Source organism: Pleurodeles waltl, chromosome 6, assembly GCF_031143425.1.
Source record: "Pleurodeles waltl isolate 20211129_DDA chromosome 6, aPleWal1.hap1.20221129, whole genome shotgun sequence".
Classification (NCBI taxonomy): Eukaryota; Metazoa; Chordata; class Amphibia; order Caudata; family Salamandridae; genus Pleurodeles; species Pleurodeles waltl.
Window position 1 is genome coordinate 333,537,085 of NC_090445.1, and position 72,089 is coordinate 333,609,173.

Consider the following 72,089-nt stretch of genomic DNA (forward strand, 5'->3'; position numbering starts at 1 on the left):
AGCGCCCACTGTCCTGGTGTTGACAGTACTCCCCCTCCCAAACGCGCTCTAGGGCCTGGTTTGTCTGGGTTTAAGCAGTGAAAACGCCGCAGTCGTGGAGCATGAATGTCAGATGCTGAGGCCCATGAGTCATTCTCTGGGCCGTATCCTTTCCTAGATGTTAGATACCAGAGAGTACGGCCTCTAAATTTTGAATCCAAAACCTGTCTTACTTCGTATTCCAGTTCTCCTTGTACCAGTACTGGAGTTGGTCGAGAGCGAGTTTTCTGGAAAGCTCTTTTCAGGAGAGAAGTATGAAACACTGGATGAATATGGATTGATTTTGGTAACTGTAGTTTGTAGGATACTGGATTGATCTGTTGAAGAACTGTGTAAGGACCTATATATTTGGGATTAAACATATGTCTTTTCTTGAAGTCAATGTGACGTGTTGAAAGCCACATTCTATCTCCTGGCTTATATTGTGGTCCCTTACAATGTTTTTTGTAAAAAAAATTATACTTTTGTTTTGCTTTGTTCAGATGTTGTTGGATTTGTTTCTGGGTTTGATGGAGTTGTCGTATTGTTTCTAACACTGCTGGTGTAAGTGAACTTTCTTGTGGAATTGTGATTGTCAAAGTATCTGGGTGATAACCAAATAAACCGAAAAAGGGCGTCGCTCCAGTAGACGTATGATACCAGTTATTGTAGTCCAGTTCAGCTAACCAAAGCATTGATACCCAGGAATGGAGTGCTTTTTCAGCGTAAGCACGCAAATATTGTTTCAATGTTTGATTGAGTCTCTCGGTTTTGCCATCTGTTTGAGGATGTGACTAGTAGATAATGTAGATGTAACTTGTAGCGTTTTGCACCATGTTTTCCAGAAGTTAGAGGCAAATTGTGATCCTCAATCGGAAAAAAATATTTTTGGTAATCCATGATAACGGACCACTCGATTTAAAAGTATTGTTGCCAATTCACTGGAGGTAGGCAATTTCCTGCAAGCAATGAAATGTGCATATTTTGTGAGACTATCTACCACTACAAGGATTACTGCGTGATGTTGAACAACTGGCAGTCCTGTAATAAAGTCTATTGATATGTGTTCACAAGGTCGGAGTGGAGTTGGGAGAGGATGTAACAATCCTTTTGGTTTTGAATGACTTGTCTTGGTACGGGCACAAACTTCACAGTTAGTTACCATTTGCTTGACGTCTTTTGTCAAAGTAGGCCACCAAAAATATTGCTGGATTAGTTCAAGTGTCTTATGAATACCTGGATGACCTGCCGTAGGTAGAACGTCCAATCAATGAAACACTAATTTGCGCAACTTGGTAGTAGGAACAAATAAACATGCATCATGAAAAGGTAGGCCTTGTTTGATTGATCTTTTGGGGTTTGCTTGAGCCCATTTCTGCCATTTTTAGATGGTGAAAGAATTACGAATATTTTTTAAAAAGTCTTCAGTTTTAAGGATGCAAAGGATTTTGTCTGGAGCAATGATAGCTCGTGGGGGTTGGATTGTGGGTAACATGGTAGAGTCTTGTCTGGACAAGGCATCCGCTTTGCAATTATCTTTGCCGGGTGAAAGGTTACCACAAAATCAAACTAGCCAAAAAACAGCATCCATCGTAATTGTCAAGGAGTCAAAAGTCTAGCTGAACTCGTGATCTGGAGATTACGATGATCTGTGTATACTGTAATAGAGTATCTGGCGCCTAGCAAATAGTGTCTCCACTCTTTAAAGGCATCACAAATTGCTAGAAGTTCTTTCTCAGCAATGACATAATTTTGTTCGGTTTTGTTTAGTTTTCGGGACATGTAAGCTACAGGGTGTAGCTGACCGGTATCTTTGTTGCATTGTGATAACAGTGCACCAATTGCCACACCTGAAGCATCTGCTTCTACTATGAATGGACGTTCAGTATCTGGGTGAGTCAAGACTGGGGCGGTGGAGAAGGCTTCCTTTAAGATTGAAAAAGCCTTGTCAGCTTCTGGAGACCATACAAATGGTTCTTTCTTTCGTAGTAACTTGGTGATTGCTGCCACTGTCTGTGAAAAGTGGTCTATGAACCTACCATAGAAATTTGCAAATTCAAGGAAGCACTGAACTTCTCAAACGTTTCTTGGGATTGGCCAATCGGATACTGCTTGCACTTTTCTTTCTGCCATGACCATGCCTTGAGGGGTAAGGATGACCCCTAAAAATTCAACTGTGGTAACATGAAATTCACATATGCTCTATTTCCAATATAAATGATGTTTCCGAAGGGCTGTTAGAATCTTTTGAACATGTTGTACATGTTCGACTTCGTTATCAGAATAGTTAGAATATCATCAATATAAACTATTGCAAATAGATCTAGATATCCTCTAAGGACATCATTCAGAAAGAATTGGAATGCTGCTGGAGCATTACACAGTCCAAAGGGCATGACTGTGTATTCAAATAGACCATATCTAATTTAAAGGCGGTTTTCCACTCGTTGCCTTCTCATCCTGACTAGGTTGTAAGCTCCTCTTAGGTCTAACTTGGTGTAAATTTTGGCTTTGTTAACTTGATCCAACAGGACAGGGATCAAGGGTAATGGGTATTTATTCTTTATTGTGATCTTGTTTAACCCTCTATAATCTATACAAGTCCTAAGATCCCCATTAGCTTTGGGAAGAAAAAAAAGAGGAGATGCTGCAGGAGACTTGGAAGGATGGATAAATCAATTAGCTAGAAATTGGTCTAAATAGTTCCTTAGATATTGATTTTTGTGTTTAGACAGGGCAATCACACGACAACTAGGAAGTATAGCACCAGGAATCAGATCGATTTGACAGTCATAATGTCTGTGCGGTGGCAATGTTCCTGCTTCGTTTTCATCAAAAACATCAAGGAAGGATGAATACTGCAAAGGCAGCATTACATCTTTTTCAGCAGCTGTGGCAATGTGAGATTTGTGGGAATCCGTGACACTTGCTGTTTGGAGAACATTTTATTTACACTGAAATGAAGAAAACGTGATTTGCCTTTCTTGCCAGTTTATTAAAGGATTATGGTAACTTAACCACGGCATTCCTAGAATAATTCCATACTGAGGAGCATGGATTACATCAAAGATTATTTTCTCTACATGTTTGATGTCTTGATTTTCCCCTTTACACATCACAGACAAGGGGAAGGTCTGTAGAGTCACCGGACCTCCAGCTAGGAGTTTTCCATCTACAGCTTGTATTATCTCGGTGTTTTCTTCTTCTTATATGGGATCCCCCATTTTTAAATCAATTGTGCATCAATAAAATTACCAGTAGCCCCGGAATCTACTAAGGCTTTCTTTAGATACCTCTTTTGTTTTACCAGTACTTCTAGATCTAATTTTAAATGTCTTGAATCAAGCATCTTGTGAAGGGTCCATGGTTGCCCCCAAGAGTAACCCTTCCTTACATCTTGGGTGTTCTTGTTTTTCCTGATTGATCTGAGCATTTGCTACAACCTTCTTGGTAGGGGTTTGTTTACTTTTTGGTTTTGCTGGAAATTCTTTAGCGAAATGGCCCTTTTGACCACAATACAGACATTGTCCGTTCTTTCTACGTAGATCTTTTTCTTCTTTTGTTAAGGGCCACCTGACGGTTCCTATTTCCATTGGTTCATGATTGTGGTCTCCATGAATTTGTGAGTCTCTATGCTCATGAACACGCCAGGAACCTTTCTCAGTCTTTTTATGTGTTCCAGGTCGTTCTGCAAGACAATGGTCTAACCTTAAAACAAGATTTATCAGATCTTGACAATCCGTGGGTTGAGGATCAATCTGGGCAAGAATGTCTTTTAACTCATCTTTAAGTCCTTGATAAAACAGGGCTGATCTCTTTTCCTCAGGCCAGGCCGTTTCTGCTACCAGCCGATTAAAGTTAGCCAAGTAAGAGACAAGATCCTTATTTCCTTGTCGCAATTCTAACAGTTCTCGGTCTGCGGACAGAGTAACTGTTCTTCGATTGAAAACACTTTAAAATTCTCGGACAAAGTCTCTCCAGTTATAAAGCAAAGGATTATCTCGACGCACAAGAGGGATTGCCCAGGTGGCCGCGTCTCCAGCCAAATAAGAAATCAAGAAGGCCACCCTGGATTGGGAATCAGGGAAGGTGTTTGGTCTACAGGTGAAGTGCAATTCTACTTGAGTCAAAAAGGATTGTACTTTCTGAGGATCTCCTGAAAACCTTTCTGGGGGAGCCAAAGGAATGGGTGTGGGAACTGTGAGTGATATGTTAGTTAGAGGATTCCCTCCTGAACCTTGAGGAAGAGGATTAAACCTACCAGCACCCAAAGGACTTTGCTCCTCCTTTCCTACTCTGTCTTGTAACTGATCCACCCTTTCTGCTAGATTGGTTGCTATGTTTTTAGATTCAACTACATCCACTTGAAGCAGCGTAATTATCTTAAGTAACGCGTCCAATGTGGCCATATTGAAAACCTAGCACAAACCAGGAGGATAAAAGATTTGTGGGCTCACTATTCTGTCAGCGAGACCGGATCCTCGGGGTTGGTGCCTGTTCCCAATATGTCCACCTCTTGGCAGCTCCAAACTCTACTAGCCATTATAGCACAGAGTTAAAGAATGGGCAAGCGGAGGTGGGGTTTAGGTTGGGAACAGCGGGGAAGGAGACATGTGGAAGCAAGGTTAAGAACAGAATAGGAAGGTCATTCACATTAATCTTCATGAACTTTGTTTTAACTCTTTATGCTCTAATAACATGAGAGATCAAGAACTTATAGACTAGTAGGAAGGGAGGGAAGGGCAAACAAAATGACAAAGAAAGGTATGCAGGCAGCCATAACATCAGGTCAAGAGATAGCTGTATTTTTTTTTTTTTAAAGGACTGGAACTACAATGTAACTCCTCATAGCACCACGGAGGAAGCTCCATTTACATTGTTGAGGGGACGCAAAGTACATAGTAGTTTATGTCCAAATTGGTTTGAAAACAAAGGAGGGTGTCACCAATCCCTTGGTAAGGGTAAGGTTTCTACCACATTAGCCTTGAAACAAATTGAGATAAAGAAATATTTTGATGAAAAGCACAATGTTTGTCATAGAAATTTCCATGTGGGGGATTCGGTGATGATAAAGAATCAAAGGAGAGTCAGAAAGAGTGAGCCCAACTTTCGTCATCTAAGCATGTAGAGAAAGTTAACAAAGGTGCTGTTTTAAAACAGGACAAAGTTTGGCGGAATAGAAGACAGTTAGTAAAATTGTGTTCAGAACAGGCAGATATTATTAGGAGAAATAAGTGTGTGAATACAGAAACAGGATGGTCTGCTTGGTTGCAGCCTGAGTAAGTTAATGCTCAAGATACAGCCCAACATTCTACTGTTCAAGAGCAAGCACGTTGTCAACCAATTATTGGTTTGAGGAAGACAAGTTCACGTACACTTAGAATACCAAGCTGTTACAATGATTATGCCATGTATTAATGTCGAATTTATTACACATACTTTGTAATTTGTTTACTTTGTGTTGAGGTTATGCTCCACTGTGGTATTCTGCTGTTGTCACGTAAGCTAGGTGTTCTGTATGGAATATAGAACATTAACAGACAATAGCTGACACCTGAGAGGAGCGGAGGTGCAACAGTTGAGGCTTCAGACATTAAAGTTGTGTATATATCGACGTATTGTGTGGTCCTTTACACACAACAAAGTGGCGACGAGCATCTGAAGCCTGAACCTACCTGAAGGAAGGATCAAGCAACAACCGTTTTGACAGCCGTCCAACAAGGAGAAGCACCCTCAACCCAGTTTTAGTGCTATTATATTGTCTGTGATGAGGTTACCATGTCCCAACAACTATACAGGCAAGGTTTGAGGTTATTGCCTTACAAGCTACTGCATACTATTATGTGTGTTTTAGCCGCCATACTGTCCTTCTTCCCATTTTGAATGTCGCCACCACCGTTGCCAAGGAGAAGCGCACTCATGCACTGAGTGCAGGGAATAGGCAGCGCATGCAGAGGCTAAAGCGCCGTGTATGGAGGAAGCACTTGAGGAGAACCCTCATAGGCAGCACAAAGAACGCACATAAATCTGAAGCTTCATGTTGTCTGGAGCATCAGATGCAGCTCACATCTCAAGCGTGACCTTAAATAGGATTTGTAAAGACATATATACACAAGAATTTGAAACACTGAGTTGATGACCTGAAGGAGAAATAAGCAGGCTGAATGAATACAAACATATATATATATATATACAGCAACAAGTAAATCTTACTTAAAGTGCATATACTGCTTTTCAATAAATAATAGATGTAAAGTACATATCTATGGATACTCAAATTTTCAGTATAAGCCCACCTCATGCTTTTTGGCCATCAGGGCTGAATCCACTCTCAAATGGGCAGAGTGGAAGGAGTACTTTGTTAACTACATAGCCACTGTGGATAAGCCTGGTAAGATGTCGGCAGAACAGAAGAAGAGATTATTGCTGCTTTAATTAGGTCCTTATGGATTATGGATTAAAGGTCTACAATCAAATGTTAAAATCTCCAGTGGAGGGTGAGTCTAATATATTCATTGCAGCATTGAAAGATCTAGATGTGTATTTTGCACCAAAGGTATGCATTGGCATAACAAGGTACAAATTTTTCGAGCGGAAACAAAATGCAGGAGAGTCAGTCAACAACTACGTTGCAGAACTTGAAAAGTTGGCTATTAATTCCAAATTTGGAGTGCTACAAAATGTGTTGATCAGAGACCAATTAGTCACGCACATACATAATCAGGTGATCCAAGAGAGGTTATGGGTGAATGGAGATTCACCACTTGAGGATGCTATGAATATTGTACGAAAAGCAGAAATGTCAGGAAGATGTGCACAACAATTATTATAAAAAAGCAAAGTTTCAGATGTGGTTTGTAAAGTTAACCATAAACCTAAAGTATTCCAAGATAAATCTAAAGTTTTCTCGAAAGACAAAGGTAGATGTTTTAGGTGCAACAGTAAAGATCACCTAGCTTATAGTAAAACGTGTCCCGCATTAAAACAAAAATGAGCAAATAGTGGAATTGTAGGACATTTCACGAAGGTTTGCAAGAGAAAAAATAAGTATTACTTAATGTATACTGGAAAATTCTGAACACAAGGATGAAGACAAGGGAGAGAGTGATACAGGACATGACAACATCATGAACCTTTCAAACAAAATGATCCTAAACATAAGTGATGAGTACATTAAAAAAAATCAAACATGCGTGTCAAATGAGTATTAGTGGAATAGAATTAAAATCTTTGCTGATCAGGTTCATCATACACAATCATAAATGAAGAAATGTGGAAAGATACATTTATAAGTAAAGTTGGCAAAGATTTATATATACCAGATATACAACTGCAATGTTATAGCGGGAAAATATTGACATGTTGGGGTATAGGTGGTTGATCTTTAGATTCAAAAACAGATTTACGAGAGTCAAATTATATGCAGCAAAAATAGGGTCCCCCGGGACTTGGTTGGGTTGTTCAAGGAAAATTGCATTTCATTCTTGATTCTTGCACTGACGAACAAGTGAAAGTCGTAGATGAAGTATCTGATATTGCAAAGGAGATGATGTGCAATTTCCCATCTGTTTTAAACACTACCTTGGGCAATTTGAAAGGATTTGAGCATCGCATAATTTTGAAAAACAATGCTGTTCCGAAAGTATGCAGAGTCAAGAATGTACTGATTATGGTAAGAGAGGAGGTATCAGAAGAGTTAGATAAGTTGGTGAAGTTAGGTGTAATTGAATGGACTGAAGCTTCCAAATGGATTTCTTCATTAGCTGTGGCTAGAAGCAACAATGGAAAAATCAGATTATGCGTGGATTTGCATCAGTTGAATAAATTAGTAGTTGATAGATTTCCACTACCAAAGATAAATGAAATGGTCATGTGTCTTAACGTTGCAAAGTTATTTTCTACAATAGACCTGTCAGCGGCTTACCATCAAATCTCCTTGACGCCGGACTTCATGAACTACACAGCGTTCATCACACCCTTTTGGTGGATGCCTTTTGGACTCGCATCAGTATTTAAAAAATGTATGTTCAACTTGTCCAGGAAGATGCCTGGAGTCAACTTTTTCCAATACGATATTTTAATCTTTGGAAACGACAAAAGTGAACATGATTCAAGATTGTGGAAAGTGATAGAAATGTTGGCAAGAAGTGGTTTAACAGCAGAATTTTCTAAATGGAAATTCACTAGAGACAGTGTCACATATTTGGGACATGACATAGAAGCTGATGGTGTCCGACCTAAGACATCATTGATGAATGCAATAAAGGAAGCTTCAATCCCTCAATCAATCAAACAAACACATTTCTTAAGCACACTACTCACCTGGTAGGGTTTCAAGGCGCTGAGGGGCGGTTACTGCTCGAAAAGCCATGTTTTGAGATGCTTTCTGAAGGTTAGGAGGTCCTGGGTCTTGCGTAGATTGGTGGGGAGGGAGTTCCAGGTTTTGGCAGCGAGGTGGGAGAAGGATCTGCCGCTGGAGGTGGTGCGTTGAATGCGGGGGACTGTAGCGAGGGAGAGGTCGGCGGAGCAGAGCTGTCGACTTGGTTTGTGGAAGTTGATTCGTTCGTTGAGGTAGGCCGGTCCGGTGTCATGGAGGGATTTGTGAGCATGGACAAGGATTTTGAAAATTATCCTTTTGTTGATGGGCAGCCAGTGTAGGGATCTGAGGTGGGCGGAGATGTGTTTGTGGCAAGGGAGGTTGAGGATGAGACGGGCGGCTGTGTTCTCGATTCGCTGGAGTTTTCTCTGAAGCTTGGCTGTGGTTCCTGCGTAGAGGGCGTTGCCGTAGTACAGTCTGCTGCTTATGAGGGCATGGGTGACCATTCTTCTTGTTTCTAAAGGAATCCATTTGAAGGTCTTACGTAGCATGCGAAGGGTGTTGAAGCAGGAGGATGATAAGGCGTTGATTTGCTGAGTCATGGAGAGAGATGAGTCCAGTATGATGCCAAGATTGAGTGCATGGGTGGTGGGTGTTGGGGGTGGTCCAAGGGTGGTGGGCCACCAGGAGCCGTTCCATGCTGTCTTGTTGGGACCGAAGATGATGATCTCATTTTTTTCTGAGTTCAATTTGAGGTGGCTTGCCGTCATCCAGTTAGCGATGGCGAGGAGTCCAGCATGTAGGTTATTCTTGGCGGTAGATGGGTTCCTCATGAGGGAGATGATGAGCTGGGTGTCGTGAGCGTATGAAATGATAGTGAGGCTGTGGGGGAGGATGATGTTGGCGAGAGGAGCCACGTAGATATTGAAAAGGGTGGGGATGAGGGAGGATCCTTGGGGGACCCCACAGATGGTCTTGGTGGCTGTAGACCGGAAAAGAGGGAGGCAAACTCTTTGGAGAGGAAGGAGGTGAGCCAGTCCAGGGCTTTGTGGCGAATTCGGTGTCGAAGAGGTGTGTGCGGAGGGTTTGGTGGCATACTGTGTCAAAAGGTGCAGAGAGGTCTAGGAGGATGAGGGCGATGGTTTCGCCCTTGTCCAATCGGGTCCTGATGTCGTCTGTACAGGCAATGAGGATGGTCTTGGTGCTGTGGTTTTTGTGGAATCCAGACTGGGAGACGTTGAGTATGTTGTTGTCTTCTAGGAAGTGAGACAGTTGTATGTTTACTATCTTCTCTATGACCTTTGCGGGGAGGGGAGTAGAGAGATGGGTCGGTAGTTTGTGAGGTCTTCGGGGTCTGCTTTGTTTTTTTTAAGAAGAGCGTTGACTTCGGCGTGGTTCCAAATATCTGGGAAGGTTGCTGTCTCGAAGGAACTGTTGATGACGGCCCAGAGCTGGGGAGCGATGATTTGGCTGGCCTTGTTGAAGATGTGGTTGGGGAAAGGGTCTGTTGGGGAGCCTGAGTGGATGGAGCTCATGGTTTTGCTGATTTCTTCGTCTTTGGTGGGGGTCCAGGTGTTCAGTAGGTTGGTGCGGCAGAGTGTTGTGGTGTTGGTTGTGTCGGTGGTGGAGATCGTGGGTGATGACGATGTGAAGCTGTCGTGAATATCTGCGATCTTGTGGTGGAAGTAGTTGGAGAGGGAGTTGCAGTGGTCTTGGGAGTGTGGAGGGTCGATGGTGCAGGATTTGGGTTTTGTGAGTTCTTTGATGATGGCAAAAAGTTCCTTGCTGTTGTGTGTGTTGTTGTCTATGTGTTCTTTGTAGAAGGATCGTTTGGTGGTCCAGATGAGTTGGTGATGTTGGCTGATTTGAGGGCAGAGAAGTTGCTCATTGAGGGTTCTTGGCGCCAGGCTTTCTCAATTTTTCGGCATTCTCGTTTGGAAGACTGAAGTTCTGAGGTGAACCAGGGGGTGGTCTTGGTGGTGCAGGTGTTGTTGTTTATTTTGAATGGGGCGAGGGATCCCTATATGCAAAGATGCAAAGATGACATCAGGTCATTTTTATGGTTAGTGGAATATTGCACAAAATGTATTCCAAGATTTGCAGAAAAAAAGCTTTCACATAAGACAACTGCTGAAGAACAAAGTTAAATTTGAATGATCTACGGAGTGCCAGGAAGAACTTGCAAGCATCGCATCAGAAATTGACAGAATTCCTGCCTTTCAATGTTTTGACCAAATTTTAGGCTGCTGCATCACGACAGACACGAGCAATAAAGGATTTCGAGCTGTTTAAAGCCAAAAAGATTTAGAAGGGAGATAATTCTTAATATCTTTTGCTTCTAGGGTTCATTCACCAACCAAGGAAAGATATCCAATAATCGAGAAAGAGGCATTAGCATATGCACGGGCTTTGAATCATTTCAGGGTCTTTGTATGGGGAAAGCCTGTAACCATTTTCTGTGATCACAAACCTCTTGTGAATTGTCAACAATGGAAGGTACCATAAATGCTTCTACTAGAATTGCCAGATTATCTTTCCAAATGCAGGATTATATCCACAAAATAGTGTATTTGCCTGGCAAAGATAATGTGACAGCAGACTGTTTATCCAGGTTGCCAGTCAAATTAGAAGAATGTTAAGATGAAGTATGGAATAAATTCCAAATAGCCTTCGTACATGGGCATAATGGTTATGCGGTATGTAAGGAAGAGTGGATGGCTGACTACAATAAGGTTGAAGTACTAATACTGGTTAAGAAGTATATGCGGGAAGGTTGGCCTGAAAAGAATAAACTACATTTATTGGCAAAACCATTTTGAGAAGTTCGCTAACAGTTGTCTGTTGACAATGGTACTATTTTAAAAGGGTGAAAGGAATGTTGAGGCCCCCATGTATGAAAATTGTTTTCCTAAGCAACCGTGGGAATTAAAAGCAATTGATTTTTTTTAGGCCGAGTAGGTGAAGAAATCAAGTATGTTATTGTGTTCATCGATTTATTTTCCAGGTGTCCAGTTGTGGAAATTGTAGAAAAAGCAGATACTAAGTGTGTATTAGAATTTTTGGACAAGGTTTTTGTTTCTGAGGGGTTACCTAAAACAGTTTTAAGCGATAATGGAATCCAATTTGTGTGAAAAGCATCAAGAGAGTATTTCAAAAGGACTAGAGTGCAGCACAAAACCACATCCCTTTACAACCCAAGTGGAAATGGTATGACTGAGAGCTTCAATCGGGTTGTAAAAGGAGTTAATCAATCTGCAATGGCTAGTGAGTTAAATTGGGAGGTACAAGTGCTCAAAGCTGTGTGGTCTATGGAGTAATGAAGAATGAAGTCAGAGGGTTATCGCCATTTGTAATAATGAAAGAATGGAAACCCAGATCAAAGTATGATTTCAACTGGATACATGAGTTATGTGAGCAACAGTGGTAATTTGATGCCCTTCAGCACAGTTGTGAATGGATTAGAATAAGGAAACCAGGTAAAGTTGTAAAGGGACAGAGTTAATTCTATGAACCTGAAGAGGTTATGGAAGTGTTGAATTATGCGATTCGAGTGAGTAGTGGTAAAGTGTGGAATTTGAAACGAGTAGCTAAAGTAAGCAAGGAAAAGTGGAATGGTTGTGGTCCCAAAGAGGAATTTCAATAGTTGGAGTTCAAAGTTGAGGGCCACATGGAAGATGCTCAAGGCAGTACAGATTCAAGCGTAACAATCAATGATGTAAACACAAACACTTGATGATGTAAGGGAAGAAGGATCAAGCACTAGAAAAAGTAGTTTATGTGCAAGTGGGGAGAGAACTGAAGTTGTGGAAGACGGGAGAGTGAAGAAGGGAAAGGAGTCAAATGTAAGTTTATGGAATACTGAAGTTATGGAAGGAGTGAGAGAAAGGAAACCACCTAAATGGCTTAAGGACTAAATATATATATATGGAGAAAAATAGATGGTTGATGGGAAATATTTAAGAGTACATATCATTTAATGTTATAGTAAATGTTGGCAAAATAGTAATGATAAACATTTAAAAATTAGATTTATATACATTGCTTATGTACTATAAGATGGGGGAATGCAATTGTGTTTTAGCAAATTAACTTAGTTATATATTATTTAATGTAGTAAAAAGAAGGGTTGTTTATGCTCCATCTTGGTGTACTGCTGATGTCATGTAAGCTAGGTGTTCTATATCGAACATTAACAGACAACAGCTGACACCTGAGAGAAGCGAACATGTAACAGTTGAGGCTTTAGGCATTAAAGCTTTGTATATATCTATGTATCGTGTGGTCGTTTACACACAGTTTGTAGGTTTATTTTTTGCTTCTAAGGGGGAAGGTGTTGTAAGGACATTTATGTTATCTTTTAGGACATTGATGTTATCTTATTGTACTTGCATATAATTGAAGCAAGCGATTGTGAGGTCATGTGTTCTATGTAGGAATGTATACCCAAGGTTATGTCAGTGATGGGTTGTTCAGTTACTGTTTCACTCTTGAGGGAACTAGATGAGTTGTGGATCCTGGGCACTTTGCATCAGGAATAAAGACTCACCTTTCACGCTCATTTCTGGTTTGTGTCTTTTCTACAGCTGTATAATTAGAAGTGTTATTTGTTTGAACTTTTCAGTTAATACAGAGAAGCTCGGGATGGCTCACAAGCTCAACACGTGGAAGCATCGCAAGGTAGCCTTATTTCAGGAATTTCTATATATTCTATTTCACTCACGGAAGCTCATCCAGTCCTGTTTATTTGTATTTGTTTTTATTTATTTTTATAATACAATAATGGTAGTTTTTTTCTAATAAGGATTCAAAATAGTAAATACCAAAAAGAGAAGAGAATACCAGGTCTCCCATCTGGAACAATCTTTAATAGCTGTAATGCTGTCACGGTATATTTTTCTGACAGCCTTTGAAGAAGGAGGCATGTTATTTAATCTATAGTAGAAGAGAACTGAAAATGGCATGAACAGTAGCAGTTCAAGACATAATTATGGTGCAATCAGGGCTTGGGACACCCAAATGCATGTCCAGTCTCTAGAGTGGAGAAGTAGAAGTCAAGTGTGCGGAAGATTGCTGGTAAGTTGGTGGTGGGCCAGAGAGATCTCTGCCAGCTATTAGATTTCGATTTTTCAAGTAAATATTGTGTGCTGTAGATATGTTCTTCAGTTTTCTTTTGTGGCAGAAGCATAGGCTCAAGAGTTAACAGGAAATCCTAAAACATAACAGTGATCATGTTCGGACTGAGACAGGGAGAAAAATAATACAAGCAATCTACTACAGCTTTCATAGTACAAAACATTCTAGGAGTCCTGTCTCAATGGAGTTAACGTTTTAAAGGGTCCAGTGCCATTTTGCATCAAGAGTACTCCTAATGGGATTTTAAGAAAATGTAGGGTATGTGTAGAGTCTCAGACATGAGAGGGGTATTCAAGGGATTTCGGGCTTCTACTGGAGTAGTGCTGCACTTCCAGTCCAACATCTCAGACAGTAGGGAAACTTGAGATGGTAAAGTTTCCCTGATTAGAAGGAACTCGCTCAACAATGTTACATGATAAGCAGGTAGCTCTTTAGCATCCGTTAGAGTCTGTACACTCCAGTGCATTACTGCCCCAGTGATGCCAAGGTACTTCCTGCTTCTTCTCATTAGCTGGGTCTTACAATCCATTGCCTACTCCAGGTATAGAATGGAAAGTTGCTGTGGCTCGTCAGTACCATTTTCACTCTTCAGCTTGCTACAACCGTGACTGGGCTCCGCCAGCCACCACAATAGTTTCCCCGGTGATGTAGGCAGAATCAGGTGAACAGAGGAATGAGACGGTGCCAGCACAGTCCTCAGGCTCACCAAGTCTGAAGGGAAGACAGGAAAAAAAAAAACATCAGTAAAACACAGACCAACATCGCTGCATGCATATGCATCAAAGCTGGATGTTATTTGCAGTTGCTAGAAGTTTTGTTTTTTAGTTAAGTTGAAAATATATGCTTTATAAAAATAAATTACCCATTTTAAGGTCGACTAAAAAGCATAAGGGCTTGAAGGGGCTAGTTTTAAATAAACAGATATGTTTTAGGTGAAGCGGACAGTCTCTCTTTGAAGTGGATAGACTATCACTGTTTTATTAAGGTGTTAGAAATGGGGTCTTTGGTTGGCAGTCAGGTTACCCCCTGTCCAAGCAAGGACCCACACTCTAGTCAGGGTAAAAGAGAATCAACCTCAGCTAACCCCTGCTCACCCCCCTTGGCAGCTTGGCACGAGCAGCCAGGCTTAACTTCAGAGTGCTAGATGTAAAAAATGTGTACCAACACACAGTAACTTAATGAAAACACTACAAAATGACACAACACAGGTTTAGAAACATAGAAAATATTTATCTAAACAAAACAAGACCAAAACGACAAAAATCCACAATACACAAGTCAAGTTATCAATTAAAAACCAAAAGTCTTCATATAATTTTAAACACAACGCTAACGCTGTTAGTGTGGAAATGTACCTGGATGCGTCAAAAATAACCCTGCACAGGCAAGTGTGAGTCAAAAAGGGATTGTGATGCGTCGATATCACTCACGAGTGAGACCGTGTGTCGTTTCTCCTTCAGTTGAGTCTGCGTGAGTCATTTCTTCTCTCCGCAGGAGAGAGATGCGTCGACTCAAACCGCACTCTCGGGTGCAGGCAGGCCTTGGGGCGTTTTTACACGCCCAGCGATGTTTGCGTCGGAAATTGTGCCGCACGATGATCCGAAAACCATGCAGTGCGTGTTGCGGTCTCACCAGCCTCCTTCAGCGATGTTGCGCGTCATTTCTCCAGCTGCCGGCATCGATCTTCTGGTCGCATTGCAAGTGAGTGTCGATTTTCAGCCACGAAGCCGGTGGCATGTCGATTTTTCAGCTGCAGATCAGAGGTGCGTCGATCTTCTCCCTGCACGGTGGTCAGTGCGTGGATTTCTCACTCTTGGCCTGCCAGCTTCTCCTTTCAGGGTCCCAGGAACTGGATGGGTACCACTTGGCAAAGTACCAGTCTCAGCAGAGGCTCCAAGTGCTGGCAGAGAGAAGTCTTTGCTGTCCCTGAGACTTCAAACAACAGGAGGCAAGTTCTAAATCAAGCCCTTGGAGAGCTCTTCACAAGAAGGAAGGCACAAAAAGTCCAGTCTTTGTCCTCTAGCACAGGCAGAAGCAGCAACTGCAGGATAGCTACACAAAGCACAGTCACAGGCAGGGCAGCTGTTCTTCCTCAGCTCTTTAGCTCTTCTCCAGGCAGATGTTCCTCTTGGTTTCCAGAAGTGGTCTAAGTCTGTGGCTTTGGGTGCCCTTCTTATATACATTTGCCCTTTGAAGGAGGCTTACTTCAAAGAAAAGTTTCTCTTGTTTGTGAAATCCTGCCTTGCCCAGGCTAGGCCCCAGACACACACCAGGGGGTTGGATACTGCATTGTGTGAGGGCAGGCACAGCCCTTTCAGGTGTGAGAGACCACTCTTCCCCTCCCTCCTGGCACAGATGGCCCATCAGGAAATGCAGACTACACCCAAGCTCCCGTTGCATCACTGTCTAGTGAGAGGTGCAACCAGCCCAACTGTCAAACTGACCCAGACAGGGAATCCTCAAACAGGTAGAGTCACAGAAATGGTTTAAGCAACAAAATGCTCACTTTCTAAAAGTGGTATTTTCAAACACACAATCTTAAAATCAACTTTATTAAAAGATGTATTTTAAAATTGTGAGCTCAGAGACCCTAAACTCCACATATCTATCCACTCCCAAAGGGAATCTACACTTTAATCATATTTAAAGGTAGCCCCCATGTTAACCTATGAGAGGGACAGGCCTTGTAACAGTGAAAAACGAATTTAGCAGTATTTTACTGTCAGGACATATAAAACACATTACTATGGGGGTCATTCTGACCCCCGCCGGCGGCGGAAGCCGCCGGCCTGGCGGGAACCACCAGAAGACCGTACCGCGGTCAAAAGACCGCAGCGGTCATTCTGACTTTCCCGCTGGGCTGGCGGGCGACCGCCAAAAGGCCGCCCGCCCGCCCGCCCAGCGGGAAAGCACCAGCAACGAGGATGCCGGCTCCGAATGGAGCCGGCGGAGTTGCTGGTGTGCGACGGGTGCAGTTGCACCCGTCGCGATTTTCAGTGTCTGCCAAGCAGACACTGAAAATCTCAATGGGGCCCTGTTAGGGGGCCCCTGCAGTGCCCATGCCAGTGGCATGGGCACTGCAGGCACCCCCACAGGATGGCGGGAAGGGGGTCGGAATCCCCATGGCGGCGCTGCTTGCAGCGCCGCCGTGGAGGATTCCCTGGGGCAGCGGGAAACCGCCGGCTTCCCTTTTCTGACCGCGGCTTTACCGCCGCGGTCAGAATGCCCCCGGAAGCACCGCCAACCTGTTGGCGGTGCTTCCGCGGTCGTTGGCCCTGGCGGTCCATGACCGCCAGGGTCAGAATGACCCCCTATATGTCCTACCTTAACCATGCACTGCACCCTACCCTTGGGGCTACCTAGAGCCTATCTTAGGGGTGCCTTACATGTAAGAAAAGGGAAGGTTTAGGCCTGGCAAGTGGGTACACTTGCCAAGTCGAATTTACAGTTTAAAACTGCACACACACAGACACTGCAGGGGCAGGTCTGAGCCATGTTTACAGAGCTACTAATGTGGGTGGCACAACCAGTGCTGCAGGCCCACTAGTAGCATTTGATTTACAGGCCCTGGGCACCTCTAGTGCACTGTACTAGGGACTTACTAGTAAATCAAATATGCCAATCATGGATGAACCAATTACATACACATTTTGTATAGGAGCACTTTCACTTTAGCACTGGTTAGCAGTGGTAAAGTGCCCAGAGTAACAAAAACAGCACAAACAGAGTCAGACACACATCAACAACCTGGGAAACAGAGGCAAAAAGTTAAGGGAGACCACACCAAGGATGAAAAGTCTAACATAAGGGGAAATACTTTTTTTTTCGTTTGAAGGGAACAAACTTACTGTTTTGATCAAAAGAGTTAGGTCCCAGTGGTTCGTTTGGGCAAACCATGCCTGTTCAAATGTACAGCGGATCAACTGGCCCATTCAAACAAGTGGGGCTCCTAGTAGTCCGCTGAAACGAGCCAGGCTCCCACTGCTGCATTCAAAGGCACTGGGCTCCCAATGGCACGTGAACGAGCCAGGCTTTCCAGTTGCATGTTCGAACAAGCAAGGCTCCTTCTGGGTATTTAAACAAGACGGGCAAATGAGAGCTGCATCTAGGCCTACAAGCTTATCAGAAGAACTAGCCTTTTGGGGAGATCTCCTGACTTTATCAGTCTCTCCATATCTAGGGGAACATGGTTTCAATGACCAGTGACTGAGAGCCTTAAGCAGAGTTATGCAAGTAAAAGATCTGATGACTAGAAGGACGGACTCAACATTTCATTCTATGAAGTTAATAAAATAAGAAAAACACATTTCCCCATATTTATGTACCCCAGCTTGGGAGTTGCTTATAAAATGGTCACTATCATTATGGCTACTTGAGAGGGCACATGAATCTGCCTACACCCCATCATTTATCGCCGGTGTAGCTGCTACAATGAAAATTATATAGGTTTTAGAAAAGGAAAAACGCGTGTGGGATTCCTTATAGATCGATGGCTACACATGATTTGCAGTGAACATGTTTGACAGGCTTAAGGCTGCAACTAAAGGACAGGCCACGTCCCTGAGCGTAAGCCACAGTAGGTAGACAAAAGAAAGGTAAAAGCCGTTGGTGGCACATACCTCTGGACACCGAGTTTGGAAGTTAGGTAGTTCATGGTAGACTCATCTTTCCAGAGCTGTTGATAAAAGCAAAAGAAAAGGCAACCAACTCAGTCATGCACGCAAACTGATGCACCTGAAGATTAACACACAAAGAAATGCACAGGGAGAGATGAAAGTGAAAACATACGTGCGAGGAGCTCTAGCTGTAGAGCCACATGATGACACAGGAGACGCTCGCCCATACAGATGAACAGGAACACATGCTTGTGAAAGCACAGTTCCAAATATATGCCTGACAGGGTCAGCAGCAGTAAACAAACAGGATGCGCCATCAAGCGAGTGAAAAAAGACATTACCCTCATTCTACAATAGGACCCTTGCAGAAGTTTGTTCATGGCAAGCGCACAACCAATTTTGGGATATACAAGCAATATTGCTAGCATTCTAGAAATACTCTGTGCTCCTTTTTGTAGACTCTTGCCCTTCTGACCATTTCATGTCATCTAAATACACTCCTACATCATTTATTCGTTCATTTATATCCATACATCCAAAAATAAGAGAATGAATGAAAGGGTGCACATTAATTGTATCACCGTAGGTAAATGAACCACAATGACCATATCCATGATTGCCTCAAAAAATAATAAATGTCAAAACAGTTGGCAAACTCGAATGATCATGAAAAAGAGGTTTATGGAAGGCACTGATTTTAGATGTCATCATAGCACTGTCCTAAATTGAAAGCTGTTCTTGTAAAAAAAAAAAAAAATCAGATCACACCAACACATAAGAAATAACAAATGCAAACTGCCAAGTACAGTTAAAATGGTCGAAGACAGAGGTTTCCAACATAGGCTCAGGCGGGTAGGATCCAGAACGGATATGCACAAAAGATAAATTTGCATATAGTAAATCTAAAAGCAAGTCACTTCAGAGCCAAGGTTATGCTTAAAATCAGCCTTCGATTTGGCACTTGTTGCCCTTTGTTGGGCAATCGTTTTCTAAGAGCTATGGGTATTATAACAGAACCCACTTTGGGACTGAATGACTTGTGTGTCAAAACTTGAATTTAGGATACTAATACACCCGTATAAGGTGTCCCGTAAAGCCTGACTCACACTTAATCAATTTTACACTCTCTATCGGGCATACTGGTCCCCTAGACAGCTGGCCTGCAAATTCCCCGTTGCCACAGACATTTGTACCAGATGTAAAGCCCCAGGGGCGGACCTGAGACTTATTTTATTGGATTGCCCAAAAACACATATATACTGGGCTACTATACACTCCCAACTGTAATAAGTCACGGGAATCCCAGGCGTCTCAGCCTTGGGAGTATATTCGAGACCACATAAACGCAAAACCGTGACACCCTTTCCAGACCTGTCCCAAAACAATCACAGCCCCTTGGAAACGGTCTACTTCCCCGAGCCCGGATCAATGCATAAACACAATTACCTGCTGGGCAAGAGCCGAAGCAGTGCACTACACAGAGAGGACGTCAGGGGGCTATGCTCACAGGTGGAGGCACTGCTTCCCCGGTTGACTGACCCACCCCAAGAGTCCTTGGAACCCCAGTCTGCAGGTACATCATCCCCGCAGAACGAGTACTCAATCCACCTCTCATTGAGACCTCACTCCCAATCTCTACACTTTTATATGACCCTAACCTTAAGAGCCTAATCTAGCGTCTATTTCATACACCCTACACTCCCCTACCCTCCTAGTACTCATAGATTTTATCCGCCAGACCAATCAGCATGCCTGCACGTTTACCTGTTAAACTCGGAATGCATTTAATGAGACCAAGTTTGTACTCTGGAAAAGCATTATACTTGTGAAAGCTTCTAATATGTATGAGTATACATTATGACTTTTCCGAAAACCCACTAAATAAATAGGTTTAAAATAATCATGCTTGTCAACACAAACAAATCAAGAATTGGCAAAGCCAACTGCTCTCGTCTAGTTGCCCGTTGGCTTTGTCAATGTTTTACCCCCGATGCTGTACCGTATCAGTATAAAAACAAACTGCTTTTGCCAATGTAGTGCAGAATCATGAGCAAAAATAAACAGATGAGGCAGCTGAGGGCAGGATGCTGGTGTACAAGTGTGAGGACGCATGCACATCTATGTCACCACAAATGCATGTGAAAGCACCATGAAACGGGTGCCATTTTCTTTACATTTTCTTTTATTTACCGATCCAAGATGGCAGGCGCCACATGGATCAGTAAATAAAAAGAATTCATTTTTTTTAAGTGTGAAGGTGCTTAATGCACTGTGGGGTGGTCCAGCAGCAAGGGGCAGATAGCAACTGCTGAGCCCTCTAAAAGTTTTTAAAAAACGTAATAAGAGTGCGAGAGGTTTGGGCCGGCATAGAGGAGCGATTGGAGGGATGCAAAAAGGAGTGAGGAAAATGTAATACTAATAAATGTGGATGGGAGACAGTGGGAAAGAAGCATACAAGAAAGGGAGCCACACAGAATTCGGGATTGTGGTACACAGGGGAGATAAAAAACAGGGGCAAGGTGACAAGAATATGAGAGAGTGTGCAACTTGGAGCACAACACAGGGAGAAGTGCACAAGCGATAGAAAGCAACGCAGAGCGCGGGGAGGAAGAGAAGCAAACTAGGGAGAAAGTTGCAAAACGCATGTGCTCTCATTGAGTGCTTACACAAAATGAAAAAGCAGTCACCTAAAAGTGAGCAGTGGAAGGATAGAAGCCAGCCAGTCAGAGAGATGGTAAAGATGCTATGCTCTATGGGAGTGTCAAAATCAAGATGGACAAGTTAGGACAAGGAAAGCCACTGAACAAGAAGCGAGCAAATGAGTGGCAACAAAGCTAATCAATGGTAAGCAATGAGCTGGCTATAAGGCCCTCTACGTTCTTGGTAAACCCAGAGTAGGTCTTTTGTAACTAGACAGCATGTGCTGCCTGTTAAGTCCGACCTAAAAATGTGTTAGGAGTTTTAGGGAAACAATAGGCAAAAGACTAAAAACAAAGGTGACTCACATTCTCACCTTGCATGCAGAAAGCAGTAATGAAGGCTCAGCACCCCTCCCTCCGTGTCCCTTCCCCCACTTCCCCTAAACAATAATACGATTAATCTGCGTGCTTTGGGACGTGCCCGTTAACTCACCGCTGAGCTGAATTTAGTCTTGATGAGCCCAGGTGCCAAACTGTTTACTCGGATATTCATGGGTGCCAGTGCTGGGGCCAGTGCCTTAGTCAATCCGAACAAAGCAGTCTTACTCACACTGTAGGGACCAAGACTCTGAAAGAATCAAAAGAGTGGCCTAAAGCAGGTCTACATTTAAAAACAGATAATACATTTTTAACCCTGTTCCTCTTCCCCGGTAATGAAAACTTATGTTCAAGGTCTGCTAAACAGAACCATCCAACGGATTTAGATCAATGAGTGACTATTTTATAGTGTCAAAATGGAAGTCTTAATATGCCTGGAGTTAACATGGAACAACTGTGAAGTGCCTCCTTATGGAATGTGAGATGCTGGCTAGCACTTGTTATGGTGAGATGCAAGACAGGTCTGTGTATAATCAGAGGTCTTCAGGTGCTATTTATTTCAGGAGTGAAACAGTGGTCCTATGCCTGGTATAGTAATCATACTAACTGTCGAATCGTCACATAACAAAGTCTATGAACTGGGAACCAGCTCAAAGATGGCTGCAAGTTCAGGCATTATAATGCGGCCATAGAATATGCCTACGGGTCTGCTTGAAAACAAGGTACAAGCGATTCTCCATCAGATCCATGGAGCTGGCTAGTTCTAGACATTGTGGCATCATCCTGGCAAGAGCCAGGTCTCTTAGGCCTTCCTGATTTGCAGAAGGTTTTCAGTGGTTCTTAACTGTGCAAGAAGAGAATTCCAAAGCTTAGCAGCTTGTATAGCAAACAAAGTATCACCAACCTAGCGCGGAGTGTTCTGTAAATATCTTTTGATTTTGGCTTGGATGAAAACTGGACCTTTACCATTGATGACGCTATTGGTAATGCATAGGATACTGAAAGCTGATGGACTAGTGATGGATGCCAATTAATATGCTTTGCCTGTAAGGCATAGTGGAAGTCTATAAGGGTTACTTTTCTAGGTGGAGTGCTTACGTGCTGTTCTGAGGTCTGGCTTCTACAGTGTTCATATTTTTAAGCTGACTGGCGCTGTGGACAAAGTTTGGGTTCTGGAGAAATACATTACTCTTTGCTACATCATGACAGCCTATGTTCCCATTACAAAAGAAATATGTCTAAGACAGGAGAGATATGGTCACTTAATAACCAATAAGCATTTTTCTTACTGTGATGAGGGGGTACAAATATTATTCAGGTCATCTGCAACCAGGTAACGAATTAGCCAGTTGAGCAAATCTGATCACAAGTAGAAGGTTCCTGGTTCGTAGGGAAACACAAAATGTCCCAACTTACCCACACTTTTGCCAGTATAGGACAGTCAAACGTGCTTCATTGAGACAATTAAATATGCCCTAATCTTACTGTCCTGTCTCGTAATCCAGTTAGCCTTTGCCTTAAAGTATCAGTAAAACACTTCTCAGCCTGTTAAGTGGGCTTTGGCATTATGTTAGACTCATTTACATAGCGGCATTCTGCCATCGGTGTGTACTTGCAGCACTTCTATATCTGGTTATGTAAGCTTTACAGTGCCAGTACAGCAACTGTATTAGATTGTTCCACATGAGTGTGTGCTAGCCATTTAGAAACCTCTGCAAAGTAGGAAAATGCCACTAAGATCCGCGTGTAACATGCACAGCACACATTCGAAACTTGGCTGGGTCAAACAAGCACCACTGAGCTTGGCTACAACATACCCTGTTATTTATAGTCCTAGAAATCTTATGGCTATTGTGTACGAAATGTTATTTTTCTGTGATGTTTCTTATGAAAAGAGTTGTTCCCTCACGTTGGTTATGATACTCTGCAAGACAAGCCTGGTGAAAATGAAAGTTGTCGCAGTCTGGTTGAGTGTCACCTGATGCTGGTAATTCTGTAGTGTGAGAGATGCCTCGAGATGGCACCCTGTGTAGGTACTTCCGAAACTCAAGAAATGTGTCACAATGTCACCTCATGTTGATAGGAATTGAACAGGAATCCCAGGAAATTGGAACCCACATATGGAAAGATGCCTTTGGCTGTCTTCCTACAAACACCCTTGTTTAAAATGCTGCAGTTCCACTTAACACTAGACTCTAAAGCCTCGTCACTCAAAATTTTCCACTGCTCTCAGAGTACAAACTGAAGTTTTAGAGTAGAGTATCTCACCTCGAAAGGAGCATATCCTGCTATAGAAGACACAATGACAATGGCTCCACCCCTGCAATGAGAAAAAAAAGAGCAAGTTCCTCATTAGGGAATTTCACATCCCGCCTTTTAATTCTTCACAGTGCCAAATCCCTAGTGCTTCTGCAAATTCTTTTATACAGAGTACCATATCCATTAGTATGCTGTGCTCTTTCAACAATTTTATTCCTGACTGTTTTTCTTTCTTGAACCTCTGGGCAGCTCTGCGCCATGAAGACACCCAGAAATATCCTAATCACACTGAAAGGGAAACCACACTGCAGCAGTCGAAGCTTCAGGGAATGGGGTTGTGGAAGATCTTAAACTGCATCAACTGAATTGGCTCTGGTTCAGCCAACAACGCTAGTTTTTTTTTTAAAGCTTGGGTAACCCAAAGGACCTCCCTGTTAGACTCTTTGTGTTCACAGATAGACAAACAGTTCTCTTCAGAACAACAAAATTAATAGAATATATAATTCCTGACGCAAAAGGGAAAGGAGTCAAATGTGAGACTACACTCCTGGATCTGTATGATTATTTTTTCAGGAAAGGACCTTTTTAGCAGACTTTGTTGAGGTACTGCACAAGATTACCAAACTCAGTTACGTCCTTCCTTGATGTGGCTTGACTAGAGGCGTTCATAGATAAAATCATGTGAAAAAAAGACTCATCTACACAAAAGTCTACATTTTGCAAGAAGATCTACAGGATGGAAAGAACTAATCCTTTAGATGAGTTTTAATGGAAGCTTGGGAAAATATGTCTGCTAGATGAAAGTTTACACGCACAAGGTGGTCCTACCAAGGTTACTACCAACAGACTACTGAGGGGAGTAAACTGGAGATCATGGCCTTAATTAGATTTAGGCGAGACACCTGCTCTGCCAACCAAGTGGCTCCATGGCCCTATTTCAAGATGGGGGAACATCTGACTGTCTACCTGTGGGGCCTCTACACAATCATTAGCAACAGCCTGTCTGCCACAGGCCTACTGCCTTTATCACTTTTGCAGTTCTCACATGCAGATTTTTCCTGCCTGGGTCTGTCATGCAAAGCAAAGCTGTCCAAGACAGGACAATTCAACAATGGACCTTAAGTGCAGGAAAACAAAATAAGGGTCATTGTTATTTGTTTTTTCAGAAAGAGGCCCACATTTTAGGGTATGGACCTGAGAACACAAGCAAGAATGTGCAGCATGCCAGCATGACATAGCTCATCGTGCTCCCACACTGTCAGTAGGAGTACTTTTGTTGCGGAAACACAGCTGAAAAGGATTTTTGCCCGCCAAATTATTTTTGCCCCCCAAATGAATGAGCAGTCTGCCACTGAGTGCAGACAATTAGGTCTCCAACACTACTTCGGGATTGGCAGACTGTCTGCCAACAGCTAAATGATCCATAAGGGTTTACATCTAAATGATGCATTAAGGGTATTAGTCCTTTTGCTCCAGCAGGAGCAGCATTCATTTTAGATATCATGCATCAGAAACTAGATTTTCCTGCCCATCATTTGCTTGGGTTATCACGAGTATAGGGTTATTTGCTGCATCCAACTGCTCCATTAATCAGACCCAGATGTTCTCCTGGGCAGCTTGGTCCTCACCGTTGGTCTGCTTCCACCACACTCTAACACATATTTTCACTGACCTTTACTTCTAAAATATCACTCTATTGGTTACTGTACAGCATATAGATTTAGCAAAGGCATCCACCTCCCTTTTTATACTTAGTACTTCAATTCTACTTTTTATTTGGACTGCATTGAAAACAGGATAATGTTTTCCTTTGTAGGCTTCAACAGCTGTGCTACAGAAGAACTCGTTGGGACAACTGGCGTAGTGCCTACTAAATTCTAGGCCAGCCCTGACACTTACCTTTGCTCCCTCTCGTGCCCTACAACCTTTTGGGACCGTGAAGCCAACACATCTTGCAGCTTCGTCCCAGGAGGATAATCACGACTAAATAAGGGTACACTAAGTAACACATTCAAAGTTAAGGACCTTACCCTCGTTTTTGCATGTGAGGGACTACAAGTTTCACCAACAGGAACGTAGCCTTTATATTTATGTCCAGAATCTGAGAAGAAAATATTTACATGAAAGTTAATAATAAAGTTGCATTCTTAGCAATTCGCAAAGATAAAGAGCTAAGCAGTACCTAGTTTTGAGATAGTGGGTTGTCAACACCTTCAAGTTACAAAAGCTGTAAAAACAATGTAATGCAGTCCCATGGACAGCTCTACATCCACTTTGAATTCCTATAAACATACGGTTTGTGTACGTCCACAATCAAAGAAGAGGGTGAATGTTAGTGATAGGAAAATTAAAGTTGATGCTAGACTCCACAACTTCACAATGAAATGTATCTTACTTATGCTAAACACGCAACAATTCCCAACCACTAAGACCTATTCCTAAATATTCTGCGCCCAATCAGCCTTAGAATAAGAAAGTGATCCAGAAAAAGGCAACATTTAATTACAAGAGTATACTGTTAATCCATGGCTTTACCTCTCCACAACAAGTTGGTAATTCCCCTCAATAGAGGGCAGAACTGGAAAATGCTCCTCATTAAGTTGTTTTAGACAAGGCCGAGAACGAGTATCCCTCCATGCACTAGGGCTCTGACCCTATCTCTGCAGCACCAACCATTTCCCCGTGTTTTTCATCATAAAAGGTTAAAAGTTTTATATAAACCCAGAGAAGATATTTGTTTAGGTTGTGTGATGTGGGGACAGCAAAGTTTAAGAATAACCAAATCACCAAGGCAATTTTGCCTTTCTCTGTCACTCTAGTCGCATACCTTCCTAGTGGCTGTGGAATGTGATTCACATCTAAAAAACACAGGAAAGGAAAGAGAGAATATACCAGACCAAGCTTCATGAAAAAGCTGTGAACCAACCCATACCAAAACCTGCATTCTTTTGAGGGATACATCACAGCATGGCAGAGGTCTATGTAGGGCCCAAGCCAAAATGTAATGTGGGGCTACACACAGCACAAACACAATGCATACCAACTTAAAACGCAGGGGCGTAGACCTGGTGATCCTGCAAGAAACTAATCTCGCTGGCCAAGAAAGTATGACAAAAAAGAAAATAAGGCGGGGACAGATTTAGAGTACATCATAGTCGGCGTACACCACAGTTGTTATATGGATACACCTAAGGGTCCCCTATGTGGAGGTAGATAAACGCATAGACAGGTCTCTTTATATGGGCAGCTAGAGGGTAGGCCTCTTCATTTAATTGGGCTATATTTACCGAACACTGCTCCAGGCGGACTTTCTGGATCAGTGTGCCACACAGTTAGGCAGACACCCACAAGATCCATACCTACTCGGTGGTGACTTTAATTGTGTCAGGAATGTTGAGGCAAGTGATCTCACTCCCCACTCCCCAGCAAGGAAACTATCACACAAACTGTCTGACTGGTCTGGTGGCTGCGCTTTTGTGGACCTCTGGAGAGTTGCATACCCGGTAAGCAGGGAGTGCTCCTGCTATTCACCTATCCACACTTTAATTACCAGGTTATATAGAATTTAGGCCTGGGCTGAATTCTTGACTAAGGCGATGTCTGAAAACAACGCCCTATTGTTAACACTACAAAGACACCAGCACTCTAATATTACCACTGGGCAGCTACAAACCTCAAAGCCCAACAACTCTGTATTTAGGGCTCAGTTTGGGTTTATACTGGGCAGAAGGCCTTTGGCACCCTAGACTGGGAGAACCACCTGAAAGTACTACAAAATATGCGGTTTGGTGTAAAAGTGGAGGCAGCTATTGTGCATCAACCCCACGACACACATCAGAACAGGGAGAGTGATACTGGACTCTTAGTTTGTAAGGAAAGGCACGAATCAGGACTGCTCTCTTTGGCCTGTGATCTTCTTCGAGGTCATGCAGCCCCTTGACATGCAAGGACCGTCAGACTCTTATTATGTTTCCTTATGCTATATCACTACATGCAGGTGACAAGCTGCTTTATATCAGCGATGTGCGAACCAGAGTGCTGAGAATTCAAAATAAATTTGGTAGGTTTGGGAGGGCCTTCGGCTTCCTAGTTAACAGTACTAAGACATGTGAGTTTCCACTCAATGAAGCGTGAACACATACCATGAACTCAGACAAAACGCAGGGCCCACTCTAGAAAAGGACTGCAAGTAGAAAGATCTGGAAGATGCTGTTCGAGGGTGTCTGGGTAGAGCAATTACCACAGGTAGGGTGTCTAGCTTTGTAGGTTAAGTTAACCCTCTCCATAATAAGCTCTGTGGCACCATGTAAGAAGGTACAGCTCCCAAAAATGCTACATTACTTTAGAAACATCCCATTACAGCTCAAGAACCCCCTTTCTCAAGGAAACGATTGCATTGCTGACCGAATTGACGCGGGCCTTGATGAGGCGTAGAGTCGCCCTAGACAAACTATAGCTGTCTAAAGAAGGAAGAGTAGGCGTCCAAGACCTTGAAACACCGTACATAGCAGTGCAATTACAATGCCTGCTTCAGTGGGTTGAGCCAGGAGGCACACCAGATTAACAGGGTCGGAATGTATATCTAAACCCAAGCACCTACCTTCCCCAGGCAACAGGATCCACTAAATAATGTGGATGAAGAGGACAACTTATGCTCCTGCTGTCCCGCTGTAAGTCCTAAACAGGTTTAGATCTATAGTAAAAGTAGTTGACAAAACGGCCTGGATCAGAGTCACAATAACTATAGTGTCTCATGTTCCTTAAAACACTTACAGAAACAAGAGGTACCCCGAGGTAATTTTTAAATCGCTGCCCTAAAAAAGGCAGCCAAACACACATGGTGATGCTGGGGGAATTCCCCCCGAACCAACAGAACAACCCACATCTTGCTCGCATGGGGCCACCAATGACACACAATCACTTTGCTATAAAAGGCCAGCACAGAGATAAGTAAAAAAAAATGCTGCTGCTTTGTAAGCAAAATCGAAAGGTGACCTTGGGACGCAGCTAACAGACCGTAAGTGGATGCTGGCAGTGATGCAGTTCTACAAAGAATGTCGCCATGCGCATATCCACACAATGGTCCAAACTCCCCTATACTTACCACAGGTGCCGCAAAGCTGAGGCTGATTTAAATTGGTGGGGCAAGTTTACCACCTGCCTAAAAGAAGAATGGGCAGATGGAAACCACATAGCCCCAAAACCTGCCTATTAGGACTGATACCCAGATGGAAGGCAGATAAATCTGCCTGGAAATGTATGAAACTGACACTGGTACTGGCCACGGAGTCTATAGCCATGAACCAGTTTTCAGGCCAGGGACACCATCAAATGGACGAAAAGAACTGCACAAATATGCACTAGCAGGATTGTATGCCTGCATTCATGCTACAATGCTCTTAGGCTGATTAAGGGCACTGCTATACTGGGAACCCCTAATACAAGCAACCATGCTCAAATCAGATGACAAGACACCATAGTTCCCAAACATACTGATACTTTCTAATGTAGATCACAACCTCCTAACACATATTAGGGGGCGCAGTGGCAAGCACACAACATAGCCTTATAGACGAACTGTAGCCATGGCCCTGAATACTTACAACCTAGTGCCATGGCGTTCATTCCCTTGGCTTGGAGCCCAATATCGTGTTTTTCTGTAAGAAACGTTTCTTTAACGTTAAATTTCAGTTACAAGTTGTGCTATTCTTGTACCAAGTTTTTCCGTGATGAGAAACATTCCATCCCTGCCTTACTCATAAAGGATTGCTGCATAGTGTTTATGCAAGAAAGCTGTTCCAAAATATGGACATTAGTGGGCGTAAATGCATCACTTCAAGCATGTAAAATTGAGAAAATAAATACGCCAATTAAAAAAAAAGAAAGCACAAGCACCTGTTCTTAATGTTTTAAAAAAGAGAAAGAGAGAGAGAGGCAGTTCCAAGCCATCTGTCACCATGCAGTTGTCTAGCTAGGTTAGCTGCCTCTTCGTTAATAAACCAGAATCTGGCTTCAAAATCTATAAACACATTTTACAGCGAAGCACGCACCTTGAAAAGGCACAAGGCTGGTGAATAATGCCCTTCTCTGTTCACCTCTCCTCCGATGGCCCTGGACGCATCAACAGACAAAAGCATACAAAAACAGAAAGAGTGGCCTATGTTGCAACCCAATGCTTTAGGGCAAAAAGAGGGTATTTACTCCATCTAATACTTCTGATTCAGATGCTGATTCACCCGTTCTACCGTCGACGTGAGGTCAAAATACCAAATCTGCATATGATCAACCCTCTTTTTCATACAGGGACACCCTGAAAGGCAAAGAGACAATGGGGCGAGGCGAGAATGGTATCACAGCCAGTACATCCGGAGTCACAGAGACACCAGGAACTAGCTCTGCACATGGTAATATCTAAAGCCAATGAGGACACTGTCCTGGCTTTATTCTTTTAGCCTGTGACCTGAAGGATTTTAAAAACGACCCAATGGTTATCCTTTATATCCACCCCTAAAACCAAATATTTTTTTAAGTATACACTTATACACCTTTGGCTCTCTATAAAACGGAAGTATTTTTCTCCCAGATTATTAGTCTGAGTCGTTATCTGAGATTACTCAAATGGAGATTACTTCCAGTTCATTTCTGGCAAACACTCAAGAGATCATTTTGTTGAGAATGTTGTGTTAGAGAGATAAAATTAAAAACTCTGAAATCATTGGAAACTTAGTCTGACATCATCAGGAAGCCATCACATAAAGGGGTTGGGGAGGTATTGTCGGGCTGTGGAAGACTGTAAATCTAGGATTATGAAACAACAGAATAAATATAACTATTACTCACCTTTAACAATAGATAAAAAAGGAAGTAGGCGCCAAAGAGTGTGGCATAATTGGTGTTGCTCTAGCTGACCCGTCCTTTATACTCTTCCTAAAATCCACAAACATGCAAATAGAAAACCAGATAGATTCACTATGGCTGGAGCCAGGAGATGCTTGAATCTTTAGATAAATATACCGATTTATTTTCATCAGAACTATTGGATCAGGTATAGTCTCCCACATGAAGGAATAGATGAATGAGATTCAAAGATCTAATGTTTCCTTTATATTGCTGAAACGGACTTTCTAGCTACATAAGACATTAAAAGTCTTTATACTAACGTTCCTCAATTACAAGCACTAAGAATAACTAAATCTATACGTGAGAAACAACTGCATAGAGCACCAACATCTTTTAACTTGAAAAGTGCAAGGATTTTCTCAAAGGACAACTATTTTTTGCTTGATGATAAATTCAATATAAAAATTAAAAGGAACACTGCGATGGGTACTCCCTGCAACCGAGATCTGGCTATGCTGCGTTTGGTACAATTTGAGAGAGATAGTTTATCATCATCACTATTCCATTCTAGAAGCACATAAAGCTAGAGATGTTCTATACCAGCGATTCTCTACTTGGCACCATGGATCATGGGGGGGGGGGTGGAGGGGAAGATCTTCAACACTGACTCAGGGGGTTCACAATTGTTTGGAAAATTAAATACAATTATCAGATTAATGAAGTATATATGCGATTTGTAATTGGAAGCATGTTCAGCAAATGGAATCTAGTATGGATGATAGGTGGTCTCCATTGAAGCACTGGTATGCACCAACAAAAAAGCATGCTTTAGGAGATAAAAAGAAATAGTAATGTGATAAGAGTCTATTGTACCTCTTCGCCTTTTAGAAATAAAAATAATTTTTAAAATCTTCAAATGTCTCAAAAAATTTGAATTTTGCATTTTTGGTGTGCAATTAAAAACATTTTTTTTTTTTGTGTGTATTTGGTGTATACCTATTTCTGTATTTATGTCCATTGTTGTCTGTATAGCTTGAGGTTCAACTCATAGAAACTGCTTAGGTGGAGGTCATCATGTTCCAGTAGTGAGTGATTCATTGGGGGTCCGTCAAAAGGTTAAGAACCACTGTTCTATACCAAAGATGCCCTTTTAGTATGGCAAGGCAGTGAAGAGGAACTACTTTCCATTCACTGTTGGCTTAACTTTAAGAGTGATTATCTAAAATTCACATTTAGCTTTAATAAGAACAGCATATGTTTTATCGACTTGCAAATCAGTGAGTATATTGTCTTGTTGCATATAAGCTTATATCCCCAATCAACAGAAAGGAACACTTTACTCACGCATAACAGCTCTCATACAAGAAAGGTACATAATAATGCAACTGTAGGAAACATAGACATTTTCCGTCATGCACATTTTCTATATGATAATTACTGACAAGATATTATTCAAAACATCTACCAAGACACTATGAAAAAAGTTTGGTAATGTGACTTTGACTCAACTGAAGACGAAAGGAATGACCTAATTGTTTAAATTGGTCTATGTTCTGACATTTGGCTATTTGAGTAATTATTTCAGGAAAGCTATCTTTAAAATTTGGCAACTTCTGCACAAGATAGTAGTTATCTCTGATAAAAATATTTTTGTATTCAAACTTGCAGCAAGCTTAAGTGACCATCAACTCAGAACATGTAAGTAAAACTATACCAAAACCTGCAAAACTCCATACCATTACAGAGCTATGGGAAATGGAACAAATAATTGTCACTTTAAGTGTGGGTACTGTACTGCCTGGGCCACCTACATAAATGTAAGTCTTTCAGATAGGAGTCCAAAGTATAACTGCTCTAGACCTAAACTGCCTGAAGCAATAGAAATCTTGGTAATTGTACTGAAAGTTGTTGTGGGCTGCCTTATATAGGCAACACCACTCAGGAAACTCGGTCAGTCTTACAACATCAATCCAGAATAAGACGTCAAGTTCAGCATGTCCGGTTGGTTGACCATTATGATACGCACAATTGAGGTGAATTTGAGATGATGGGGCTAGTGACTGACTGTGGTAGAATCAAAAGAAGTACTACTGTTGACCGAATTCTTACTAAGAAGGAAAATGAGTGGATCTCAAAGCATGCTACACTGTTGCAAAAGTTGCCCTGAGCTCTTACTGATTGACTTCAAGCATCTTGTGTGACCCAGAATGACTGCATATTTCCCATAACTTATCCGACACTGACAATGTGAAAGGTCTGCACAAAACTAATCTAGTTCAGACTGCATCGAACCTGAAATGGTCATCTGCCCCAGTTCTCAATTGAGTACCTAGAATAGAATGGCAGCACTTTGGATTTGCTGGGAAAATGTTGCCCTCTTGCTAAGGTTGAACTACGCTGCATGATTGTGCCATGAGTTTGTGCAAGGGGCTTGAAGCACTGGCACTCTTTCTTAGTGTTTTCGCTGTTGCGGTCTATTCTGTAGTGTCTTCCATGTTGGGGAATCAACATTGGGGAGGACTCTGTGGGGGTGTAGATGAGAAAAGGGAAAGAAAGTGACATCTGGTGTGGCTTGCTGCTTTGCAAGAGACATCCATCGGCCATCAATCAGCTAATTTTACAGATTTTAGATAATCAGGCTAGGTGCTCTTAAATGGCATTCTTGATTTGTGAGCCACCAGAAGCTTAGTTTCGTGTGCTTTGCTTTTTCTTTCTATTGGCATGACCAGCTCTGAGCTCATGTGAATTAGAGTCCTTTCAATTCAACTTAGCTCGCTCCAGTGCACATGTCCCAAGTCTGTGTCATGCCAGGCAGACACTGCTACACTGAGAAGGAAGGATGGTAAAGAACAAGTTACTTACCTTTGGTAAAGCATTATATGGTAGAGAGTCTATCTAACCCCAGTTTCTTTACCTTAGAATTATCCCCAGGTATCAGACTGGATTCGGAAATGTTTCTTGAGCAGTACAGGTGGTGCCAGTAGGTGGCATTGTTCAGCTCTGCGTGGCATCATCCGTGCCAGAAGTGATTTGTGCAGTGCCTATATAGGTGCCACCACAGCATGCTGAGGTTAGTTCCTTTTAGCGACTGTCCACGCCAGGAGCGCAAAGCCATGAATAACACTGACCGCTGTTGTGGAAAACTAGGGCTCTGAAAGGGGAATGCCCTGTGCCTAGAAATACGTTCGCAAAGCGGGTAGGATAGGTGGATCGGTAAGGATAGTGTCTCTATCAGATAAGGCGTTACCGAAGGTAAGTAACTTGTTCATCTGACAGAGACTTCTAGAGCGGAAGATCCTTACCTTAAAATAGATACCCAAGCAATACCTCCCCAGAGGTGGGTCTGCAAAACTGTTTCACACTAAAAAGTCCTGCAGGACCAAAAGAGCAAAGTGCCCATCCCGACGGACCTGACTCTCCAGAAAGTAATGCTTGATAAATGTGTGTAGAAAAGCCCATGTTGCTGCTTGGCATATCCAAGACAGGAACTCCCTGTGCTAACACACTGGTCTCAGCCTTCGCTCTGGTGGAGTGAGCATGCAAGCCCTAAGGGAGTTGCTTCTTGGCCAATGTGCAGCAGATCTTACAATACATTGGGAGATGGTCCGTTTTTGCACGGCCTTCCCCTTCTTCGCTCTGACATACCTCACACAGAGTTGGAAGTCTACAGAGAACTATTTTGTGAGGTCAACAACAATGCTGTTTTTGGGTCCAGTCAGTGGAGTCACTCCTCTTTCTTAGGTGGATGTGGCGAAGTGTAAAATGTAGGCACGGTGATGGACTGGCCTACATAAAAAGAACTGACAACTTTAGTGTAAGAACCAGCTTGTATGAGAAAATGTTTAGGTACGGAGACTTAGATGTTTAAGCCTGAAGCTCAGAGACCCTCTGGGCAGATGTTATTGCCATAAGGAAGGCCGTCTGGATGGTAAGGACCTTGAGAGGACAGGTGTGCAGTGGACTGAAAGGAGAGCACATCAGAAAAGTGAGCACTAGATTAAGGTCCCACTAAGGCATGATGAAAGGTGAAGGTGCACTCATATATGACACATTTCAAAAACCTATTTACAACACAGGATTTGAACAGGGATGGGTGATCTGACAACCGCAGAAAGGCTGAGATGGACGGTAAGACAGCTCTTTCAGGTGTCCAAAGCAGAGCCCTGCTGGGCAAGAGAAAGAATAAAGAAAGGGCTTCAGAGAGAGGAGTAGAAAGTGGGTCAACCTGTTTCCCTGCACATCATGGCACAAACGTGTCCCTATGGCAGGTATATACTGTCTTGGTGGAGGTATGCCTGGTTACCAAGATAACAGTGAGAACTTCGGGCGGAAGGTCAAATGCTGTCAACTGTTGCTGTTCAATAACTACACATGAAGGCGGAGTGTTGACAGGTTCGGGTGGAGAACCCTCCCCTGCTGCCCTGCTGCTGCGACAGATGACCTTTCCAAAGGGAAAGCCTGGTCGGAGGACCAATGGCCAAGCTCAACAACTCGGGATACCAAACTTTCTGAGTCCAGTCCGAAGCCACAATGATTACTTGTCCCCGGTCGCTCCTGATCTTCTTTAGAACTTTGGGCAGGAGTGGAACGGCGAAAAGGCGAACAGGAGGCCAGAGCTCCACTCGAGATGAAGTTTCTCCGAGTGGGAGCCCCCTTGGAAGCTCATGCACACAGAATTGTTGATATTGTGCGCGCTCACAACGGCGAACAGATCTTAACAAGGTTCTCCCCACTGCCAAAAAAGACATTGCATCACCTCCAAATAGCGATGCCATTCCAGATGGAGATCCGCTAGGCATCTTCGGATGAGTTAATCCACCCTGGCGTTCAGAGGCCACCAGTTGTTGAACCACCAGGAGTATGCCCTGACATTCCAGCCATATTCAGAGGCGGAGGTCCTCTTGATAGAGAGCTACAACCCCACCCATCCTGTTTGTTGCAGTACCACATGGCAGTGGTGTGGTTCATAAACACCTGCACCAACCTTCCCTTGAAGAAGGTAGAAAGACTTTCAATGCCAGCCGGACTGCATGGAGAGCAAGAAGGATGATGTGGAGTCTGGATTGTGCCAGAGACCAGAGACCTCTGATCTCCACCTTTCCAAGCTAGCAGCCCCATCCAAGTAGTGATGCATCTGTCACTACTGTCAGATCTGGCTGGGAAAGAAAGTGGGGTCTGCTGCTGACCAATCACGGTTCATTAAACATTATTCCAGGACTTCTGCAGTGCCCTCCGAGATCTGGACCATGTCAGAGAGATTCTCCTGATGTTGCACCCACTGCAACTTCAGGTCCCACCGCAGAGCCTGCATATGCCAGCGGGCATGTGTCACAAGCAAAATGCAGGAGGACAGGAGGCCCAAGAGCCTCAGAGTCAGTCTCACTGAAACCCAGGGTAGAGGCTGAAACATCAGCATCTTAGCTTGAAGATCCTGGACTCGCTGTTCCGAAGTATAAGCCAGAAACTGCACTGTGTCCAGAGCAGCTTCCATGAAAGGGAGCATCGGAGAGGGAGGCAGGTGTGACTTCAGCACTCTCATAGTGAACCCCAGTGAGTGCAGGAGGTCTGCCGTCGTCTGGAGTGGGAGACGACTGCTTGGGACGAGCCTGGCTTCAACAGCCAGTCGCAGAGACAGGGAAAGACTGGTACCCATAACCTCCGCAGATGAGCTGCAACCACCGCCATCACCTTGGCGAACACCCACACGGCACTAGTAAGGCCACAGGGGAGCACAGTCAACTGGAATTGCTCATGACCCACCGTGAATCGCTGGTAATGTCTGTGGGCAGGCAGGACCGGAATGTGGAAATATGCTTCCTGAAAGTCAAACACTACCATCCAGTTTCCTGGGTCCAGTGCAGACAGGACTTGAGTGAGCATGAGCCTTCTGAACTTCTCCTTCTTGAGGAAAAAAGTGAGAGGGCGCAGGTCTAGGACAGGATGAAGGCCTATGTAAAGTAGCGTGAATAACAACCACAACCTACTTCTGCCATTGGCCCCCTCTCTATGGCTCTCTGAGCCTCTTGGAGCTGTCACTTCCTGGCGGAGCAAGGACAGATGGTCCTCCGTCAGCCAGTTGGCATGGGCGGAGGGGTAGTCACAAAGGAGAGGGAGTAGCTCCTTCAGACAACCTGGAAAACCCAGCAGTCTGATTTTATGAACCTCCAGTGGTGCAGGTGATGGTATATTCTGGCTCCTACTGGTTGCCCATGATGGCTTGAGAACGAACTAAAGAGGATGGAAGGCTGGGGCTGCAAGCGGGTGATGGGCGGGCCTGACCTCTGGCTGTCCTACCTATGAGGCCTGGGCATACAGCATTCTTGGCCACGAAGAGGCTGGAAAGCTTGCGTGCTGTAGTGACTGGGTGGGTAAGGACGTAGCTGGAAGCACCTTTCGTGGCCTCGAAGGAGCAAAAGGCCAATTGTTGTTCTCGGAGGGCTATGGAAAAGTCCAGGCTGCAGCATTGCTATCCAGCACTGAGTTTTCCTTGTCTCCAAGGAGACCATGGCATTTAAGGAATATGTCCATAAGCAAGGCTTGGACATCCTCTGAAAAGCCAGTCATTCTCAGCCAGGCATGGTACAGGAAGGCACCAAATGAAGAAACATCTCTACATAGCGAGTAATTCGTGCCCAGCCCACATCGGATTGTGAACTTGACTGCATCCTTCAGGAAGGTATGGCCCAGTCCTCCTCCAGGACCATTAGCAAGAGTGTGCAAACGCATCCTACAGTGCATGGGGGTAGTGGCCCAAAAGGCATGCGTTGTTCACTGACCACAGTGCCAGGCTGGTGGAAGAAAACATTTTCTTGTCTAAAGTGTTCAGCCTCTTGGATTTCCCAACTGGTAGGGGTGGTTGGGTGGTGGGGAATGCAGTGTTTACATCAGACGTGAAGGCTGGTGCCCCCAAGCGCTCTGGGATTGGATGTTGTGTGAGGAAACTGGGGTCCCCTGGGCCAGGGTGATGGCGGAGAGCAATTGTCCTGTTCACAGGAGCCCTTGTGCTGGGCTTGGACCAGGTCCCAAGCAGGGCGTCAGTAAGGGCTTCATTAAAAGAAAGAAGCAGTTCTAGAGGGGTCACTCCTGGCTGAAGCACCTCTGTCAAGACTTTAATCTTGACTGCAACTGAGGGCACCCTATGGTCCAGGACCTCAGCAGCCCTTCTAACCACCATAGCTTCAGATGCTCCCTACTCCATATCCATGATAGTAGACGATCATGCCAGTATCTGGGGAGATGTCCAGTCCACTGACATCTGCCAATTCCTCACACCAGTCCATGTTAGGGTCTAGGGACTGGTGTTTTTCAAGGTCCTGCGGCCCCTCCCAAACTTCCCCAAAGTCCTTTCCCATAGAAATAAGGCTCAGGCTCCGGCCTGGAGGGTCTGGCTCAAATCGGGCCTATGAAGCGAGAGCACACACACCTGCATAGCCTATGACCAGCAACAAGCATTTAAATACAGACACAGTACTCTGGTATTGCTACATCCCAAGTTTGAAGTAAGATTAGCCAGGCTTTAAACTAACTCTAACATTGATGCTTGTTGATCAATCTTCAATATTACTATGACTTTTAACATATTTTCGATTTGTCATCTGCTTTGCAGGCTGTAACACAAAGCCCTGTGCACTTTACCCATTGCCTCATTTATCTTTCAAGCATGTGTAGTACTGGTTGGGTCTACTGCATCTTTTTGTTTCCCCTCAAGCCAGCAGTAAACAGAGACAGACTTTTTTCCTGCCCAGCTAATGGGCATCCATCCGAGGTGAGGATAATCTCTAGTTTCACTGCTGTGCTCTAAGCTAAGACCAGCAACAGGCATTTCAACTCTGTTGCAGTGCGTGCACACAAAGGACACACACAGTAGAAGCACCAAGGACAAGCCAGTCTGTGTCACAACTAGGCCTAGAGGCACAAACTCTGCCAGTCTTAAACCAAATGTTAGTGGAGGAACTTCCATCTCAGCTGGATGCCCTTCTATCTCTTTCGTCCCTCAGGCCCTTCCTCACTACCTTAGGAACGTTTTAAAAATCATTCCCATTCTGAAAACAAACTTTAGCTCCATGAATACCATAAATTCTGGAAATAATAGATCACAATCAACTCCACTGTGGCATAAGCCCCTAACTTGTGTCCTCTTAAATGCTCAATCAGAGCTCGAGAAATCTACTCGACCACTCGCATTGCGAGTTTCATTTTATGAGGTTGAGCTATTTTCAGATTCCACTCAAACCTTCTGGTGAGTTGACAAAAAACAGGTGTTCTGTTCAGTCAAAAACTGAATTAGCAACTAAGATGCCTTTAAAAGTATTCTTGTCACATTTGCTCTTTGTTCAGAGACATAGGTCAAAAGTCAGTTTGTCTTCTTGAAACGCAAATACTTTTCCTTGTGACTGCAGAGTTCTAGGATTTTGTAAGGTGAACTGTCTGACCTATGTGAAATGAAAGGCTTTTGGTATCAGGATTTTCCTAACACACAACATTTATATAGCTAACTCAACTTTACAAACATTTCAAAATATATTTCAGTAGCTGTGAAAGACCGTTTCTGTGTGATGAACAAAATATATATTAATAGAATGGAAAAAAGTCAGAACAGTTTGCATGGTGATGTGCAAATGATAAATGTTTTCTGAAACCCAATTTTCACAGATTATTGTTAATACACTACATAGTTTCATCAGTAAAGCTGCAAGCTAGTGGGAAGGTTTTTAGACATTTCTTGGAAATTCACTGTGTGTAAGTGACAGTGCGCTACCACATCATGCTTTAGTAATATTTTTATTAAAAGAGAGTGTTTAAACAAACTGAGAAACACTCCTGCCCTGATGGCAAAGCTATTAGTAAACTAAGAGGCAAGTCATGCATGGATCATGTGTACCCTATATGTGGGCTAGATTTATTACACATGGAGCAAATGTTTGTTGTATTTTATCAAACGAAAGAGCATTTTTTTTTTTACAGCAGAAATTCATAACTCACATATTTGAAGGTGCACTCATTCTGATCTCACATATTTGAAGGTGCACTCATATATGACGACTGTAAAATACAATATCTGCCTGGGATCACACAATTTGAGACCCGTTTTCGGTTAAGTACATTACAGTCAGGTCGAGTAAATTATTCAAGCTATTTGACCTGCAGATCTAGTAATATTTTTATGATTTTTTTAGGCTTGTCAATGCTCGCTCACTAGTAAAGCACTGTTTAGATATCAAAAAACGAATTTTAGACCTGAACTTAGATTGTCTTTTCATCACACCGACCTAGCTCTAATAAAACCTCGGTGGCAGAGGGTACCCAATAACACTTTTACATCCCTCGGACAAACATGGGGGTTTCACTTTTAAATGGAATCTTACAAATCTTCATTGCAGTATTCCTCACACTAAAAATGCAGAAGTCCTAGTCCTTACAATAATGTTAACTGATTGCCCTGCGGTCAAATGTATTTTGAAAAAACAAATAGATCCCCTGGTTCCATAGATAATTTTACTGCTTCCCTCTTAGAAGCTGAACCTACATGCCCACTAAACAGTGATTAAGTAGTGGTCATTGGGGATCTTTTTTTTTTACATAGCTTTACTTAGTGATAGTATTTGCATTAATAACAACAAACTGCAAATATCAACAGAGGCATCCAACATTTTACATCCGGGATATACATAGGTAATGAGACATACAAAAATTAAATATTTAGGGGGGCAATCAAGTAGTTAGAGGAAGAACACTGAAAGAGTAAAAAACTTCAGGTAGAAAGGAGCGCTGACCATCTAACTGCAAAATATATGAAAGACAGAGCGGGACAAAGAATACAGGTTCTGACAAAGTGAGTGCCAAACCAGTATCCCTCGCAACTGAGATCAATTGGAAGGTGGATTATGTGGTACGCAGGTAATGGAGTCAGGAGAGGCTGGTGCCGAGACTGGAGCAGTTGTTAATAAATAATCTCCAAGCAGCTGCCATATATCTTTGGGTCTAGAGGTTATTAATTGAAAAGGAGGTATACATTTCAGAGTTCGCATCACAGTATGACATGTCCTGCAGCCATGCAGAGATAGTGGGAAGTGCAAGACTGTCCCAATGCAGCACCAACTGCCTTTTAGCCAAGAGTAGCACGAAGGTGGCGAGCCGCCTCAAGTCGTTGGGGATTTTAACTTACACTCTGACACTGTGCAAAATAATGAGGCTTAAAATTGTAACAATTCTTACATCTGCAGTTAACCACCAGTGCTACTCAGACTGAAGCCAACACACTGGATTTAATATTTGGCCATCTATGTGAGCTTCATTTTAACAGTACATTACCACTGATCTGGAATGATCATAAAATAATTACATTTCAAATTAATTCTAAACACACAGTGCCTGTGTCTAAAATCACGTCTTGAGACCAGTTAGGGCCTGGCCAAAACTTAAAATGAACGCCTGGAACACTTTTTTGCAAAGTTACATCTCCTTATCTGTCTCCCATGATCCTGATTCTGAAATCAAATGGGCTGAAAAGTAGATAGCCACGACTTTAGACACTCATTCCTGTCAGGCTCACTGAAGCTAAACATAAAAAAACCTTCAGCTCTTTAGTACACTAAGACCTTGTGATGCACCAAGCTAGAGTGCAAGAAATTGGAATGATCATGAAAGAAATATAATACCCTGGATAGCAGCCAATTACATAAAAATCAACTACAGCAATACAAAAAGATGGTCTACAATACCAAGGCAATCTACTTTCACAATCAGATCTCTAATGTAAAAAACTCTACAAGAGAATTGTTTGCTGTATAAAGAAAGCCTGCCCCCTTGCCCTCAGCAACAATATATCACACTGTTCCCTCACAGGTGACATGCAGCAACATATCCAACTTTCTTCAGCATAAAATTACAAAACTGTTACATAACCTGGGGTAAGGGGGCATAAACAATTATCCTAGACAGGCAAATACCACAAGGCCAAAACGGCTTCACCTGAGCTGATCAATGACATTTTTTCTGTGATCAGCTCAGCCTCTCCACTAGACATATGTCCAGTAACTGTAGGAAAGTACCGTCTCTCTTGGCATGTTACCCCCAATTTTACATGTATGTCAGTATGTTTTTGCCTGTCTCACTGGGATCCTGGACCCCAGTGCTCATAGTTTGTGGCCTAAATGTGTATGCCTGTGTAGTGCCTAACTGTGTCACGGAGGCTCTGCTAATCAGAACCTCAGTGCTCATGCTCTCTCTGCCTTTAAATTTGCCACTATAGGCTAGTGACCAATTTTACTAATTTTAATTGGCATATTGGAACACCATTATAATTCCCTAGCATATGGTACCTAGGAAACCAGGGTATTGGGGTTCCAGGAGATCCCTATAGGCTGCAGCATTTCTTTTGCCACCCACTGGGAGCTCAGACAAACCTTTACACAGGACTGCCATAGCAGCCTGGGTGAAATAACGCACACGTTATTTCACAGCCATTTTCTCTGCACTTAAGTAACTTATAAGTCACCTATATGTCTAACATTCACTTGCTGAAGGTTAGGTGCAAAGTTACTAAGTGTGAAGGCACCCTTGCACTAGCAAAGGTGCCCCACATAGTTCAGGGCCATTGCCCCGGACTTTGTGAGTGCGAGAACACCATACACGTGTGCACTACATATAGGTCAATACCTATATGTAGCTTCACAATGGTAACTCAGAATATGGCCATGTAACATGTCTAAGATCATGGGATTGACCCCCTATGCCAAATCTGGTATTGGGGAGCCAATTCCATGCATCCTGGGGGCTCCACTATGGATCCCCAGTACTGCCAAACCAGCGCTCTGGGGTTTTCTCTGCAGCTACAGCTGCAGCTGCAGCTGCTGCCAAACCACAGACAGGGTTCTGCCCTCCCGGGGTCTGGGCAGTCCAGTCCCGGGAAGGCAGAACAAAGCATTTCCTCTGAGAGCTCTCTCTTTGGAAATAGGTGTTAAAGGCTGGGGAGAGGTAGCCTTTCCCAGCCTCTGGAAATGCTTTGAAGGGCACAGATGGTGCCCTCCTTGCATAAGCCAGTCTACACCGGTTTAGGGAACCCCCAGTCCCTGCTCTGGCGCGAAACTGGACAAAGGAAAGGGGAGTGACCGCTCACCTGTCCATCACCACCCCAGTTGTGGTGCCCAGAGCTCCTCCAGTGTGTCTGAGACCTCTGCCATCTTGTTTCTAGAGGTATGGGGGCACTCTGGAGGCCTCTGAGTGGCCAGTGCCAGCAGGTGACGTCAGAGACCCCTCCTGATAGGTGCATACCTGGCTAGGTGGCCAATCCTCCTCTGAGGGCTATTTAGGGTCTCTCCAGTGGGCTTTTCCTCAGATTACAACTTGCAAGAATTCATCAGGGGTCCTCTGCACTTCTCTCTCCGACTTCTGCCAAGGATCGACCGCTGACTGCTCCAGGACTCCTGCAAAACTGCAACAAAGTAGCCAGAAGACTACCAGCGACATTGTAGCGCCTAATCCTGCCGGCTTTTTCAACTGTTTCGTGGTGGTGCATGCTCTGGGGGCTGCCTGCCTTCACCCTGCACTGAAAGCCACAAAGAAATCTCCTGTGGGTCGACGGAATCTTCCCCCTGCTCCAGCAGGCACCAAACTTCAGCATCATCCTGAAGAGCCTGGCCCCTGGAACACAGGTGGTGGACCCAAGTGACCCAGACTGTCCAGTGGTCCAACTGTCCAAATTTGGAGGAGGTAAGTCCTTGTCTGTCCTCCCCAGAGAGCAATCCTGTGCTCCGCATGATCTGCAGCTACAAGGGCTTCTGTGCACATTTTCAAGAAATCCTGCATGCACAGCCGAGCCTAGGTCCCCAGCACTCCGTCCTGCGATGCTCAGCTCCCTGAGTTGATCTCTGGTGTTGTGGGACCTCTCTTTGCAGTGTTGAGACAACCGCTGTGTTCAGACTTCCTGAACCAGTGTTCAAGGACTTCTGCGGGTGCTTCCTTCCTGTCCGAGGGCTCTCTACGTTGCTGAGGGCCCCCTCTGTCTCCTCTCCCATGTGGCGACATCCTGGTCCTTCCTGGGCACGGGCAGCACCCATTTTCTCCAAAGGCGACTCTTGCAACTAGCAACGCTTGTTTGCGGTATTTTGCCAAGGAAACAACTCTGCATCCTCCAGCACGCCGTGGGACATCTACTGCACGAAAAAGAACTTCCTACCTCCTTTCGTTGTTGCAAAACCTGCAGCTTCTTCCAACGGGAGGCAACCATTTTGCACCTTCATCCGGGGTTTAGTGGGCTCCTGCCCACCCTGGACACTTTAGTGACTCTTGGACTTGGTCCCCTTCCTTTGCAGGTCTTCAGGTCCAGGAATCCGTCTTCAGTGCTTTGCAGTCTGTTGTGGTCCTTGCAAAAACCTTTATCACGCCTTTACTGTGTTTCTGGGGAAATAGTAGTACTTTACTCCTACTTTCCAGGGTCTTGGGGTGGGATCTCCTTTACACCCTTAGTGTGTTCATACACTCCCAGCGACCCTCTACACACTACACTAGCCTAGGGATCCATTTGTGTTTCGCATTTCACTTTCTTAGTATATAGTTTGTGTTGCCCCTAGGACTATTGCATCCTATTGTGTTCTATGGTTTTTGCACTACTTTCTGACGGTTTTACTTATCTGATTTAGTTAGTTGTGTATATTTTGTATATGTTACTTACCTCCTAAGGGAGTATATCGTCTGAGATATTTTTGGCATATTGTCACTAAAATAAATTATCTTTATTTTTTTAGTCACTATGAGTATTGTCTTTCTTATGATATAGCACCTATATGATTTAAGTGGTATTGCATGAGCTTTGCATGTCTCCTAGTTCAGCCTTGGCTGCTCTGCTATAGCTACCTCTATCAGCCTAAGCTGCTAGAACACAACTACACTCTACTAATAAGGGATAACTGGACCTGACATAAGGTGTAAGTACCACTGGTACCCACTACAAGCCAGGCCAGCCTCCCACAGTAACTAGCTAAAGAAAATGGCAAACACCATTGTCCCAGCACTTACTGACCTTTGTAACTTCTCTCTTCAGTGAGGTATAGTCCTCATCTCCTGGAAAAATGCACTAGTCACCCCTTTCTATTGAAGAAACTGTTGCCCGATCCTTTGATCTGGCCCAGTTATCAACTCATTTCTCTACTGCCTAGCTTTTGTAACAGCACAGAAGCTTTAGCCAACAAACATTTGATTAGCTTCCTGGAAAATCACCAACTCTTACACTCAGCACAATCTGGGTTTCAGAAAAGTTTAAAGTACAGAAACTGTGTTAGTAGACACTACTAATAGCATTGGCTCCATCTTTGATAACAGAGGCATCACTTGATTTATTGACCGCATCTGATAGCATCACATCATCTTGACTTGAATCTTACCATGCAGATGGAATGAAACTCAGTTCTCTAACTTGAAAAGGAGATAAAACATAGGTGGTCATCTTTGGAGCTCCTGTTTATGGTCCAATGGATGATTGACAGTAGAGTTGGGGGCCACTCCTAAACCCTTTAAATCAAGCTAGAAGGTTGAGAATCGTCTTCAACTCCAATCTTACCTTCAAGAACACACCAAAGCTCTCATGGTCACTTGTGTGCGTCTGCTCAGTAAGATGAAGAAGATCCTTCCCTTGGCTGCAAGGATAACTGTACTCCGAGTTCTAATATTCTCAAGGGTGAATTACCGCAATTCTTTACTATAGACTACTGAGATATCCAACTCAGCATAAAGGTACTACAAAACGCTAAAGCTCATCTGGTCTAGGAACTACAATGTAAATCACCTATTACTACCTACCTTTGCCTTCTTCATTGGTTGCTAATTGCTAAGAGGAGTCTTTTTTCAAGACACTGTGGCTTTGCCACAAGGCAAGAAACATTAACAGAATGTAATAGTATATCCTCCGTGTTTGTTTTCTATCTTCCTACCCACACACTGCGAGCTGAACCTCAACACCTGCTGTCAATCCCCAGACATACAAAAAACAAATCAGTATAGGTAGAAGTTCCTTATCAGTGTTAAAGGCCAAAGCACGGACTTCCATGCCCACATTGATCCAGACTCAATCTACGTACATTTTCAAAAAGAGCTGAAGACTTAATTGTTTATCTTAACTGTTTAATCCTTCTTGTTCAGTCACTGTCTTTTATTTCATCTAACAGAAGGGTTGGTATTGGGGAGTGCCAGTTCACCTTTTCTGAGACAACTTGCTGTGCTTTACAAATAGCAAATTCATTCATTCATTTCATTCACCACCTAGGCGCAACCCAAATAGATAGGAGAAGGTCAAATCAACAAAGAAATACAGGACCAAAAACGTATCATGCCTCTACAGGCTGAAGAACATAACTGACTAAAATGTTGATATGAATGTACTCTGAAAGTACCAGATCAATATGAGGATGTTATAGAGGTGTCAATTTTACGACCCCAAGACAGGACAATAAAAAGTAATGCAGGCTGTAGAAGAGATTGGGGATGGATGAATCCCACCCTGTTAAGAGAAACTGTTGTTAAATGATGCTAGTAAGGATAGGTTTAGGGGATAAAAAAAATCTACTTCACTTATGGCATTGATCGCAACATTGGTAAAAACTTTAAAGTGCACGACTGTCTGATCTTGAGAAATGCAAGACAAGTTCCAAGAATTAAACACATGATTAACGAAAATGCATAATTGGACTAAAAACATAGAATGCTAGCAGTCTAAATATCCCTGTGAAAAGTTACAAAATTTGGAAAGAACTGGAAATCACTTTCACACATAGTTTGCGGTCGGGAGAAATCTTCTCAGGAAGGATTGTAATCATAATCGCATTTACATAGCGCTTGCTGTCTCTGACGAGGCGCTGAAGCGTTTTATGCCATGCAGCACATTACTCCAGAGCCCAAGGTTACTGGTTAGGCCAGTGCTGTTTGGTACTGTTAGATACGCATTATTGTCCATAGACACATTGTCTATGGACATATAAACGGGATGACTAAATAGAAAACATGTTGCAATGGAATAGTGAATTATAAAGAACTATTACTGAACATTAAACACACCATAAAGGACAATGAGATGGAGAGATACATTATATTGCAATTTGTATCCAGAAATACAGAATTTACATTAGTGGTATCTTATACATCAAATGGAAACCAAGACAAATGCCACCAAAAATGCTCTGATTAGTGCGTGAACACCAGAACAGAGGACTAACGTGTGTAGGGGATTTCAATCAGATACTTTCAATCAGGTACTAACTTCAGAATTTGATATGAACTCAACGACAGATACACTTGTGGAAGGATTTTCAGGGACAAGGTAAACACATTTGCAGAAGCCAATCTCTTGCATATATGGGGACCAGGTGTGTGTAGCTCCCACACTTCTAGATGTTACATCCACAATAGCTATTAGCAAAATAGTGGCCTTGGACCATGCACTGGTGGTCTGAGACCCACAATAGGGACTGCATAAAACCAAGGCTACACTTAGCTGTCTGAAGGAGATGAACTCAATTAGAGGTCAGTTGTACACCGTACTCACTGCGAAATCCAAATGAACCCTACTACGCCTACCACGTCCCAAGGAAAAAAACAATAAGGAGACCAGAATCTTAGCAACTAGGCTAATAATAAATAAGGAGCGGATGAATATTTCTGATGTAATTAACGATTTGGGAGTCAAGACAATCACAGTATCCGAAAAGAAGATGGGGTGTATCAAATACTATAAAAACAAACTATATACCATGGAGATAAACACCCCGGGAGATATATACATTTTTCTAAAAGACGTTGACATACCACAATTGTCATCACAAGAGAAATAAACATTAGAAACCCCCACAGCCCTAGAAGAGATTGAATATGCTTTTAAGTTGCCCGCATTAAATAAAGCACTGGGTCCAGATGGTTTTATGGCCCATTTTTGCAAGAAATATGTATTGTTTTTGATACCACAACTGGCGAACCTCAACAACTCCGACAGAGAAATGAGAGCTGTAAAACCAACCATGGGGGAGGCTGGGATCTCATTGAATCATAAGGAAAGCAAAGCTAGAGAACACCACTGGGCCTAAAAGCCCATAGCCTTCTTCTATTTAGACTTTAAGCTGTTTAGCAAAACTCTAACCAAAAGATTGGAACTTTTGTTAGCAAGAGTTAGACAAATCTCTGACAATGTACATTTGACAGAAAAGGTCAACAAACAAAAAATACTGATGGGTCATTATACCTCGTGATGTCGAAAAGGTGTCTGACTGAGTACACTAACCATCCCTTAAATAGGTTCTGAATAAGACAGGTGAAGGCCTAATGATGCAAAAATATATATGGGCTAGTTATGTGGGCCCTTATTAATGGAAGCACCAAATCCTCACCTAGACTGAAACCGGGAACACGACAAAGGTGCCCCCTTTCTCTCCTGTTGTTCACCTTGTCCACTGAACAGAAGGTGAGGAAGATGGCCACAGTGCGAGAGATGCTTTTTGGGGCATACTACACAAGATTAGTTTCCTTGCATGCAACACTTTATTGACACTGACTGTGCCTGAAGAATCAATTGCATATCTATTATAAACATTGAATACATATGTGTTCATCTTTGGTTTTACTGTCAACTTGGATAATTCGGAGATGTTGAGTGTGGGCTTTACTCAACATAAGCAAGTAGCTCTTTCCACAATGGCCCCTGTTAGACCGGCAGAGCTAAATTAAGGATCTAGGCATCGGCATTACACCAATCATCCTAGGGCTTTATAGAGCAAACTGCTCTGCATTATTTGTGAAGATTAAAGCAGATATGAATAGATGGCAGTCTTTTTCCATTTCAAGTTGGGTGGGTCACCTTTTAATATGGATATACTTCACTGTCAATTGTACTTCTTCCAGGAAATACCCATAAAAATACCCAAACACGACTTACTGAACATCCAGATAGCATGTGATGCATTTATGTGAGGGAAGTAAAAAAAGACAAGAGTTTCAAAAAATGTGAATGAAACCTCAATTAGATGGAGGACTACCTAAAATCAAGACATGAAAATAGTATTTGACTGGGTGCTACAAAAAGCCGAAAAGTGCACAGTCCATATGGACAGTGCACTAATGGCAACATGTTTGTGGGATCTCATTTAGATACCACAAACAAACAGACCAGAGGTTGCCTATGTATCAGAGCTAACAAAGACCCTATTCAATGCCTGCAATAGCGTCTCCCAAAATCCCGAGATTATAACCCCCACTCCCCTCCCCACGCCCCCCTCCCCCCTAGGTATTATAACGGTGCTTTTCCAGCGGTCAAGGAAATCCATAGCTTTTAAGAGAGGCAGAACATCTGTGACCGCACTGTTAGAACTATGTTACCCATATAGGTGCAACATACCATTCGTTGATGATAGAGCCTTCCACCAATTTGAAGACATTTTAAAAGACTATTTACAGACGTTGCAATTTGTATGGGGAGTCAACATTTAATGAACAAAGTGATAAGAGATTTGCTCTGAACGATCTAACTGATTGTAATACTATAAAGGTCATCTATGTGGTATGGTGCACCTGTAACTTTCTATTTATAGGTCAGACTAAATAGAAAGTGAAAGCATGGATTTTGCTACATTGTCACAGAGTACAGTGTCATACCACAGGAGTTCCTTTGGTCGACCTCTACAACAGCAAAAACCACATCTGAGGACATGTAGTGGGAAGTGATTGTCCTGAACCTTCGTGGTAGAGATCTGGCAACAATTCTGAATATCTGCGAATGCAATTGGATGGACACCATGAACTCCACTGAGAATTGACTGAATGAATATGAGGAGTGCGGTAGGCTGGGGGTGACCACTCCCAATGGTTGACTTTTCTTTTGTATTTGTTGGAGTCTCACCCTCAGCAGGTGTCAATGTAAAACCATACCTAGATCTTCTTAGCTTTTAGGCTGCATTAGTTCAGCAGTACTTCCATTCCTGTCAGCAGGAGTCACCAAGGCTACTATCGAAGCAAGACTCCAAGCTGCTGTCACTGCTGCCTTCTGCTGTGCCCCTACAATCGCCAGAAGGAACCTTCCTTCAACAGAACTCAGAAATTCAGCTACCAAGGTTGTCAAAGTGAAAAAAGAATTTTTACTGTGTAATGCTTACCTTTTCCCACTGTTCGTCAGTGGAGTCCAATATGTTTCCAGCAAAGGGATTAACGGCAGCATTGGACACCAACAAATCTATTCCTCCAAACCGCTCCACAGCCTGAGCCAAAAAAGAAGTAAATCAGGGAATGTTTCCTACTTACTGTAACAACGGGCATACAATGGAGGGAAAGAGCTAACAGCACTTTAGGGCACGTGTGGGCAATGTAAAGGAGAAAGGAGTTGTGGGGGAGAAGCAAGTCTTTCAGATTTTAATCAGGACTCCGAGCCCCCTTATCTCAACAAGACAGGCTGGTGTCCTCATAGAAGGAGTTTACCTGGGCCACAAATTAGAAAGGAAATTACTTTGATTGACCCAGGGCAGGACTTTGATCCAAGCAGTGGGAATTAAGGGTAGTGGGTTTACGGGCACAAAGATATAGTTGTCCTAAAGCAGGTGCTCTCACCGTTGCCACCAACCTCTGCCTGTCCTCCTCCTTCCCAACATGGCACACGACACCCATAACACTCAGGTTCTCAGCCTTTAGCTCTTCCACTGTCCGGTCCACATTTGCTTTTTTGCGGCTGCTCACTACAACTTGTGCCCCATCTTGTGCCAGCCGCCGAGCGATAGCCAGTCCAATTCTGGAACAGATCAAGAAGGTTCAGTGAAGAAAGATTATGAGATGGAGAATGGGTTTCAAGCACTGGAACAACAAGAGGCTCAACAGAACAGTATTGCAGATGATTGGCAGAGTGATGTGTGGGTTTCAGTGCTGGCGTGCCAGGGGACCAGCCTTGAGGTGACTTGCTAGAGTGTTGTATCTGAATAATTGAGAACGACGCCAGAGTGGCATGTAAATCCTACTAGTGGATTAGCAGAATCTAGTTCATCAAGCTTGATTTGCATATGCAGAGCTGTGTGTGGAGATCCAGTACAATAGCAGGGGTGCTGCTGATAAAAACTGTTGTGCCTCATTTGATTTGGTGGGGTGAGGGGTCGAAAGTTAAAAGCTGGTCTTGCAGGCTAGAATTCATAAACACGGGCAAAGAGGTCTGTAGGCACGAGCACTAGAATTGCACATGCAGCTGCGTATATTTCAAGTGTGCACTGACTGATTTCTGTGCTAATCCCAGTAAGGTAGTGCAGGAAGCACTGCAGAATATGATTCAAATGAATCGAGCGAGCTGTGGGGGGGCTCCAGTACTGGATTACCAGGGAGTGCTGTTGGCCAGGGATGAGGTACTTTGGCGGAGTTGGGTGCAGGCTCCAGTACTGAAACAGGAGGTGTGCTAGAAACCCAAGTTTTGCTGCAGTGGCACAGCTGTACTGAGATTCCTGGTAGTGCAATGGCAAGAGCAGCTGCAGTGAAAAACTGAGGGACATGGTTCAAGCTAGGTGGAGATCTGGAATAGGAATGAAGCACTAATATTTCAGTGTAACTGTCAGGACAACGCCTCGCTGTACCAGAGTTGCTATCATTATTAAGTTGTAAGACTGTGTTAAGGATCTAGCCACTGATTAACCTTGCTTCCTAGTGCTTCTTCAACTGTAAGCACCCATCAACAGCGGTGACCACTCGCAAAGTACTCAAGGCTAACCGCTCACACAAGGGTATAAGCCACTGTTCGAAAGTCATTTACATCTTATATTTGAAGAACACAACTTGTTCACGTTGAGTCTTCAAAATCCCTTCTTTTCAGTATCACACGAGGCATCCATCGAGGCTCAATATGTGCCCAGTGCCATTTAACTTTTACATACAGTCCCTAGAAGTACTGCTCAGTTGACTTCAGATTGTTCTTCATCAACTTTCCAGTGACACTCAGTTATATAGTAAACGGCTGTGAGGCAACGATATCCTCAAACTTGTCCCCTGTCAACACATTATTTGTTTGTCTTCATCGATGACGCCACACTGTAACCTGGAAATCAATTCGATAACCTGAATTTGGAAGGCCTCTACCGGCATATTACCCAATCCTTAGATTTACAAATTGATTTTAGTCGGTCCTTCTACAGCAAAGCAAAGCTGAGAAAATGGTACAGACATTTCCCGCCCTTATTCAAACACTTCACTGACTGCCCATCCAGTACCCCACGTTACAGCCCGCTGTGTGATCTACAGGGTCTTACACTTTGGGTTGCCCTGCCACTCACCCACACAATTAAAGGCATCTGTAGGCGGCTTAAAACGCAAAGTCACACAAAGAACCTGTACGGAAACCTACCTCGAACCAACCGCCCGTCTAAGGCGCACCTTTCTCCCACCTTCAATAAAATCTTCAAACCCAGCTTGCTCGGTAAACATTCCACGTCTTCATACCTCCAGGTGCAGGCTTTGTATCTCGGTCTTGTTGCAATTCTTAGTCTTGCCGGAAGGTACCTACCGCCCTTGGAGTTTGTAATCGTTCACAAAAGTCCACCCCTTAGTCCTGCATATCCCCGCCACTATGTGCAGTGCTAGATCTGCACGCCGCTGTTATCCAGCCCATAAAATGAACTGCTCGAAGCACTGGCCACTCACCCATCTGTGGAGGCAGTCACCAGTGCCACCTTTCTTGCGAGAACCCCCGCAGAGGCTGCCGTGCTGCTCATTCTCGGGGCTCCGGTCTGTATGAGGTGCAGGTACCGGGATACAGTGCTCAGTGAGCGCTGCATGCTGCCCGGGCCGGGCAGTGGACTCTGCCCCGCGCTGAAGACCTTTGATTTTTGGCTTGGGCTGCAGGAAACATAATTGCAAGTCATAGATTAGAAGGGTTTAAAGAGGCCCCAGGCTTTCGTCAAGGCTGCCATGTCGCACACAGAATAAAAAACAATACATACAGCTCGGCAGGGCACCAGTCCTAAACAAGCATTTGCAATGTAATAGGTCTCCCATTTGTTAGGGTTAGAGCAATTGGCAAATTCATAACTGGACATTTCTTGCCACATACGTTGGTCAACCCTGCCTCACAATTTCATCTTTTTCCTGCCATATAATTCCAGTGGCCCGGCATATAACTAAAGCCCTTCCGTCTACCTTCTTCCTCTATCTGGAGCCAAAAAAAAAAAAAAAAGTTGCCATTTAGCATCCTAATTTATATCTGCCATGCTAATTCCAATAGAATTCCCCCAAAATGGCACAGGTTCAAGCAGTTATAATGTAATAAGGATAGACCTGCTTTAGGTCTAGAGCTCGCCCCCCACGTCCGCAGCACCACCCAGCTGTCTCGTGCCCCTGACCCCCACCCACGCTGCTGCTAGCGTGTTCGAGGCCCTGGTAAGCCTCACTTGACCCGTGTGCCGCTTTTCGCCGTCCTGCAAGTGTTTTTCCTATTTTTCAGCGCCTTGCCTCCTTGCGCTTCTGCCCCCGTTGTGCCCCTCTGATTGCTGTACCCCGATTGTATTTTGTGCCATTAGTGTATTTTTGTGACTGTTTTCAAATTGTGCCCGACTTTTTTGTGCCTTGTTTTTCTGGTTTTCGCCCCTTGGGCGCTCCCCCTTGCAGTTCTCTCCCTGCCGCTGCCTCCCTGCGGCCCGCCCCCCTCACGCCCCCATTCGCCGCTCCCTCCCGCCTCCCGCCTCCCAGCTGCTCCTCCCTCCCCCCTCCCTTCTTAATGGCTGGCGCTGCGCGTCGCGAGTGAGCGACCTCTGACCTGCTTTAGGTCTAGAGCTCGCCCCCCACGTCCGCAGCACCACCCAGCTGTCTCGTGCCCCTGACCCCCGCCCACACTGCTGCTAGCGTGTTCGAGGCCCTGGTAAGCCTCACTTGACCCGTGTGCCGCTTTTCGCCGTCCTGTAAGTGTTTTTCCTATTTTTCAGTGCCTTGCCTCCTTGCGCTTCTGCCCCGTTGTGCCCCTCTGATTGCTGTACCCCGATTGTATTTTGTGCCATTAGTGTATTTTTGTGACTGTTTTCAAATTGTGCCCGACTTATTTGTGCCTTGTTTTTTTTGTTTTCGCCCCTTGGGCGCTCCCCCTTGCAGTTCTCTCCCTGCCGCTGCCTCCCTGCGGCCCCGCCCCCATTCGCCGCTCCCTCCCGCCTCCTGCCTCCCAGCTGCTCCTCCCTCCCCCCTCCCTTCTTAATGGCTGGCGCTGCGCGTCGCGAGTGAGCGACCTCTGACCTGCTTTAGGTCTAGAGCTCGCCCCCCACGTCCGCAGCACCACCCGGCTGTCTCGTGCCCCTGACCCCCACCCACCCTGCTGCTAGCATGTTCGAGGCCCTGGAAAGCCTCACTTGACCCGTGTGCCGCTTTTCGCCGTCCTGTAAGTGTTTTTCCTATTTTTCAGCGCCTTGCCTCCTTGCGCTTCTGCCCCCGTTGTGCCCCTCTGATTGCTGTACCCCGATTGTATTTTGTGCCATTAGTGTATTTTTGTGACTGTTTTCAAATTGTGCCCGACTTTTTTGTGCCTAGTTTTTCTTGTTTTCGCCCCTTGGGCGCTCCCCCTTGCAGTTCTCTCCCTGCCGCTGCCTCCCTGCGCCCCCCCCCCCTCGCGCCCCCATTTGCCGCTCCCTCTCGCCTCCCAGCTGCTCCTCCCTCCCCCCTCCCTTCTTAATGGCTGGCGCTGCGCGTCGCGAGTGAGCGACCTCTGACCTGCTTTAGGTCGGTTCCGACTCGCAAAATGCATTTCTACATAGCATAGACGCATTTGCGACTCGCAAACGGCGATTTTCGCCGTTTGCGAGTCGCAAATTCGTTGCTACATCTGGCCCATGGTCCTGAAACCATACTGTTAACCCATAGAGGTCATAACCTCATGAAAAAAAAACAGAAGTAATGCAGTGCAATCATATACGTAGCCCCTAGAGAGCATTTTCAGGTCTAGCAGGCCTACTGCAATGATATTACAAACAAGCCCTTTCAAATAAAATTTCTCCTAGCTATAAATGAAGGTTTTAGCCATGAAAAAACTTAAAAGACATTGAATGGTGGAAGGGATTATTATTTTGGAGTCCCCACTAACATTGTGTGGGGACCCAGAGATGATGTAGACATAAAGAGCACATTGTGGTCAATGATTTGAAGTGGTCCCATTGTCTTAGGACCACCACAGGCTGCGTTATGAGCAAAAACAAAATGTAAAAGTGATGCCCTGCAAAGCATTAAGGGCCAAGTTTCCACGCCACGAATATCTTAATATGTTGATATGATTGTGATGCTTAGAACAGCCACAAAAGGACACCACAATGAAAATAGCATTTGTAAGAAACATGGTCATGTAACTACATAGTCAGCCCCTAGATAGCATAACCACATGAAAAGAAAGTGGCAAGAAGTAGTGCAGAGTAACCATATATGTAGACCCTGGAGGGCATAGTGCAGTGGTTCCCAATCTGTGCGCCGCGGCTCGCTGGTGCGCCATCAAAACTAGCCAGGGGCGCCGCACACAGTTTGGGAACCACTGAGCTATTTATAGCCCTTGGGCCAGTTCGTACAAAATAAAACTACTCAGTTGTAGCAGCTCTTTTGTAATTTTGTCCTTGAGCGCCCTCTGGTGGTTAAACACAACTAAAGGGATTCTACATTTCACAATATTTAAACAGTTATGTTATAACTACATAAAAATGAGACCTGCCCATTTTACTAGGGTTACCGTCAACCAATATTTTCCCCTTACTAAAAAACCCTATGCATGCTGTAATTAAACTACTGTTACATTTTTATTTTTTACAGTTATATATAGAATTACAATACCTTCATTGGCGTCATTCCAATTCTTTTCAGGGAGAAAAATGGATGTACTCCCTAGGCCAGGCTTACATCCCCCACCCGCCAACAAAAAGTAACATAATGGGGCCAGTGGCCAATAGATCAAGGGAGCCGTGGGTCGAAAATGTTTGGGAACCACTGGCATAGTGCATTACATATTTTCAGTGGTAGCAGGCCTAAAGCAATGATATTACAAACAAGGCCCTTAAAACACAAGCTATTCCTAGGTGGAAAGCAAAAGTTCCAGCCACAAGAATGCTTAAAAAGAGGTTGAATGGTGTAAGGAGTTATTATTTTGTGGTCCCCACCAATGTAGTGAGGGGACCCAGAGATGACCTAGACAGAAAGAGTGAATTATGCTGAACGTGTTGGTGGTGGACCCATTGTCCTAGGACAACCATAGGCTGAGTTATGGGAAAAGTTGTTTTGAAAAAGAGTACTTGCAAACCATTATGGGTCAAATTTCCAGAGTGCAGTGAGTATTGTAATATTGGCTCTCCTGCTGTGCTGGTAGAGTCACGTTCACTTTGAGGATTTCTATTTTATTTAAAGAATTTACCAGTTTCAAGTGTTTTAAGAGAAGAGCCACAAGAAATGACACTCATTAAGTAACTGTGAACAATATGACCAGCGCTTCAATACCGCCGATCGAGTTCACACCGTTGTGCCTGTTTGCACTGTGAGCGGCATGGCCGCCAAGCAGCACGACGGGAAGAGACAAAAACAAATAGTTCGCCCATGCTGAAGTATATCAGCAATAGTGTAATTATCCATGTAACAGTGACAGCCTGCAAGGCGTGACAAAAACAGCCTCAAGGCTTTTGAAAGGCAACCCCACAAACGAGTGAAAGTGATGGGCGTGACATGGGCGTGGTTAAAAGCCCACAATCTTTACTACAGGTCAAAGTGCGTGCACGCTCAACCTAAAAAAGAAGTGGGGGCACTAGCAGAGTTAGGCAGTATGCAAGTGACATCATGGTGCGTGATATCACAGAGAGTGACATCACGGTGCGTGGCATCTCATGTAACATCACAGTAAGTGGCATCGCAACCCATGTCCTCACAAGAAGTATCATCAAATCTTAAGACCTCACACAGGTTTAGCAGATCTACCATGACTACATTTGAGCGCATTATAAAATTTAACATATGAGAATTTGCATCAGGGTTGTGCCAAAAAGTGACACAATCCTGATGCAAAATCTGGGCCTCAACTTATTCATTTATTTTTTTTAAACCCTGCCACAAAGAAATTGGCAACAAGGAGAAACATGGCAATATATCTGTTCTGCGTAATGGGTTGCAAAGTCTGCATTTTAAAATATCTTATGGGGTTATCTCCAGCAAGAACTTTGAAAGAATTTGAGGGTCCATTTAAGGTACTGCAACATGAATCAGTACTGTGACATCTGCCACTAGTTTTAGTGATCAGTTAAAAGGACGACAGACTTGAATTGTGTTAGTGGTGTCAGGCACGCTACATTACCAGAACTTTAGATTAGATCCTCTCCAAATTGAGGGGGGTAGATGACTTTGTTATTGGACACTGGAATATTTCTGGAGGGACTTTCAGCTAACCCTGCATCTGAACCTCTTTGTAAGTGATTCTGAACACTTCAATGGTTAAGTCCACTTCAGTGATCTGGGTCAGTCTCACCAACATCCAAAGCACAAAATCGTATCACTTCAAAGACAAATCTTTGTGCTAGATCATTGGTGCTCGCATTTATTCAGGGTCCAAAAAGTTTGGTCTATGATGTGACCAAGGGCTGCATCGATGCCAGCAAGGTGGCAGTCAGGGTAGGAAGTCATAAGGTGGATATAGGGGATGCAAAGCATGTACTCTAGTGGCTGAATTGTACAACATGAAACCAGAATCAAAGCCGGTTTCCCCATTTGACCAAAATGATGCTACCCTAGGTAATTGTTTTATTTCACTTTCCTTCCTTTTCTTCATCACATATAAGAAGACCTCAAAATACACGACTTCAGAATGTGTACAAAACCTTCACCTATGTTTGATTTAATAAACTACAATGTTGTTTATGTATCATAGCAAATCAGGCAACTAAAAAGGTGCACCTAACAATTGACCTGCCTCTTAGTTCACTCTTGCCATTGTTTTCAGGATGAGGGCAAGCATGATTATTTTTTCATATTCATTTTTGAAAACTATCACTTCAAAAAATATACATGTTTGCTGCAAGAGATATTTAAAAACAAAGGTGTTCCTAAAGTGAAGCTGTGCATGACACCTTAGTTACTTGATTTCTTCATCTTCAATTAACATTTAAATAAATGTATGCGTTTAACATATTTGAATGTTAGTACTGAGTCGAGTAAACAGCAGCCCAGTGCAGCTGTAGAACAGGGGAAGGGGGTGCATGTAAAGGTCAGAAAGGCTGCATGAGGCCCCCTAACTGTACTTTGAGTATCACTGCGCTAGATAAAGCCCAGCAAGTCCCGAGTATCCATGAATCTAGAGAGGCACAGCCCCCATCCGATAGCTTTAGCCGTGCCACTGTAACAGTAAAGTATAATGTCGGGTAGTGAAGGCCTACAAACAAGTTTGGCGTTATATTTCTTCCCGAGAAAACGTTACTACCTTCTAGTTTATTTATATCCGCTCTTTAACTGCTCGTTTTTCCCGCCTACGAATTAAAGACATATTCTTCTTTAAAGATATGGCACGTACATCACAGTTATTTGCGTCACATTATATTTGAATTTTCAATCACCTCATAGGAAACTTAAATGTTCACCCTCAAAGAGTTTCATGTCCAAAAGAAGACACTTGGTTATCAAGTATCAAGGTCCAGGTTTATTGGGATTGTCGTCAACAAATTATAGCAGGATATAACTGTCTAGTACCCGCTAACACACGAAAATGTATCTCAGCTGACTCTCAGCCAGAGAATCTACCCTCGTTTCAACCTAATTATTCTATAAAAAAAGTGCCAGTTAGAAGACCCGCCTTGAACTTAGATTTTTTATGTACTGAAATGGACATGTAGACGTAAACTTAGTGCTGATAAGGTAGGGCTGCTATCACAAGTTCGAAAAGTCGGCAATTAAGCACATAAATGCACAGTAAATAGTAGGAAGGCACTCTCCTATCGTAAGATCGTCTTCTATCCGTTACTTACAGAGATAGGCGGTAAATTAATTCAGCCCGCTGTCCGTTGTTGACCTTTAATAAGATAATTTGGACTGTCACTTCAGTACTTCCGGGTTCACGACAGTCACTTCAATGGTTAAACATAGACTTGAAGGTTTTCGGAAGGGAGAGGATCTCGGAATGTGTAAAATGACCTAGGATTGGAGCGTTAAGGGCAGGTCTACCAATCCTAGTTCGCTATATAGAATTCTGAAGTGCTCATTGGCTGTGTAACCCGCACTTCCACACAGTGGAATAAAAATACGCTGTATATCTCTCCCGTCTTCCAAGAGAAGGTGATCGCTGAGAACAGACTGTATGCGGTGTTGTGGCGGGCTGGGTGGTACATTTGAGCAGCTGAGGGCGAGGTCTGGACAGGACCTGCAGCTGTCGCGCACGGTTCCGGCTGCTAGAAGCAGGTCAAAGTAGTTTTGCAGTGTAATGGCTAGAGTAAGTTTGAAGAAGGCATGACTACCTGAGCTTACCGTACAGCGCCCCACCCCCTTGCCTGTACTGTCCTGCCTACTTTCGTGGCGTTCAAGCCTAGTCGGTTTCCGAAATAAAGGGGTTTTCTTGGGCCGATGCAAGCAATAGTGGTGGCTTGGCCAGTGCTTCAAGTTTAGTGTACAACATTTTTTTCTTACAAGTGGCGCTGCGTGGCGTAACATCTGTTCACTAGAATTCCTACCTTAGGGTGACCATAGTTTGAGAAGCAAAGACCCGGAGAGATCAGACATAGAAGCAGGGCTTAAGTCTTTTGTGTTACTTTCATTATTTATATGTCTTGCCTGTCACGGTTTATGCCTAGCATGTAAATATATATTATATATAACCTAGTGGCGCTTGCCACTAGGTAGCATATGTATTACCTGGTGGCGGCCGCCACTAGGTAGGACCTAGTTTCTATAGAAAAAGTGTTTTTTGTTTTGCTAATAACTTTAGTCCTGTTTGATGAATCTTCACAAAATTTTCAGAGACAATACAACACTCACGTCAGCGTCTGTATGGGAAGTTTCTGAGTGATCCGTCAAGTGGGGGCAGAGAAAAAGGGGGATCCCAAAATACTTTTTCCCCATGCATTTTCCCATAGAAATTTTGAGCAGAAATAGCACCCGAACCACTGGACGGAATTACACCAAATTTGGCAGAAAGGTAGCTCTTGGTCCAGAAAGCAACTTTTTTTGTGTTTTGGTGTAAACCCGTTCAGTAGTTTTTGAGAAATTCAAGAAAAAACAAATTTGTATATATAGAGATGCAAAGTCTCTATATACCCTCTTGATCTCGTGCTTAGATCTGATTGGCTGCCAACACTTCAACTCAACTCCAAAAAAATATAAACAATAAGAAAAGGGGACAGTGTAGGGACACCCTGACCCCTTAGTTCTGGTGCTGAGGTCCCAGAGGCACCCCCTTCCCCCTAGAGCAAAAAAGCATTTTTTTATTTTCTGAATTTTTGGCGGGAGACACAGCAGATCCGCATGTTTAAATGCAGCCCCCGGGTCGCGAAGGTCCCACCGGGCATTGACATTTTGAATGCACGGGGGGGGGCACCAGCCCCAGGGACTGCCACCTCCCCAGCGCATAATTCGTGCAGGGGAGGGGGTGACGTGCCGCATCCCCGGGGCTTTAAAGAGATTGAATGCGGGGGCCACCAACTCCTCGGGGTTACAATAAAAGAATGAAGGTGGTTCATTGCGGACCCTGAGCTCCTTTGACCACCACGTCCCCAGGGCAGTATAGTTAGGAGGGAGGCCGCATGGCCCCCACCCTCATGGAGCTAATGATGGCCCTTGGGACCGCCACCCCCCAGGGGTGGCTCCTGCTACGTCCCGGGGTGCCCACCCCTGGGACATAGCTGTTTGCTCTGACTTGGCGAGAGTTTTGACAACTCCCGCCATGTCAGAGCAAACACTTGACTTTCTGCAAGTGAGAGCTGTCAGATAGCTCTCACTTGCAGAAAATGAAGTTGTCATCTGTTTTCCTGCATGCAAATATGCATAAAGGGAAACAGATGAAAACCCTGCTCCCAGAAGCAGGGAGCTGCTATTTAAAGCAGCTCTCTGCTTGTGGGAGCAATGCCGGCTCCTACAGGACGTGGGGGATCCAGCTAGGACTGTGGGGGCCTTTACGCTCCCTCTGCTGTCCTGTCACTCTCTTCCATCCCATAAAAGGATGGAAGAGAGCGAGATCGTTATTACAATGGTCTTTCCATACAATGACTTCAAAGGGTCAGAGTAGGAAGATGTTTGGTAAGAATGTTATAGTTACATTTGTATGCAAAGCAGAACAGAGTCACTTCTAGCCTAATGGTCAAGGTCCTGTGCTGTTACTCAGTAGCCTGAAGGTTCAAATCCAAGTATCACTTTGCAGTGTGTCTTGTTTATTTTTAAGGGTGTTCACTCTTAAACATTCCTAGTGATGGAACATTGAAGTCTTTTTCCCCTCAAAATCTGTAGTTTGAATGTCATAGCTAAGTCTTGATACTGCACAGTAAGGAGTCATCTCTGGTTAAAGTCTCAGACATGCATACTAAAGGTTAAGGGTTTTTAGTCTAGGTGAATCTGGTTATTTCCTGCTTTAGTTTCTTTTCCAACATAAATATTTAAGTTACATACTGAAAGGTGATCTAACTCTTTTTAATTGATAAAAACATTTTTCTTTTCAATTTGTCCGTAAATATCTCATTCTAAGTATGTCATACATCAAAGCCTAAATCACTCTCTCTCTCTCAATCTCTCACTTTCTCTCTGTCTCTCTCAGTGTTGGTGGGTTGGGGGGCTGTGAGAAAGTAGCCTCTTACTAGCCTTGTTACCCCCACTTTTGGCCTGTTTGTGAGTGTATGTCAGGGTGTTTTCACTGTCTCACTGGGATCCTGCCAGCCAGGGCCCAGTGCTCATAGTGAAAACCCTATGTTTTCAGTATGTTTGTTATGTGTCACTGGGACCCTGCTAGCCAGGACCCTAGTGCTCAATAGTTTGTGACCTATATGTATGTGTTACCTGTGTGATGACTAACTGTCTCACTGAGGCTCTGCTAACCAGAACCTCAGTGGTTATGCTCTCTCATTTCTTTCCAAATTGTCACTAACAGGCTAGTGACCAATTTCACCAATTTACATTGGCATACTGGAACACCCTTATAATTCCCTAGTATATGGTACTGAGGTACCCAGGGTATTGGGGTTCCAGGAGATCCCTATGGGCTGCAGCATTTCTTTTGCCACCCATAGGGAGCTCTGACAATTCTTACACAGGCCTGCCACTGCAGCCTGTGTGAAATAACATCCACGTTATTTCACAGCCATTTACCACTGCACTTAAGTAACTTATAAGTCACCTATATGTCTAACCTTTACCTGTTAAAGGTTGGGTGCTAAGTTACTTAGTGTGTGGGCACCCTGGCACTAGCCAAGGTGCCCCCACATTGTTCAGGGCAAATTCCCTGGACTTTGTGAGTGCGGGGACACCATTACACGCGTGCACTATACATGTGTCACGACATATGTATAGCGTCACAATGGTAACTCCGAACATGGCCATGTAACATGTCTAAGATCATGGAATTGTCACCCCAATGCCATTCTGGCATTGGGGAGACAATTCCATGATCCCCCGAGCCTCTAGCACAGACCCGGGTACTGCCAAGCTACCTTTCCCGGGGTTTTACTGCAGCTGCTGCTTCTGCCAACCCCTCAGACAGGTTTCTGCCCTCCTGGGGTCCAGCCAGGCTTGGCCCAGGAAGGCAGAACAAAGGACTTCCTCAGAGAGAGGGAGTTACACCTTCTCTCCTTTGGAAAAAGGTGTCAGGGCTGGGGAGGAGTAGCCTCCCCCAGCCTCTGGAAATGCTTTGATGGGCACAGATGGTGCCCATCTCTGCATAAGCCAGTCTACACCGGTTCAGGGATCCCCCAGCCCTGCTCTGGCGCGAAACTGGACAAAGGAAAGGGGAGTGACCACTCCCCTGACCTGCACCTCCCCTGGGAGGTGCCCAGAGCTCCTCCAGTGTGCTCCAGACCTCTGCCATCTTGGAAACAGAGGTGCTGCTGGCACACTGGACTGCTCTGAGTGGCCAGGGCCAGCAGGTGACGTCAGAGACTCCTTCTGATAGGCTCTTACCTGTGTTGCTAGCCTATCCTCCTTCCTAAGTAGCCAAACCTCCTTTTCTGGCTATTTAGGGTCTCTGCTTTGGGGAATTCTTTAGATAACGAATGCAAGAGCTCATCAGAGTTCCTCTGCATCTCTCTCTTCACCTTCTGCCAAGGAATGGACCGCTGACTGCTCTGGACGCCTGCAAAACCGCAACAAAGTAGCAAAGACGACTACTGCAACCTTGTATCACTGATCCTGCGGCCTTCTCAACAGTTTTCCTGGTGGTGCATGCTGTGGGGGTAGTCTGCCTCCTCTGCACTAGAAGCTCCGAAGAAATCTCCCGTGGGTCGACGGAATCTTCGCCCTGCAACCGCAGGCACCAAAATAACTGCATCACCGGTCCTCTGGGTCCCCTCTCAGCACGACGAGCGTGGTCCCTGGAACTCAGCAACTCTGTCCAAGTGACTCCCACAGTCCAGTGACTCTTCAGTCCAAGTTTGGTGGAGGTAAGTCCTTGCCTCCCCATGCTAGACTGCATCGCTGGGTACCGTGTGATTTGCAGCTGCTCCGGCTCCTGTGCACTCTTCCAGGATTTCCTTTGTGCACATCCAAGCCTGGGTCCCCGACACTCTAACCTGCAGTGCACGACCTCCTGAGTTATCCTCCGGCGTCGTGGGACCTTCTTTTGTGACTTCGGGTGAGCTCCGGTTCACTCTTCTTCGTAGTGCCTGCTCCTGCACTTCGGCGGGTGCTGCTTGCTTCTGAGTGGGCTCTTTGTCTTGGTGGACGCCCCCTCTGTCTCCTCACGCAATTGGCGACATCCTTGTCCCTCCTGGGCCACAGCAGCATCCTAAAACCTAACCGCAACCCCTGCAGCTAGCAAGGCTTGTTTGCGGTCTTTCTGTACGGAAACACCTCTGCAAGCTTCTTCACGACGTGGGACATCCATCCTCCAAAGGGGAAGTTTCTAGCCCTCTTCGTGCTTGCAGAATCCACAGCTTCTACCATCCGGTGGCAGCTTCTTCGCACCCACAGCTGGCATTTCCTGGGCATCTGCCCACTCCCCACTCCCGACTTGAGTGTGACTCTTGGACTTGGTCCCCTTGTTCCACAGGTACTCTCGTCTGGAAATCCATCGTTGTTGCATTGCTGGTGTTAGTCTTCCTTGCAGAATTCCCCTATCACGACTTCTGTGCTCTCTGGGGAACTTAGGTGCACTTTGCACCCAATTTTCAGGGTCTTGGGGTGGGCTATTTTTCTAACTCTCACTGTTTTCTTACAGTCCCAGCGACCCTCTACAAGCTCACATAGGTTTGGGGTCCATTCGTGGTTCGCATTCCACTTCTAGAGTATATGGTTTGTGTTGCCCCTATACCTATGTGCTCTCATTGCAATCCATTGTGACTATACATTGCTTGCACTGTTTTCTATTGCTATTACTGCATATTTTGGTATTGTGTACATATATCTTGTGTATATTTGCTATCCTCATACTGAGGGTACTCACTGAGATACTTTGGCATATTGTCATAAAAATAAAGTACCTTTATTTTTAGTATATCTGTGTATTGTGTTTTCTTATGATATTGTGCATATGACACCAGTGGTATAGTAGGAGCTTCACACGTCTCCTAGTTCGGCCTAAGCTGCTCTGCTAAGCTACCTTTTCTATCAGCCTAAGCTGCTAGACACCTCTTCTACACTAATAAGGGATAACTGGACCTGGTGCAGAGTGTAAGTACCCCTTGGTACCCACTACAAACCAGGCCAGCCTCCTACATTGGTTGTGCAGCGGTGGGATAAGTACTTGCAACTACTTACCACTTTGTCATTTCGTACTTTTCATAAGAGAAAAATATACAAAACAAGTTCAGTGTATGTACACCTAACCAAAAAGTTTTGCTTTTCTTCTCTTACTCCTTTGCTAAGTGCTGAAAAGTACCTCTAAAAGTTTCATTAAAAGTTGAAAAAGTTTTTTTTCCTGTTCCTTAAAAAGTTCTGAAACTTTTTATTTATTTTTCTGTCCCTTAAACCTTTTTCTATCATGTCTGGTATAGGTCAAACTCTGGATCTGACCAGCACTACTTATGACCACCTTAGCTGGAAAAGTGCAAGGAGTCTCTGTATTGATAGAGGTTTAGGGGTAGGGAAGAATCCCTCTAGAGAATTGTTAGTTAATATGCTCATTGAAAATGATAAGACCATAGCTGGCACATCTGGTGAGAGATTAGCTGATGGTTCACACTCTGATTCTGGGGCACTCCCAGTGAAATTGTTAGAAGGGAACCTTCCCAACCTGCCTCTTAGCAGGCCACCTAGCAGGGCTGGTACTGATGTGAGTTCTCATCATAGTATAGAGGTTACTCCTTTAGGCCAGGCTGTTAGAGTGCCATCTGTTAGGGACAGGTCTCCCTCTGTTCATTCACACCACTCTTCTGTGTCAAGGCATGCCCAACCCACCCTCCCTGAAGACAGTGTGTTAGAAAGGGAACTCAATAGATTGAGAGTGGAAGAAACCAGACTGAAGCTCAAGAAGCAACAGCTGGATCTAGACAGGCAAGCATTTGACTTAGAAAAAGAAAGACAGAGGTTGGGGTTTGGACCCCATGGTGACAGCAGCAGCATTACAGATAGTAATCCTGTAAAAGAGCATGATTCTAGGAATCTGCACAAGATAGTTCCCCCTTACAAGGAGGGGGATGACATTAACAAGTGGTTTGCTGCACTTGAGAGGGCCTGTGTTGTACAGGGGGTCCCTCAAAGGCAGTGGGCTCCTATCCTATGGCTATCTTTCAGTGGAAAGGGTAGGGATAGGCTCCTTACTGTTAAAGAAAGTGATGCCAATGATTTTACAGATCTTAAGAATGCACTCCTAGATGGTTATGGCTTAACCACTGAAAAGTACATGATCAAGTTCAGAGAAACCAAAAAGGAGTCTTCACAAGACTGGGTAGACTTTGTTGACCATTCAGTGAAGGCCTTGGAGGGGTGGTTACATGGCAGTAAAGTTTCTGACTATGAAAGCCTGTATAACTTAATCCTGAGAGAGCATATTCTTAATAACTGTGTGTCTGATTTGTTGCACCAATATCTAGTGGACTCAGATCTGAGCTCTCCCCAAGAATTGGGAAAGAAGGCAGACAAATGGGTCAGAACAAGAGTGAACAGAAAAGTTCATACAGGTGGTGACAAGGATGGCAAGAAGAAAGATGGTGAGAAATCTCAGGATAAGCATGGGGATAAGGGTAAAACCAAAGATCCTTCTTCAAATCCTAAACACTCTTCAGGGGGTGGGGATAAAAAAAAATCTTCCTCTTCTTCTCAACCCACACACATTAAAAAGCCTTGGTACTTTGTGTGTAAAAACAAAGGCCATAGGCCAGGGGATATGTCCTGTCCAGGTAAACCCCCTGAGCCTACCACCACTAATACATCAAGCTCTAGTGCCCCTAGCAGTAGTGGTACTAGCTGGCAACAGTCACGCAAAGGGTGTAGTTGGGTTCTCTTATGGGTCCATCATAGAAACTGGGGTAGTCAGTCCCAAGACAGTTTCTGTCACACCTAGTGGCATTGGCCTTGCCACACTGGCTGCTTGTCCCCTTACAATGGATAACTACTGGCAGAAAGTTTCAATAAATGGTGTTGAGGCCCAGGCCTACAGGGACACAGGTGCCAGTATCACTTTGGTGACTGAGAACCTTGTGGCTCCTGAACAGCACATCATTGGACAACTGTATTAGATTATTGATGTCCATAACTCCACTAAGTTTCTTCCCTTAGCTATAGTTCAGCTTAGTTGGGGTGGAGTTACTGGCCCTAAGCAGGTGGTAGTATCACCTAGCTTACCTGTAGATTGTCTCTTATGTAATGACCTAGAGACCTCAGGTTGGGCTGATGTAGAGTTTTATACCCATGCAGCCATGCTGGGTATCCCTGAGGAATTGTTCCCTCTCATTTCTACTGAAATGAAAAAGCAAAGGAGAGAAGGCCTGAAAACTCAGGATCCCTCTCCAACAACAGGTAAAAAGGGTATCACTGTATCCCCTAACCACCCTGCCATTCAGGATACCATTCCTGTGGTGGGAGAAACCTCTCCTGGGGTGGCACCTGTTCCAAAGGAATCATCAGCTGGCATAGCTGTACTCCCTGAGGTGGAAGTACCTCTCTGTGGGATAACTAACATTGGTGAGAAAAAGAGCACCATTTTAGTTAACATGGAGCATCCCTCCAACCCTCCCAGAGAAACTTTAGTGCAGAAACCCTGCACTGCCTCACAACACTTAGGACAGCATCCCTGCCCTAGTGTGGAGCTAATAGGACGGCATCCCTGCCCTGCTCCAACTAAAGAGAAACAGCATCCCTGTTCTCTCTTCCAGCCATATGGACAACGTTTTTGCCCAGCTATGGCTTTACTGAGACAGCATCCCTGTCTGGCATTCTCATCACTAGAAATAGGTTCAGTGGATAATTCCCTCTGCTCTAAACAAAAACTTACTGATAGAAACTCTGAAAATATATCTTCACATTGTTGCTTAGCTAAAAAACTTCAAACAGGGTGGTTTACATCCCCACAGGGAAGTAACCATATAGTGGATGATAAAGGGAGTAACCAGTCTATTGCAGAGCTACTCTCTACTTATCACCTCTTAGCCAATAAAGTCTCAACTGGCCAAGGTTAGCCTTATTGTCCTTCGTTTGGGGGGGGGGGGGAGGGTTGTGTGAGAAAGTAGCCTCTTTCGAGCCTTGTTACCCCCACTTTTGGCCTGTTTGTGAGTGTATGTCAGGGTGTTTTCACTGTCTCACTGGGATCCTGCCAGCCAGGGCCCAGTGCTCATAGTGAAAACCCTATGTTTTCAGTATGTTTGTTATGTGTCACTGGGACCCTGCTAGCCAGGACCCCAGTGCACATATATGTATGTGTTACCTGTGTGATGACTAACTGTCTCACTGAGGCTCTGCTAACCAGAACCTCAGTGGTTATGCTCTCTCATTTCTTTCCAAATTGTCACTAACAGGCTAGTGACCAATTTCACCAATTTACATTGGCATACTGGAACACCCTTATAATTCCCTAGTATATGGTACTGAGGTACCCAGGGTATTGGGGTTCCAGGAGATCCCTATGGGCTGCAGCATTTCTTTTGCCACCCATAGGGAGCTCTGACAATTCTTACACAGGCCTGCCACTGCAGCCTGAGTGAAATAACGTCCACGTTATTTCACAGCCATTTACCACTGCACTTAAGTAACTTATAAGTCACCTATATGTCTAACCTTTACCTGGTAAAGGTTGGGTGCTAAGTTACTTAGTGTGTGGGCACCCTGGCACTAGCCAAGGTGCCCCCACATTGTTCAGGGCAAATTCCCCGGACTTTGTGAGTGCGGGGACACCATTACACACGTGCACTATACATGTGACACGACATATGTATAGCATCACGATGGTAACTCCTAACATGGCCATGTAACATGTCTAAGATCATGGAATTGTCACTCCAATGCCATTCTGGCATTGGGGAGACAATTCCATGATCCCCCGAGTCTCTAGCACAGACCCGGGTACTGCCAAACTACCTTTCCCGGGGTTTCACTGCAGCTGCTGCTGCTGCCAACCCCTCAGACAGGTTTCTGCCCTCCTGGGGTCCAGCCAGGCTTGGCCCAGGAAGGCAGAACAAAAGACTTCCTCAGAGAGAGGGTGTTACACCCTCTCCCTTTGGAAAACGGTGTCAGGGCTGGGGAGGAGTAGCCTCCCCCACCCTCTGGAAATGCTTTGATGGGCACAGATGGTGCCCATCTCTGCATAAGCCAGTCTACACCGGTTCAGGGATCCCCCAGCCCTGCTCTGGCGCGAAACTGGACAAAGGAAAGGGGAGTGTCCACTCCCCTGACCTGCACCTCCCCTGGCAGGTGCCCAGAGCTCCTCCAGTGTGCTCCAGACCTCTGCCATCTTGGAAACAGAGGTGCTGCTGGCACACTAGACTGCTCTGAGTGGCCAGGGCCAGCAGGTGACGTCAGAGACTCCTTCTGATAGGCTCTTACCTGTGTTGCTAGCCTATCCTCCTTCCTAAGTAGCCAAACCTCCTTTTCTGGCTATTTAGGGTCTCTGCTTTGGGGTATTCTTTAGATAACTAATGCAAGAGCTCATCAGAGTTCCTCTGCATCTCTCTCTTCACCTTCTGCCAAGGAATGGACCGCTGACAGCTCTGGACGCCTGCAAAACCGCAACAAAGTAGCAAAGACGACTACTGCAACCTTGTATTGCTGATCCTGCGGCCTTCTCGACTGTTTTCCTGGTGGTGCATGCTGTGGGGGTAGTCTGCCTCCGCTCTGCACTAGAAGCTCCGAAGAAATCTCCCGTGGGTCGACGGAATCTTCCCCCTGAAACCGCAGGCACCAAAAAAACTGCATCACCGGTCCTCTGGGTCCCCTCTCAGCTCGACGAGCGTGGTCCCTTGAACTCAGCAACTCTGCCCAAGTGACTCCCACAGTCCAGTGACTCTTCAGTCCAAGTTTGGTGGAGGTAAGTCCTTGCCTCCCCACGCTAGACTGCATTGCTGGGTACCGCGTGATTTGCAGCTGCTCCGGCTCCTGTGCACTCTTCCAGGATTTCCTTTGTGCACAGCCAAGCCTGGGTCCCCGACACTCCAACTTGCAGTGCACAACCTCCTGAGTTGTCCTCCGGCGTTGTGGGACCTTCTTTTGTGACTTCGGGTGAGCTCCGGTTCACTCTTCTTCGTAGTGCCTGTTCCGGCACTTCGGTGGGTGCTGCTTGCTTCTGAGTGGGCTCTTTGTCTTGCTGGACGCCCCCTCTGTCTCCTCACGCAATTGGCAACATCCTGGTCCCTCCTGGGCCACAGCAGCATCCAAAAACCCTAACCGCGACCCCTGCAGCTAGCAAGGCTTCTTTGCGGTCTTTCTGCACGGAAACACCTCTGCAAGCTTCTTCACGACGTGGGACATCTATCCTCCAAAGGGTACGTTTCTAGCCCTCTTCGTTCTTGCAGAATCCTCAGCTTCTACCATCCGGTGGCAGCTTCTTTGCACCCACAGCTGGCATTTCCTGGGCATCTGCCCACTCCCGACTTGAGTGTGACTCTTGGACTTGGTCCCCTTGTTCCACAGGTACTCTCGTCTGGAAATCCATCGTTGTTGCATTGCTGGTGTTGGTCTTCCTTGCAGAATTCCCCTATCACGACTTCTGTGCTCTCTGGGGAACTTAGGTGCACTTTGCACCCACTTTTCAGGGTCTTGGGGTGGGCTATTTTTCTAACCCTCACTGTTTTCTTACAGTCCCAGCGGCCCTCTACAAGCTCACATAGGTTTGGGGTCCATTTGTGGTTCGGCATTCCACTTCTAGAGTATATGGTTTGTGTTGCCCCTATACCTATGTGCTCCCATTGCAATCCATTGTGACTATACATTGCTTGCACTGTTTTCTATTGCTATTACTGCATATTTTGGTATTGTGTACATATATCTTGTGTATATTTGCTATCCTCATACTGAGGGTACTCACTGAGATACTTTGGCATATCGTCATAAAAATAAAGTATCTTTATTTTTAGTATATCTGTGTATTGTGTTTTCTTATGATATTGTGCATATGACACCAGTGGTATAGTAGGAGCTTCACACGTCTCCTAGTTCAGCCTAAGCTTCTCTGCTAAGCTAAGCTACCTTTTCTATCAGCCTAAGCTGCTAGACACCTCTTCTACACTAATAAGGGATAACTGGACCTGGTGCAGAGTGTAAGTACCCCTTGGTACCCACTACAAACCAGGCCGGCCTCCTACAGGGGCTGGCTGCAGGGACTGGCCACAAGCCAGGCCCTGCAGCCACCCCCTCCACTCACGCCCTTGTCTGTGCACGGCGCGAGGTTGCATGGTTATAGGGGGTTGGGAGCTGGGTTTACTGAGTACTGGAAGGCCTGCTACTTGGCACCCTTGACAGGACCTCACAGTAGCCTCTACCTTCCATCCATGCAAGGGAACAAGACCTTTGCCCTGAGACTTTTTTTGATTTTACCATGCTTTGGTGACTACGTTGTGCAAGATGTACTGTTTGCTCTGTCAGGGTGTCGGGGATCACCAGATGGGGTCCTTGCAGCAAACACCTACTCGCATCGGTCATGAGTTTGTGACGCACATTGAACAGCGAGTCAAGAATCTTCTTCTCCGACGAGGTTCTGTGAGATCGGTCTTCTTTGAGTGAGTGCCCCCCCCCCCCCCTTCAAGACTAGATCGCTGCTATGGCCAGTTGTAGGCACTTTTCTGTTCCTGTCACGGTGCAGATGGCTTCAAGGGGTAGAGGAAGTGGCCTTGATCTATCCATAATGTATCAGACATACTTATTTGTTTCCTCTGCGTCTTCTCCTTCCTTTTGGGTGTCAAGAATATTTTATGGCCCCAAAGGGAAAGTGTAGCCCCTAACTTCCAGGGCAAATAAATCAATAAACCTTATAACTGTATCAGGTTAAGCAGTTATATACAATTTATATTCAAATGGGATTTTGTAGAAATAAAATCAAGAATCAAAGTATCTTAAATTATTTTTCAAATTTATTTTCAAAATATTTAGGTGCTCCTAAAGTGACGGCACAGTGAACGTGATTAGTGTGTAAGAAAAAGTGCCAAAGTGTTATATGCAATATCTCCAAAATTGTGGCTAAAATAGTGGTCTTCAAAGAGACATTTGTAATCCAGGTGTTCAGAAGTCACTATTCATGTTGAACAATAATCCACAATGAATTATGTCAACGTTTCCACCCACATATGTAGTGCTTTCCTCTTATCTAGTTTCTAAGCACTAACATAACACAACATAAATGCACTTCTGAGGTCAAAGAAGACTTTTATTGTTGTTAATTCTTCCTCAACCACAATATTTATGAATGACGAATTAGTAGCTTTCAAGTCCGCGTTAATCAAACAAAATATATCAGTTTGCAATATACACAGCAGGTTATATTTATAAGATATTGAATGCAAAGCAAAACAAATACTTCACCGTGTGGGAACTATCTAGAGCTTCATCTTTCTAAGGTCTGCAAGCTGATGACCCCTGTCAGCCGCGAGAAAGAGAGATTCATCTACCCACACGGGATTGCTGGCAGCCTGCGCCAAGCTCCAGCACGAGGTCCGGCAGATTCGAATCTGACCCTCTGCAGCCTGTTACATTCGTTACAAAGGTGTGCCCCCTCCTCTCAGACCTGGGAAACTGAGCAAGCCCTCTGGAGACTGGCCAGGTCTCCAAGACTACTCCTGTTCCCAAGCTCAAGCGCAGAAAAAACAACACCCATGTACTCTCTCTTATCATGTCTAGTCTACTGTGAGAAAAACATCTTGGTTCTCTGGTGCAAAAACACAGCTTGGAAAAATACAGCTTGGATTCTCAACTGCAATGTCTAACTCCACGTTAAAGGCAATGGGCAGCTAACCTAAATATCAAATGCAATGTCTAGTGTCATGTCAAAGCCAATAAGCATCTAAGCTGAATACAAAATGCAATGTCTTATATCATGTCAAAGCCCATAGGCAGCTGAGCTGAATACAAAATGCAATGTATAATATCATGTCAAAGCCAATAGGCAGCTGAGCTGAATATAAAATGCAATGTATAATATCATGTCAAAGCCAATAGGCAGCGGAGCTGAATACAAAATGTAATGTATAATATCATGTCAAAGCCAATAGGCAGTTAAGCTGAATACAAAATGTAATATATGATATCATGTCAAAGCCAATAGGCAGCGGAGCTGAATACAAAATGTAATATATGATATCATGTCAAAGCCAATAGGCAGAATATCTAATAGCATGTCAAAGTCAATAGGCAGCTAAACTG

At 44.3% G+C, this 72,089-nt stretch overlaps 1 protein-coding gene across 1 annotated transcript; it reads right to left on the reverse strand.

Moving 5' to 3' along the window:
• Nucleotides 1–13,059: 13,059 nt before the first annotated feature.
• On the reverse strand, nt 13,060–58,282 carry LOC138299705 (dehydrogenase/reductase SDR family member 4-like). Its single transcript, XM_069238204.1, has 9 exons — nt 58,148–58,282; nt 51,837–52,031; nt 49,776–49,953; nt 49,328–49,429; nt 25,391–25,461; nt 23,370–23,421; nt 21,217–21,351; nt 18,088–18,143; nt 13,060–14,179 (listed from the first exon to the last, which is right to left on the reverse strand). Exons 2-9 carry the CDS (start codon nt 51,968–51,970, stop codon nt 14,065–14,067), a joined length of 843 nt encoding a protein of 280 aa, XP_069094305.1. The 5' UTR covers nt 51,971–52,031; nt 58,148–58,282; the 3' UTR covers nt 13,060–14,064.
• Nucleotides 58,283–72,089: the final 13,807 nt, after the last annotated feature.

Excerpts from the sequence above, each read along its gene's own strand:
- LOC138299705 (XM_069238204.1), bottom strand. The coding sequence starts at position 51,970 with ATGCAGCGCTCACTGAGCACTGTATCCCGGTACCTGCACCTCATACAG. Across the intron at positions 18,144-21,216 it reads AGACTAAATTCAGCTCAGCG|CTCTGGAAAGATGAGTCTAC; the intron begins GTGAGTTAACGG and ends TTTTATCAACAG. Across the intron at positions 14,180-18,087 it reads TCCAAACTCGGTGTCCAGAG|ACTTGGTGAGCCTGAGGACT; the intron begins GTATGTGCCACC and ends TCTTCCCTTCAG.